The following is a 71148-nucleotide window of genomic DNA, read 5'->3' on the forward strand; positions in this document are numbered from 1 at the left end:
CACCTTACGGTTTCTGAAGTTTAGTCGAGAAAATGCATCACAGAAACTTCTGAAGCAAAGAGAACATTTGAAAACCTATATTTCAATCGACTTTGCTGCTGATTGATTTTATCACTGTTATTGAGTCAATGGGGGTATGTTCCTGAAATACCAAAATCGATGTCTACAGCAGGCATCATCAAATATCCACAGTAATTCTTTTGTGCTGACCACATGACCCATGAAAATAGTAGGAGAGAAAGAAATATTCTAGTAATCAGTCAGATTTTCCTGCTAGGAAACAACTTTTATTCCCTCTTGAACCATCTCTTGATAGGCTGAAGACAATCTAAAGCAAAGAACCAATCAAAATGATTCCTCTATCTTTATTATGCGGCTGTGTTAGCATGTAAAGATCATTTAATCTCTCCCTGGAGCAAAAAAAAAAAAAAAAAAAAAAAAAAATGAACCTTCCTAAAATTTACAGAGTCCATTTGAATATAACATCTGCCGGAAGATTAGAAGAATGAACTCAAAATCTGCAATGAAACAGGTTTACATTGCTTCACATTTCGTTTAAAATCTTCCATTATCTAAGAGTTCTATAAAAGCAATATCGAAGAAAATAGTTTTTTACAGAAAGAACAAATGGGCAACATTGATGTCTGGGCAACACAGAAACCTTATTTAAGTTTCCTAATCTTGCAATTTTAAAATGATTTGGGGAAACCGAAAACACCGTCTCCCATCAGAAACTTTCCCATTTCCCTTTGTTGTTGTTGATATGTGTGTGGTGAAAACCATGACTTCGATGTCTTGAATTTATACCTTGGTGCAGCTGTGTGACTTTGGTCAAGTCATCTGGCTTATCCGAGCCTTGTTTTCCTTTTCCATAAAGTAATCATAATATAAGGTTATAAGATTTAATGAAATAATTTTACAAGACAGCAACTTAATATCTAATATATAGTGAGCGCTTAATAACTATCGATCTCTTTTTCTGCTCTCCTTCTTGTGAAAAGGGGGGAAAAAGGACTCAGAATGTCTCTTCTCAAACTCACAGTTAAAGAATTTTGGTTATGTTATCTGGCTTCACGCTCCTGTCACCTACACAAAAGAAGAGAGAGCATCCAGGTATACAGCGACAGCTTAATGGAGTACTTAATTAGATGATGATGATGATGATGATGATGATGATGATGATGATGAAGAAGAAGCAGAAGAAGAAGAAGAAGCAGAAGAAGAAGAAGCAGAAGAAGAAGAAGCAGAAGAAGCAGAAGAAGAAGAAGAAAGAAGAAGAAGATAGTTGAGACACATTAGTTAAAGTCTCACACTTTAAAATCTGTCTTTAGATATTCAGGTATGTCGACCTCTCAGCACAATGCCTGATGCATACTAAGTGCTATTCAAATAACAGCCCACTCGACTTATTTCTACGTATCACTAAAAGGAAACAAATATTTATAAGCTCTTAGCCACAGACACTAAATATTTGTCCCATTACTTTTCTGAGTCCACTGCCTTCATCTTACTAATAGAGGAACAGCACTACTCAGCGGGCTGGATGAGAACTACAACTCCAAATGCAAGTGTGGTTTGGGACTCACAACCAAATTGTTTAACTATTATAAAAAGAGTCAGTTCTTTAAAGGTTCTAGATAACTTGTAGTCCGAAAAGCATCGCATCCCGCCCAGACCTCACTGCTTGCTCTTAGGGAACGGCCACCAGTGTGGTGTAGGGGATGTGGCGTGGAGGGGAGCAGGAGGAAGACAGGTTGGTGAGGTAGAGATTTCATACCACAGAATTTTTCCTAGGGACTGTTCAGAGTTTGTTTGTTTGTTTGTTTGTTTGTTTGAGGAAATACTGTGATAAGGCACTTGGAGAGAAGGGTAGGGCCTTGAGGATCTGCTCAGGCAACAAAAGATATAAGCCGAATGGATATGCATGAAACAAAAAGAAATTTTTTCCTTTTTTTGGTGGGGGGGGGGGGCGCTCCAGAGAAGGAGGGAAAAGCAGAGCAGAGAAAAAGGGCGGAGCCGGTAGGACAGCAGAAAGCCTTACACTTTCCCTAAAATCTCAGAAAATTCTACAGAATCCACAAACACTTGGTGAGTGGGATTTTGTAGAACTCAGTGAAAGGAGAAAGACAGAGATCCCAGCTAACAGTTGCGTTTCTTCTGAAAGCCTCACCCCCTATCTGACCCTCGCTCTTTCTTAAAGGACTAGGTGACTGTAACAAGTGACAAACCACTTTATCGGTCTCTCTGATTAGCCTCCAGCTTCTCAAACTTTTTGCCTCTCTGTCAGTTGGCTATGTTATTGACTAAAAGGCAGGCAGGCCTTTAAACTCTAAGACATCTGACTGCCCAAAGGGATACAAGAAGCAAAGCCGTGAGACAGGTGTGGGAATTATCATTCCTTCTCGGGGAGAAATGAACTGAAGTACCATTACGTGATTCGCCAAAATAACACTTTGAATTTAACATCAGTGCCATCTGAACTTCTGCCAAGAAAAAACATCTAATCAGGGTGATTGAACAAAGCGCTTTTCTCCTGCTGTGATGATGCTGAACTTAATCAAAAAGCATTTATTAAGTACTTAATTACACACAGTGCTGTGCCGGATGCCTACAGAGAGAACTGTGTGTACCTGGCCCCTCCCCTCCAGCCCGCTACGTTCTAGAGAAGTAGGGGTGGGGAGAGGCAGGAAGGAAGCTAAAATTTCATGAGTTCCTCCTTTGTACCAAGTCCCCTGCAGGGATTCAACATGTGATTTAACCTTCACTGTCACTTTAGGAGATAAGTATCATTTTGTCCATGCTATAGCTAAGAAAAGTGAGGCTCAAGTGAGAGGTAAGTTATACAACTGGAATTCGAGATGAGTTTATGTCTGTTAATGCACTTTCTTCTACACCACATTGGCTGACACGGGAAAATGTGTTCCAAATAAAAGGACTCCTTAAAACAATGAGATGGTTTCTAAGCATGTGGGGAACGAAAGGCAGAGATCATGTATGTCCTATAACTTGAGATCAAAGGAAGTATGTCTCGTAGACGTCCTGAAAAAGACTCTTTTATTCAGACCCTAACATTTGAGGCACAGCCCTTTGCTTGTTTTCTCAGGCCGGAGGCACACCGTTAAAGCAGCGACCTGAGAAGTAGCTGTCCCTGTCTTCCCTCCCACTTCCCCAGGCAATTTAGAGATTCTGAGATTGTTTAAAGCTAATACTTGGGACAGGGAATGAATCAATCGTCCACAGACCCAAGGACCTTCCGGGCGTAAAGCTGTAAGTCTACTGGCAAGATTCACAGTAAACCCACCCAAATAAGAAATCTGCCCCAATGAGACAGCCACTGCTGTTGGTGGCCTGGCCGTGTGCTGAGGCCCCAGCTGAGGGCCCTGTCACTCTTGTAGCCATCTGCTCACTGCCTGGCATCATCCTGCCACTCACAGTCAGGATGTAAAGTTTGTGTTTGGTCCCCCCCACCCGCCCCACACTGCCTCGGGCACCTTACCCTGTCCTCCCCACCAGCCCTTTTGGCGTTTCATATGCATCTTATTATCCATATTTTGATCAAATTAATAAAGAGCATGGGCGGCTCCCCAGCTCAGTGCCTCTCAGGCCTCTTTTCACTGTTTTTTTTTTTTTTCATACCCCTCTCCTCAACTTGTACAAGTGGTCTTTTCCGTTCTTTTCCCATTCCTCTCATCTCTCCCCCTTCCCCTATCCTCCCCGCTCTACTTATCCCACTCCTCAGCTTCCATTAGTATCTTATTCTTATACTTTTCCCCTCATTTCTCTTAGACTGAGTTCGATTCAACCATTCTCTGTTGCATGTTCAGTTCTGGACTGTGTGATGAGTTACACCTCAGAGGGTCCGAAGTTCAGTGTGGGGAACAAGGCATAACTGTGGTAAACTTAATGACGATGAGAAATCATTATTATTGAGAGTCAGACAGAAAGAATGATGTGAACTAGGATCTAAATACATAAGAAAGACTTCCGTCTTTTTTTAAGTTTCTAAACTTTGAATACCTGGCTTGCCCTTTGTTAATTTCTCACTCATTAAAGAATAAAGGTCAATTTAGAACATGAAAAATATGAGAAAAAAAACTTTTAAAAAAAATTCAGGGTTGTTACTTTCAAATGGCAGAAGTAAGGCCGTGTTAGAGAAAGAAGAGTCACCCTTGCGAGCGTGTTAAGGAGTGGACAGGCGTTATTTTTCCATGAACAAGGTGGATCTTTCTCCTTGAGTCACTGCACTGCTTAGTGCTGGAGAAACCTTTACCCTCAGACTCTCCCATGTCTGTGGTCCTGGGGGATTCCTCCCCACATTTCTGTTGTTTGTTTTCCTTATTTCTTTTTTTTTTTCTTTTTTTTTCTTCAGTTACAATTCCCAGCTTTGAGTCAATATATGTAACTCAAAAACCAAGTATATTTCAGACATACAGATTATGAGGTGGATTTTTAAGTCATTCCCCCTCTCCCCATTTTATTTCTCTTGGCTGCTTTCCAATGACACACAGAGACACACTTTTATCTTTTAAATACGTATTCTGTTTCTATTGTTGTATATGTATGTCTAAAAGAAAATATTCTGGTAACTTTCTGAAGCATAATTCTTTTCCAAACTATTTTTAATTGTAAAAATAGCATACCCGTTCTAGAAAAATAACTCCACATATGCACCAAGAGGCACAGGTGTACAGAAAGAAACAAGTAGAAGAAAGTTCATTTATAGCATTATTTGAAATATTAAATAACTGACAGCAAGCTAATTATCAATTCTTTGAGGACTGGTTAAATGAACTATGGTATCCATAATTAGAATATTATTCGACAACTTAAAAAATGAAGTGGATTTATGGACATTATCAAAAAAACAGCTCTATATTAAAGAGGAGGGGGAAAAGAGCTCTGTGATATAGAAAAATAGTTATGATGTTATTGTATTCATGAAAAATGTATGTGTAATAGAAAAACCAAATATTTAACATGCAAATTTATGCTATAAAAGTAGTGTACAGAAATCACTGACAATACACACACCACTATTCATTGTACAGTCATGAATGACCTGTTTAATTGAAAATTTAAAAATTAAGTTTAAAAAAATCATACATAGTAAAAATTTCAGAGTGTGGAAAAATTTTAACTGAAAAGAAAACATTCTTCTACATCCTCAGTCCTACTCAGCAGGTGTAACCATGAATGATTCTGGTATATTATTACAGAAAATTTTAATAATTGTAATAGATATTTTCCCACAAATGGAAACATATATATATATAAATGCAAATTGAAATGTTTTTACTTAGCTATCATTCTGTAGTACATATAGATCAATGCATATCAATCTTCCTTTAGTCTTTTTAATGGTAACTTTCATTGGCACAGTATTTAATCTAACTAGTCTCTTATTGATGGATATTTAGATTATTACTGTTTTTAATAAAGAGGAAATTTGAGAAATGCTATTTCAACAAATGTCCATCGACAAATATCTTTCTCACTTGTTTTAGTACAACTGCAGGAAAAATTCCTAAAGTCAAAGGATAAGTATTCAAAACTTGGATAAATGTAGATTTGGTAGGTTTGAAAAATTTGGCCAGACTGTTCTTGAAATGCCGCAGTAATTCACCCTCTTTCTAACAGTGAGCGAATGTTTCCCACACTTGCACCAATATTTTAATCTTCATCGATTTGATAAGTAAAATGGCATGCTTTGTTCTAATCTGAGTTTTTAAAATCGTGGATGAAGTTGGACATACTTCCCTGTGCTGCTGGCCTTTCTATTTCTGTGAACTACTTGTTTTTATCATTTGCCTTTTGTTTGTTCGTTTGTTTAGGGTTGATTGGAAGTACACTTTGCATAATTAAGAAATTAGCTCTTTATCATGTGAGAGTTAGGATTATGTTATAATTCATAATTACATGGTGAGTAGTTTTGTATGTATTCAATTTTTTTTATTCCAGACTTTTAAAAAACTGTTTCTATTGTAGTAAAATATTTATAATGTATTTGCCATGTTAACCATTTTTAAGTGTGTAATTCAACGGCATTAATTACATTTATAATATTATGCAGCAATCATCACTATTTATTTCCCCAAATTTTCATCACCTTAAGCAAAACATTTGCTCATTAAACAGTAATTCCTCGTTCACTCTTTTCCCTAGGCCCTTGTAATCTTTAATCTACTTCGTCTCTATGAATTTGCCTCTTCTACATATTTCATGTAAGTGGAATCATATAATATTCATCCTTTTGTATCTGACTTATTTCATTTAGCACAGTATTTGCAAGGTTCATCCATATTGTAGCAAGTATCAGAACTTTGTTCCTTTTCGTGGCTGGATAAAATTCCATTGTACGGATATGTCGCATTTGTTTATCCATGGACACTTGGGTTGTTTTTCACCTTTCCACCTTTCCACATTTTGGCTATTGTGAAAAATAGTGTAATGGACAGTGGCAATTAAAGTGCCTGCTTTCCATTACTGTGGCTATATACCTAGGACTGAAATTGCGGGGTCTTATGGTAATTCTGTTTAGTTTTGTGAGAAATTACCAAACTCGTTATTAGCTAATTTGTTTATTAGCACTAACACTGTTATTGCGGTGTCTTTAAGGTTTTCTAGTTATAGCACCATGTCTTCTGTGATATAGTTTTACTTCTTTCTTTCCAGTTTGAATGCCTTTAATATCTTTTTCTTGCCTAATTTCCCTAGTTCTGTATACTTTCATAGCATTTATTTGCATATCAAATATTTGTTTTCTGCATTGTGTCCTCTTTCATGAATAAAATTATAGCATGACTATTATTTTGCAACCTGCTTTTATGACAAACTATATTTTAGAGCTTCCTCCCCCCCCAACATATATAGATCTACCTAATTTTTTTTGAACTGTTGGATAAGACCTAAATATGGATAACATCATTTATTCAACTATTACACAAATAATGGATAGTTAGGTTGCTTCCAGTTATTTTGCATTTAAATTATAACTTCAAGTTATCTTTTTCCCCATGCAGAAGTTTGAAATTCTTTTGTGTGGTAAAAGAGGTATACGAGAAAAACTTTCAAACTTTTTATGTAGTCAGATGTATTAAGAACTATAAGAAAAAGTCTGATGAAGTGTATCAGTGCTTATTGTTAATGGTGGTTACCTTTGTTAACAGGGGTTATCTCAAGGTGCAGTCGAGTTATGGAGGATTTTCATACATAGCTGATACCTCTTTGTCTTAAACAATGGATGAGAAAAAAATTTTTTGTTTTATCAGAGGCACAAGCAGTATTTTTAGGATCAAAAAAGTAATTTAATGAAGCCTTTAGTGATTCTGGGTTTGGGGGCATGCATGGAAAGTCTTTACTGCAAGACTATGTTAATTTTTTTCAAGAACTTTTGTTGATTTATTTTCATGTTTAAATCTTTGAACTATTAGGAATTTATTTTGGCTTAAGGAATGCGGGAGCGACACAGCTTAATTTTCTTCCAAAGGCTAGCTGGTTCTCCCAACATCGTTCACTAAATAATCCGTCAACTGAGAGTACTTATAAAAGAAGTACGAAGTTCAAGTTGAAAAAGGATAAAACCCTTTTACTCTTGTAATAGAGGCAAAGACTCAGACTCAGGACAGTGTCTCCTCAAAGAGTCAGAGAAACCTACTTATTCAGAACTGAATCAGAGACAGATTAGGGACTGTTCAGCAAAGCGTGCGAGACCACGGCTTTTAATGTGATTTCTTTATTGAAGCCCATTGGTGAAATCTGTGAATATGTTATGGAAATTAGAATCTTTATTCCATTCGTGTCCCTTTGCTGGTGGAGTTTCGAGCTAAAAAATGGGAACCCTAAAATTCTACCGCTGGTTCTGCTTATGCATGGAACTGTGCCTGCAAAACAAAAACTGAGGAAGACCTAAAAAGCTGACGTTTTAAGTGGTGGAAGCAAGTGGTGGCCGAAAATAGTTAAATTCTTGGACTTGGAACGCATCCTTTCATGCCCAGGTCTCTGGCTTATAGCGGACCCAGCGGCATCCTAGGAATTGAGGCGGTCCCAGCCGCGGCTGCGGCCCACAGGTCCAGACTTCAGGGCGGGACACGCCCCTCGCACGGCCTCGGCCAATCGGGAGTGAGGGGGCGGGGCCCGGGCACGGCCAGAGGCCGGGCGGGCGCAGGAGTCGGGGCAGCCAGGTCCCTGGAGGTGGCGACCTCCCTGGGCCCACGGCGCCGGGGAACCGGTGGAGAGGCCGGGCTGGCCCGGGCTTCGGCCTCGAGCGGCGGGAAATGGCGGCGCGGGGCAAGCTGGAGGATGTGAGTGCACGAAAGCGGCGGGCGGCCGGCCCGGGATCCCCTTCTTCCTGTGCCGGGCGCGCTGGGCGGAGACTGCGGGAGGAAGCCACCCCAAATCCGTGCGGCCGCGGCGGGAGGCGCCGGGGCAGGTCGGGGTGCGCAGTGCTCGCCCGGCGCCAGGCTCGTTTTCCCGGGCGGAGGCCGGGGTGGGTGCCGGCCGGTGGCCGCACGGGTGCGGGGGGCCCCGGCAGGCGCCCGGCCCACGTGCTGTGCGCATCTTTGATCCCGGAACTGAGAGCGTCACGTGACGCGCGCCTGGCCTGACAGCCCTGGCTCCCGGCGCGTCGCGGGGTCCCCGGCGGCTCCATCGCCCCTGGGGCTCAGGAGGGGCCCCTGCCTCGGCCGCAGAGGGCTGTAGACCTGGAGCGGCTGCAACACGCAGACCGGCCACTGGCGACCCGCGGGCAGAGAGACCTGTTGCAATCATCGCCCGGAAACCCACGTTAGAGAAAAACAATGTCGTGATGTTTTTGAATCTAGACATGGTAGGAATACAAAGATTTTTAAAGTTCCTTTCTTAGGTGGATTCAAACCGGATTACGAAAAAAAAATCAATCGATCAATCAATCGTGACCTCGTTTATAGTGTATGTAGTACAGAGTGATAGCATAATGGCAAAAATCTCTGCCTAAGTTTATTAAAACATTTTTTAGGGCAAATATATTTGTCCCAGAATTAACTGGTTGCCCCATTGACACAAAAAATGTTCTGGCCCTTGAGAAATGAAAAGTTGACAGCTACATTAAACGCTAATTTGGGTTTCTAAATTAATAGAAATCTTACTGTGATCCTATCACTGAATAAGGCACATCAGGCAAGGCACATGAAACACAGTCCCAACCCTACAGGACCTTAGATTCTTGTGTAAATAGTGATTATAGTTAAATTATCTTGACTAAAGAAAGGCTAAACAATTTCTAATAATAAAATAAAAAATCCCCCCCCCACCTTTTTTTCCCCCAGTGGAGAAAAAGAAAAACTAACTGTAAGACCTAGAAATAGATTTGAGACTCACATATAATTAAAGAATAATTGTTTCTAAATTTTTAAGGGTGGGAGTCATGGACTGACAATGTATGGAAAAAATGAATACCTGAGAGTAAAATGAAAGAGAACCGTGTGCAGTAAGAGCTTCTTTGTTGGCAGGAAGCTACCCTAGTGTTCTTGGATCTACAGCTTTTAGCTTTAGGATGAGTACAATCCTAGGAATCTGTTTCACCAAACAATTGTAAGTTAATGTCTCACCAACAATTACGTGGCTCAATCACTTTCCATATGAACAGGTTACCTGCATGAGTATTTGGTGGATGTGATTTCTACCATTCAGTAAAAAGCTAAAAGTTATCTCCCATGTCATAGGCCCAGACACTTAAATGAGTTAAAAAGAGGCAAAGGCTTTTTAGTTAGGGTCATTGTTGACAAGCAGTGAAACCAGCTCTGGCGAATTTAACAGCACGCTAGCAGCAAGATGCACTTTTTTTTCTAAATGGGGGAAGGGTTAAGAAGGGGATTTATTTAAAAGGCTATAGGGTCGATGAACACCTCAGCCTCTGAAAAGATGCAAAGAAGGGCAGCTCAGGTCCCCTCAGAGGCTGCCCTGGAATGAATCTGCCTCAGCCATGGTCTCCCTTCGCTTCTCTGCTCACAGAGCTGGATTGGCGCAGCCCTCTTTAGTCCTGTGACCAAACAATTGGAGATTAATGTAAGTGAGGACTTGCTATAGATTACTGTCTATGGTTAAGGTCTCAATGCTAGCTTCATTTAAATCCCCAGGTCCCAACTGTTTAAGAAGTTGGGCAGTCTTTCATTTAATCCACGTGCAATCAGGTGCTGTATATCAGGTGCTAAAGATAGAAAGAACATAATATAAGAGAGTCCTGTCCTTGTGAAGCACACCTTATTCCAGTGGCTTTGATGTCTTATGCTTAGTATTGTAAGTTATGATAGAGATATGTATGAGTCGGTTTAAAACTAATTCAGAAACGACATGCTAGTAATACCAAATAAAGACATTAAAAAGTTATTATAATTTTTTCTATATGTTCAAAAGGTTAAAAAGACACATGGAGGATCTGAAAGAGACCCAAGTAGGGATGAAAACAACAAGGTCAGATGAGAAAGGCGGTAGGAACAGCATTGAGGCATCAGAGAAAGCATTATTTTTGCTTCAGCAAGTAGTTGACAAGTGGGGAGGAGTACCTAGATGCACAGAGATTGAAAGGTTAGATGAGAACGACGAGTGGTCAGCAGCAGAGGGAGAGAGGGAGATGGGAGAGGCAAATCCTGAAAAGTAGCTCGGAAATGGATTGTAAATCAGATAGCCGGACTGAGAATTTAGGTCTTATCCTGAGGGTAATGGGGAGGTACCCACGGTTTAGGGGAGAGGAACATGAATGTTCATCTTGGAAGAACTTGGACAGCACTAAGAGAGGTTGCTACAGTCTAGAGATTGGAAGGTACCAACAGGCCACAAAAAACAATGGGGGCCTGGACTGAGATAGAATAGAGAGGAAAGAACAGATTTGGGAGTTATAATGGTCATGAATATTATATGAGAAGCAAAGGAAAAGCAAGAATTAGAGAGAATTGTGGTTAATACTTATTGATTGCTTACCCCGTGCCAAGCAGTGTTCTAAGCACTTTTCTGTGTAGTAACTCATCTCATCTTCCCAACAAAGCTATGAAGCAACTTCTGTTATTCTCCTTCTTAAGATCAGGAAACAGACAGAGAGAGATGAGGTAGCCTGCCCACAGCTAGTACTAAGTAGGACTCATATTTGAACCCAGGCAGTTTGTCTTAGGAACCTACCCTTAACCACAGCTTGTACTGCCTCTGGTCAGAGTTGATTGTCCCCACGGCTCTTGATGATCGCTTCTGGTTATGATGATACCATACCATAACCGAGTTAGGGAACACTGCGAGGACAGTTCAGAACGTTCGTTCATCACAAATGTATTCCCTGAGTGCCAACCATGAGTCACTGTTGGGCGCTAGGATTATAAAGACATAGGAAGTAGGGATACAATGGGACTCATGAGGTCAACTGGGGAAGGTGAGTGAGAAGACCATCACAGGATAGTATGACAGAGGAGGTGAGCACCAAATGCTTTGGAAGACTTGGAGGGGTGGCATGCTCCAGAGGCGTGGGTGCCCAGCAAGGCTGCCTAATGGGAATTGCCCCACCTCTGCCTGGAAGGCTACACGGATATTAATTAAGGGAAGAGCTGTGAAGCCTAGGACATCTGCTGACCGAGAAAGAACTAGAGACAGAGGAGCCTTAAAGAGAGCAGAATTAATTAGAGCCGTACCATGAGTTGTGGCAAACTAAACAGGAGGCCGTGTAGGTATTGAATACAAACATTGCAGAGCAGCGTTAAGTGCCTCAGACTGAGAATCAAGCAGCCCACCCCAGATCTGGCTCATGTCCCGGATTACTGCGTTATCTTTATAATCCTAGTGCCCAACAGCCCTCTCGCACCACTTGTCATACCACCTGTCGCATCTTCTCCCCCTTCCCAAATAAAGAGCCCTTACTCCTGTCTTTGAATCCTGTTCCCAGGCTTTCCTTTCTTGCATTGTCTTCATTTTCCTCTCATTCGAGTACAACTAGCTAACTTAAATCTGGTGCCTCATTCGTGCTATTCATTTGCTAATTTATTTCTTCCCTATTATATACCCGTGCACTATATTCTGTTGTAAATTCTGTCTTGTTTAGTCCTGCACGCCTTTATCCCTAAACTCCCCAGTGGAAATGGAATCTCCTTTTGGACTGTGTCTTATATTCTTTTATCTTCAATACAGTCAGTGCCTTACGTATAATAGTTTTCAGTAAGAGTCTAAGATTGAGAGATTGTTATATGCACCAGAGACTAGGAAGGACTGTGCCTATCAAGACAATACCTTCAGTACTTTTATATAGGACTAGCTACATTTTTAAGTTGCAGGTAAACCTTTGCCGACTATATCAGTGACATTGCAACTGGTGGTTCTCGTTGAGAATTGGGCATCTGTAGACTAGTCTCCTCGAGGGTGTATCAGGGTGATCTGTTTCTAATAGTCCTCTAAAAAGTGTCTATCATAACTCAAAGTTTGTTTTAAGACCTCTTAATAAAGCCTCCACCAACTTTCCAAAAATTTTTGGAACACAGAGACATAGTTTAAGAACTGCAACTTTATGTAATTATTTCATCAATAATATTAGATAGATCAATATCTAAATTTTAGAGCTTGAAAAAAATTATTGGCTTTAGTCTCATTATATATTACCTTGTTTGAAAACAAATTAAGATATCCTCTACCTGTTTTAGTAATTGTTGTTTTTCACCAATTTGTGTATGATAGTTATCTAGAAGCTTATGGTATATTTACAAAATTGGCTTTAGCTAAGGAGTTTTTTTGTTTTTGTATTTTTTTGCCTCTAACTTGTGTAATGGTTTAAAGTGTTAACGTTTAGTAGATTTGCCTTAGAAACATAACCCAGAAAATGGCGATTATAGCTTAATGCTTTTTTCTGCACCCCAGGGTTCCTTGGATCTCACCCAAAGTATTGAAGATGACCCCCTTCTGGATCCCCAGCCTCTGCCACATCATTCATTACATGCTCAGTTCACACCAAGATTCCAACCGCTCCCTACGGTCATCTTAGCAGATCTTCTCCTGTTGATACATGTAAGTTGGCTGGGAACATACAGTGTAAATATATATATATGTCTTACTGTTAAAGTGTGCAGCTGAAACTTGTTGGATTTCATTAACCAATGTCACCATAAAAAAATTAATTCATTAAAAAAGTAAAATAAAATAAAATGAGCATACTGTTTTACTCCTGTCTTTACTTCAAAGAATTTATTGTAGACCTAAGTGTAGTAGAATCCAATTTCTTTTTTTTAAAATGGATAATACTGCATGTATTACTGGATAGTAGTGTTTCTCATACTTCGGCATGCATCAGACTCCCGGGCAGGCGTGTTGAACCTCAGATTGCTAGACCACACCCCCAGAGACTTTGGTTCAGCTGGTCTGGGATGAGGCCTGAGAGTCTGCATTTCTGACACTTTCCTGGGTGATGCTGGTGCTGCTGGTCGGGAACCCACACTTTGAGCTACTACACTGCAACTTATTTCTTTTCATCTTAACATGTCATATCCATCTATCCAAACTAATACACAGAGATTTAGTTAATTTTTTTTATAGCTAAATGATATTCTGTCATATGTGTGGCTGTACCTTAATTTATTCAAGCATTCTGTTATGAACAGACACATATACTCGGGCAGTTTTCAAGTTTTGCAAATATAGAGAATCCTGCAGTAAATATTCATATCCATGTGTACTAGGGCCTGGTGCTTTTACTTCTGAGTCCTTAAGGTAGGATTTCTGGGTCAAGATATTTCCAAATTATTTTTCAACAGCAATTCTCCGACCAGTCAACAATTTATGAGAATATCTGTTTGCCTCCATTTTGGCACCAATCTTTTAAATTTTTGTCAATTTAATTGCATAGTTTTTCTTGTTGTCTTGACACCGAAACTAGAAATAAACTTTTTGAAACCAAGATTTTACCTTTAAGGCACTAAATAAACCGTTTTTACTCTTTTCAATAAAAGAGAAGTGGGTGGAAAACTGTTTGACATTAAGTACTCATCTCCGTTAGATGGAATTTGAAGTGATTTTTATTTTCCTATTCGTGATTTTATTTGTTTTCCAAGTTACCTGGAAATTTTTCTCCAAAATTTCTGTTTAAAGAGTTTGTAAAAACATGTTTTTCAACTCATTTATAAAAAGTCAATAGCAAAAGTCATAGGTTTAAGAATGGTGATTATTATTCCTAAAGTCCAAATAATGAATTTTAACACTACCCCTTTCCTTTCCACCAGGTTGTGTTTGTTATTTTAGCATTTTTAACAGGTGTGCTCTGTTCTTATCCTAATCCAACTGAGGACATGTGCCCAGGAAACTACACCAGCCCGCTGAAAGTCCAGACGGTCATAATCCTTGGAAAAGTTGTGTTGTGGATTCTGCATTTCCTTCTTGAACGCTACATTCAGTACCACCACAGCAAAGTAAGAAACCGAGGCTATACCATGATCTACCGATCGACAAGGCATCTTAAAAGACTTGGACTAATGATACACTCCACTGGTAAGCCCATTTGGCTCGCTCAGCTTGCCCGTGGCTTGATTGAGTGGCAGAATGACAGCAGAAAGAAAATGTGAAGTTTGAGTTTATAATCGAATACAGCAGGTCCCTGAATAATGTTTCATTCAGTGTCATTTTGGTAAAATGTCGATAGGACGCCATAGAAACTTAACTCTTGTGTATATCAATTAGCCTATGGTAAAATTGGTTTCTTTATACATCGTTTTGCTTAGTCACAGAACCTGTTCAGGATAAGTGAGGACCTAATGTAGATTCTTATTTTTGTAACAGTGATAATATGTGTTGTGGCCACTAAAATTCGGATCACCTAAATGTCTTGAAACTTTTCTTGTATATATAACCTTCATTTTCCTTTGAAATCTGTGTTTGTTATTATAGCATCATTTCTCTCTACCCTTCCTGAGACCCCACCGTAATAAGACAGATTAACAGGAGAAAAATCAACAGCAGCTTAATAACTTGTGTGCATCCTGACTGCATGGGAGAGAGCCAGGAAAACTGAGCCACACTCCAATGGCCCAAGTCATCACCTTAAATATCTCCAGCTAAAAGACGAAAGAAATTAAGGGGTGGGGTTGGGATGACATCAGGAAAAACACAGTAAACAAGTCAAAGGTTCTTATGCACATTTAAGAAGGTTAAATTATTACTTTATTAATAAGAGTTTCTTGAGATTTAGAGTTATCCTCTTCCTAGTACAGAGAGGAAGACGTTCTTGCAAATGGATAACTTCTCAGTTTTCAGAGCTTTTTCCGTACCTGCTGTTTCTTAAAAATAGTCAGCTTAAAATCATCCTTATACCCAAAAGTCATATTTTGGGGTGGCATTTCTGTTCCCCTTCATTATAAACATGGTGTGCATGTATTCCTGTGTGAAACGTAGAAATTCCCTTTTCCTTATTCATCTTAAGATTTAAATGCTGCTCCTATTTGATACCTGTAAGATAAGAAAGAGGGAATTCTTTTATTTAAATGAAGCTCAGTACTAGTACTGTTCTTGCAGCAAGAGAGACACTGTTATGTAAGAAGAGACATTATCTAAAACCGAAAACGAGAAGCAGATTACGAAGGCAAGATCAGAGAGTCCATAGAGGATTTAGAGTGCATGAGTGCTTGCTTTTCTTTATTGCTGTAGACATTTTAAAGGCTTAATGGCATGAAACTGAACTTCTTTAAGCATTATTGCCTTAAGTTTCCATCATTTTTAAAGACCCTCTTTTTCAATTTGTGTCCAGAATAAATCTTTAAACATTTTTGAAACTAGATTAGAAATGTATTTTTCTCCCAGAAAAACAGATCTACAGAATTTAATTTTGATTTTTCTTCTGTGTTCTGTTAATACATTTCCTTAAGGGCAAACTGTGAGTACATCTGCTCAGTGACGTTTTCAGTGGAAGCTGAAGGGCCTTGCTTTAACAGAGAAAGCAGCATTTTGTAGAGATGGCTAATCTTTACTCACCCAGAAGGGGGCGACAATTACCACTCCTTGGTTTTATACGTTCGACTGTTGATGTGTTAGGACTCTTATCTTGGCCAGAAGATGTCACTATCACCTCTTCTACCTCCATGAAGATAAAAGCAGAAAGCTACTTTTAACCACTGAAAGACCTTATTTACTCTGTGAGCAAAATAAATGATCAGTTTCTTAAGCGATTCTCTAACAATGGCATTTTTGAAGCCCACCAAGAGATTGTCTGATCTTTACCTCTCCTCTGACTTCCAAATTTTTGTTAAACATGTGAACCTCTATCAAAGTATTTCCAAGCAATTGCACCCTGAGTTTAATCACAGATGACATCACTTGTATGTTGCTCACATAAAGACCCAGAAAATCAAAGAGATTGGGGAAGGTATTTACCTTGTTTCTATTTTTCTTTAAGTATATTTTTTTCTTATTTGAAGAAAAAGTAAATCATAGACGATACAGAACTTCCAGCTACTCAGAAAATTATAACTATCTTTTTTATCACATGTGATTAGCTTCATCCTGATACTTTTTGTTATTCTCTAGAGAGAGGAAAATAAATTTATTTTATGTGGTGGAGATGGGAGAAGGGGTTTTCTTTTTCTCACAAATAAGTTGAAAATATTTATCTGATTTATCTGTTTCCCTTCCTTAGATCCAAATATATTTCGAACTCTCAAATATTCTTTGTTCCATAGCGAGTTACATATTTAGTTGTTTGTTTTTCCATTGAAATGAAAACTTGGCCCTTTACTTAAAAGCAGTCATTTTCAATCCATCAGATGGGCCCAGACAAGCAGTGTTTCTCTCAGAGGTCTGAAAGGTTGAACCCAGAGATTGAAGACATGCCAAAGTTAGTTTGAAGAGCATTTAAGATCTTGCTTCCTGGCATCTGTTATCAGTTCAGTTCAAGTAAACTCTTATAAAAATTCTCTACCAAAAAAAAACATGGAACCCACAACAGTGCAGTTTGAGGGAACTACTCTAGAATGTAAATTCTGGAAGGAATACTTACTTATAAAAGCAGGCTGCAGTGAGAATTGTAGGGTCCTCGGTTGGGGAAATTGTGTGCTACACACTCTCAGCTTCCGCTGGCCCCACATTGCTCGGGAAAAGGTGCTCTTGGGAACAGGTAGTAAAGCGGCTGGGTCTTGCTGTAGTGTGGCCTGAGACTCTCAGTCCGCATGGGGACTTGCTTTGAGGAGGAGCCGTGGGGCATATATCCAGTATAGGGACAGTTTCCATAAAACCATTTCTATTATAATGATGAGATCTACCATTTATTCAGTACCTACTCAGGCATTGTTAGTTCATTTCCTCTCACAACAGGGTTGTGCGACAAGTATTACAGAGTCTGGGGTCAAAGCGAGGCAGGGTGTTAGTTCATCAGAGGCAGCAGGCCTCCAGGCTCCCAGAGCTCATGCACCTTATCACTGTGCTACCTCCCTTTGACCCCAAGGACTTGTTTCTTTCCAGTATTTTGAATGAATAGTTAGGATCCCGCCAACTCTTAAATCTTTTTTTAAATGGCGAGTGAAATCCAACAAGAAACATCTAGGTTTATGTCTAGGGTTATAAAACCATTAAAGGAAAAAAAAAACCTTATCATGGATGGTCGTCATGTCGGAAGTTATTTATTGAACTCTGACAGCAGGTGGGCGCGAGCGGTGAAGAACGAGGCCGAGAGGTTAGAGGCCGGAGAGGTTAGCCGGGGCCAGGTCCTGGGGGAGGCGGAAGGAAGCCATTGACCTGGAGGGGCTTGCTGAGATTTGTGAGATGTGGAAAGAGCCGGAGAGTGTGTGTGGCTGGAGCAAAACCGATTCGCCTGCTGCTGCAGCAGCCCAGCGACAAGGTGGCCTTCATCTCCGTCTGAACTGAGACGTGGCGCTGGGCAGGGCTTCCTCCAGGCGGGCACTTTCATAATATCCACGGGCCCCGTGGGGGCGTTTCCAGTGGCCTCTTCCACCGAGCTGCAGGCTCCGTGTCCAGAGGGTCCCCGATTATGCCCCGTGACCCACCAGCCTGCTGTCTGTCTCGTAGGAAATGCACAGCATATCGAAAATCCTCTGAAAAGCGTCGTGTCCACTTCTGCGCAGAGGTTTTTTTCTCTCTAGATGTTGTAAATTATGTTTGTCCAGTTCACAAAACTAACTTATAAATCAAGCAATCTGTCAGTGCGCTAAATACATTGTGACTGGTCGCTCGAGTGTGACGCGAGGGGTTCAGGCTCGTTAGAACAGAGCTTTGCGCAGTGACTTCTGGTAGGCCGTTTAAACGTGGCCCTTTGGCTCACAGTCATCCTGTTTGTACCAAAAAGGTCAATCAAATAGGCATTTCCTCTCATAACCAGACTTAGATAAATATATTAAGTAAGGTTTAGGAAATTCTAATACTATAGGAATCGCTTTAGCCCCTTAACTTTTTCTTTGACCGTCTTCAGAACAAAAGTGCAGAATGAGGTTTAAGTGGTCTTCAAAAATAATGGATATTGCTGAGCAAGGGGGTGAAGTAAGTCATATTTGTTGAATGCTTATTATTTTTCCCACATGAACTCACTTCTCACAACAGCAGATGAGGAATTCAGGAAGACAGATGAACTTGGTCATCTGTCCAAGGTTAGCTGTGTGTCCCAGGTTTTCCTCCAGGAGTCTGGAGCATCAGACACCCTCAGGGCAGTGCGGGCCTCCCGTGGCGCACCGCGTGACCAGAATGGGCTACTAGGGTCCTCGGGTGCCAGTGGATCCTGAAGAACTGGCAAAATGCACAAAGAACCCAAAGGAATGTCATTGTTACTAATTCTATAAAACAACCAAAAGAGAATCCCTTAGTTTTTAAGAGTCCAGATTCTCATGTGTTTGCATTATGAGACACCATCAACTCTTAGATGCGTTTTTCTTTTCCCAAAAGGTGAGCAGTTTTTAGTTTTTGTCCTTAAACTTCCTTCACTGCGAAGTTTAAGTGCACGCATGGCCTGGTGGGCGTCGGCGCTGGGCTCCGGCTAACATCGTGCCTCTGGTCCTCTCTCTCAGGCAGCACGGTGCTTCTCCTGGTCCTGTGCATGCAGCACTCCTTCCCCGAGCCCAGCAGGTTGTATCTTGACCTCATTCTGGGCGTCCTGGCCCTGGAACTGATCTGCTCTCTGATGTGTCTGCTCATCTACACAGGTGAGGAATGCAACGAGGCCGTCCTTACAAAGACCCACCTGAAGCCTAGCCCATCATCTCTGCCACAAGGAAGTTTTTCCATGTAGCCGAGAACCTGTTAAGCACCTCCCTCTCTCAGTGCTGACCACATCCAGACTTCTTTCATTTCACATCTACAGGAAGATGCCGATGAGTCACGTTTCTAAATCTGTGTCATCCACAAATTTTTGTCAACCGAAGTGAAGCCTTTTCATTGTAAATCAAAAACAGAAGACTCAAAAGGCCCACAAACTTTTGATTCCTCAAAGGAAACTGAAATGTAAAGCTGGCATTTAAAATTTAAAATAAGAAAATACAAAATTAGTAAATAAAGAATGCATGCAAAACTTAATTTAGCCCAAACTTGCTTTAGGATAAACAATTTAAAACCCACTTCTTTCTAAATTTAGAGCTGTCTGAGGGTTTGTCTGTTGTCTTTCAGAACTCTCAATGGTAAAATTAAAGTAAGCTTCAGATATGTTAACATGAAAAAACAGATGAAAAGGTATTTTGACAGAAAGAAAATTCAGGCCCTGGAGAAATCTAGATTTCATTCCATCTGGAATGTTGACATTTGGTAAAATCTGTCCGTCATTGTAGCTAACTTTGTGGCAATGAGCAACAGTCATTTTGTGACAATAAAATGTCTTACCTATTTTGAAAGAGGCCTGGAGAAGAATATTTAGAAGACAACTGGAGTGACTAGTTTGTAGATGTGAAAGGTGTCACATTCTTAATTGACTTTCAATAAATTTTTCTGTAGTTATCAGCTAACAATTAGCAGAATTAGATAGAGGATTACATTTGTACCTCGGTTTATAAAAGAAATGTTGCCACCCACTTAATTTAATAGAAAAGTATAAGACTAGTTTTAAAGTAAGGTTAATTTTTCAGTATGTAGGCAGTAGCTCAATACTTCAGTAAAGTGATCCACGTGAGAGAAACAAACATTGACTGACCTTGTTGATTGATCAGCTTCATTCTATAACATACGTCTGTCAAGTGCTATAAACGGGGTTATAGTTTGGGTCTGAGAATTCAATCAGCATATTATTTTGTAGCATTTCTACAACTTTTAGTCACTACAAGGAGTGCAAGACTTCAGTCAAGTATTTCCTGTAATACCCATAGAACACTCTGTGACATAAATTAAGTGGCAGTAATATTCCCAGGGTCACGTGTCATCATGTACGTAAAGGGAAATTGATACTGTTAAAATGTAGTCCAAGATTTAATTCTCGAGGATTTAATGTACTATTTTTAAAGGATTTGCTAAAGCCTTTAAAATTAATTATGCTATAAATAAGACGGGTAATGTTAAAAACAAAAAGACCAAACCCGAGACTATTTAAAAGAGAAAGGAAGCAAATGTGTCAAGAATTGTGAGAACTACTTTTTCCAGTTAGCATTTTATTAGCTGCGTGACACCTAAACTCGAACAAAAAGAATTTTCCTTTCCTAATTGCAAAGAATCATTTCGGCCTACGGTCAAAGACTCAGAAGCATATTTCATCCTTATTTACACTAATTAAAACATTTTTATCCAAATAAAATATACTATTAAAAACTGTCCTTTTAAATTCCAAACTAACATGCTTCCTACTTTAAGAAAACCTGAGACTTGGCAATTCAGGCTTGTGAAAACGATGATTTATATAGGGAAGATTTAAAATTATTGTAATCATTCATTTACTTAGTGTAGGGTTTATGCAAATACTAAATTTTTCTAGAAGGTTCAAGTATGACTTTTCCCTCCACATCCTCAGTAAGCCTACTTTTTAAATTACTCCTTCAAATGTACTGTGCGCTCTGACGGGAGAGATTGAGGGAGTTACTTCCAAAGATAACTTTTGCTTTTGTTTGATATCACAGAAAATTTTAGGTTGGTGCCCTGATAAATACATTTTTCTTGCTTCTCTATACTTTAAAAGATAGCTAGTTTTGATAAATATGATAGTAACTGCTTAAGACATGATTCTTTGATACACTGATTCTAATCTAATCTTGACTAATTTATTTGTATTGTAAGTAGTTAATCTCTAGAAATTTAGATGACCTCTTCTCATTAAATACTAATTTGCTTGCCTGCCAATATTGGGGAAAACTAGGAAAATAAAACTTGAACAGTTCTGAGATACTAAATTTGATTAGCTCTTCATTCATTTGAAAAGCAAAAAAATCAGTATAGGCCACTCAATATCGACCTTCTGGCAGCCGGTAAAATTGTCCTCTAATTCATATTCTTTACTCCTGCCAACACGATTGTGTTCATAGGCGACTCTGATCGTTAACAACTTCTCCGTTCAGAGTTTTCTAATGGCCTAAGGAAGAAAATCTGAAATCCGAAATCTTAGTCCAGCATAAAAGGCTTTCCAAGACCCGACCCCTAACCATCCCTGCCCTTCAGGGACGATGGTGAGATCCTTTCCATGACTGCCATTTACTCTCAGGATAAAATCAGGATCCCTGTGGTAGGGCTCACTGAATTATTTGTAAAATAATTATTTCAGTAAGCTTTTCAAGCTAGCGGTATCCGGAAGCCCCTACTCTGAAAGTATAATCTTGACTGTCTCTTTAAGTCAGGGGAGATGTAAAATTTAGGACACTTTGAGACTTTACATTGTAAAATAGCTCGTTTTATGTTTCCGTTGCTATTTTGTTCTGTGTTAAAGCTACCGATTGTCTCAATGTAAGTTTTAAATAAAAGTATTTCGTTAGAACACACACATACACAACACTCTGTCTCCTCAGGATTCTAAGTTCAGGCTTCCCCTCATCTAAGATACCCTCTCCTCCACGACTCCAGTCTTAGTGATGAATTCTTGTTTCCCTTAAGGCTGGACTCAAGCCCTATCTTCTTCTTTCTCTCTGAACCTCTCCCCGACCCCCCATCCCACTCCTGCTGAGTAAGGCGCTGCTTTACAGGGCTGGCCTAGCCCCTTGTGCAAGCTTCCATTGATGGTCCTTTCCATACCGGCTTGGAATGTGGGCTTATCGTCCGTATTTCTCCCTAGCCTGGTAGCTCGTTTTGTATGGCAGAGCCCACAGGAAAGGCTTAGAGTCCTGCTTCCTGGATTACAGCCCTGGCCTCTTGTCTAGTTTCCCTGGGCTGCACTTGATTCGATTGTAGAAAATAAGAGTAATAAGACCAGCCACGCAGGTAGTTCTGAATGAAAAACATGTAAAACCGTTCACCTGTGCCTTCTCTGTTTTCGGTGCACAAAAAAATCCCTGTTATCATTATCAAGAATAACAATAATTGCTGTGTTCCCAGTGTTTACTAAAGGCCTGACACACAGTAGACTTCAGACATTGACGTGGAGAAACGAACCTGTTTGTTCACTTTATGAAGCATTTTTTTTCATATTAACGTATTTGAAAAGAAGAGCCAATGAATGTTATTTGAATAAATGGAAATAGAAAATTTCTCATAATTAGATTCCCTGACAATAATGACTTTATTATTTTAGTGAAAATTCGGAAATTTAATAAAGCCAAACCACAGCCTGATATACTTGAGGAAGAAAAAGTCTACGCTTACCCCAGCAACGTCACGCCAGAGACTGGATTCAGGTAAGCTTTGGGAAGGGAGTAAAAAATGAGAGAAAGAGAACCATCAGAAACCATTCTAACGCTTGCAGATTACGACTATGCATATCTGCCGTCAGCATTAGATTTCATGTTTACTGCCTTTTCGTTGTGGTGAGACCCAGTCTAATGAAGGAGCCTCAGTTTGAATATTGCCTTAGCTATAACATCAAAGGAAAAGTAGCAGATACACACTGTGCTTTCAGCAGTTTTCAGGGACCTCTGGCAAAGAGTGTTGGTGATGCGTCTAACCCACTAATACCTTGACTCTTCGCAGGACTACTTCAAGCCTGGAAGAGATCGTCGAAAAGCAAGGAGACATCATCGTGTACCTGAAGCGACACAACGCACTGCTGAGCAAGCGGCTTTTGGCTTTCACCTCCTCTGACCTGGACTCTGAGCCCAGCAAACCGTGAGAGGCTCAAGGCCGAGACAGCAACCGCAGAGGGAGCGAGAGTCACTAAGACTGACCAACGACGACCTGACAAGCTGACACAGGGCTTTGCAGCTTTCGTCAAGTCTCATCTTCCAATTTGTGTTGGAAACGTGAATTCGGTTCTCACCTGTGTGACTATTTATTATGTAGGGCTCGTGGATCATGTGAAAGGTGCTTTGTAGAGCATCGCTAAATCAAGAAGAATGTCTGTTTTGCACTTTTCAAAATTATTTAACTGCCTGGTTGATCCTAGGACCAAAGATGTAATTTAAACATCTCCTTGGCTGACACGTCTTCCACATGACGTAAGAACCTGGTAATAATTTGGCTGTTTATAGATGGAATCTCACACGACAATGTGTTTAAAACAAGGATTTGATCAAACTTTTAAACTGATGAGGAAACTTATTTCTTGTGTTAATATTTCTTCCCATGGAGCCTGATATGTATTTTATATACTACTGTGATATTGAATGGCAGCTTGGCCCTTGTAGCTCTTATAAAGAATCTCCTCACTGTAGGACCAGGGTTTCCCTAGTTGATTTGCTATGCTAACTCCTGCAATTTTCCATTCTCCAGAAAGAAGATATGATTCCTCTGATCAGTGTTAGACCAACCACTGCTGTGACATCTGTAGCATCTTCCAGTGGCAACACTTAAACTTTCTCTTTATTTTTGCCCTTAAGAAGTTATCATGAATTTGACTCTATCTTCATTGGGTCAGTAAGTTCAGTGATAGGAAAGGGATCCTCTGTGGCTTTAAGTTTGTCTAAAGGGAAAGAAAAGACACCTTTTTTACTCTTGGACTGTACTTAAAAATTATGATGGGGATAAAATGTCATATCAACTTATAAAGATACTAAGTTTACCTAATTCTCCAGATAAAATGAAGCACTTTCATGAGCAAATGGCATGATTTCTCCAGTTTTCCCAACGTGCCCCCTTTTCAATTTGCTGTTGGCACCTTTACATGCTGCCTTAGAAAGAATCGGTTTAAAGCTTAACATGAGGGGAAGGGAGTATTTGTGATAATGTATGATAATTTATTTATTTATATTGATTTTTTTTTTTTTTGGTATCTAGCTAAATATTTGGTTTGAAAACCCTCATGCTATACAACTGCTATCGGGCAAGGGATGTAGTCGTTGGTCACACCCTCTGTTACTCAGAGAAGGAGAACACGTGTTTCCTTTAGTTACAGCCACCCCGGGGGTTCCGAGAGTTTCCTAAGAGAAAGGAGAGATGTGTCATCAGCAGGCGATACCACCGAATCCCCAGAATGACAAGGTTCATAAACTAAAACCTAAATTGTATTCGCGAAATTCAGATTGGATCCGGGTCGCCTGACCGCCCCTTCTTCTTCCCTCCCTTTTTAAAATTTATTTTTCAAGTACAGTCAGCATTCGATATTATTTTGTATTAGTTTCAGGCGTACAACATAGTGGTTAGACATTTATGTAGTCAATAGGAAGTGCTCACCCCAATCAGCCTGGTACCCATCTGACCCCACAGTTAGGATGCTATCGACTGCGTTCCCGACGTGGTACTTCACATCTCCATGACCGTTTTGTAACGACCCATCTGGACTTCCTGATCCCTTCACCTTTTCCACTCAGCTCCGCAGCCCCACGGTACTCTCCTTCCTTGTTAATAAGTATGGCTTGAAACTGCTGCCTTCTCTGGACCCGTCTCTGTGTTCTGGAAGAGTCTATAAACTTTGTCATCAGCTGTTTTCTATTCCAAAAGGAAAACACTGGTAGTAGATGATCAATTCTTACTTATTTTTTAATTCAGTTAAGACCTTCAGTCAGTTTCTAAGGTTCACGGGATGAACTTCAGTTTGCAGAGAGGCGTAGTTAAAATGTTAGGATGACTCAGGTTCTGACGTGATGTCTCTATAACCTCCAATATTTTTTCAGTTCAATAATGAACATTTCAAACAGTAAAAGAAAATGAAACTAAGTATCAAGCAGCAAAACAGAAGAGTGACCAAAGCAATTTATTTATTTACTTACATTAAAATTTCAGTGTCCATAAAATTTTATGAAAGTACATCCATGCACCTGTGCCTATGACTGGAGGCGGCCTCCTCGGTGGGTCTCACCTGGTGGCCCTGGTGGTCAGGGGCCTGAGCGCACAGGGGACACAGCACCTCCAGGTCCTCGTCACAGAACAGGGTCAGGGCCCGATGGTGCTTCTCGCACAGGCGCCTGTCTTCCCGCCTCTCCTGGCTCCCGGTGACCTGGAGGAGCCTGGCGATGTCCACCATCCTTCCCAGCTGGACGTTGCTCCTCGGGTGCCTGTCTTGGCATGGGCGGCGGCACACGGGGCACGGGAACCTGTCGCGCAGGTCGGCCCAGGACCGCCGGATGCAGGAACGGCAGACGTTGTGCCCACATTTGATGGTGACGGGGTCTCTCAGGTCGTCCAGGCAGACGGGACAGTTGATGTTCGCCTGGAGTCCGGCCAGGGCTGCTGCAACCGCCACGGAGCCCTGTACCTATTGTTTCCTGGGGGTGTGGGGGGCGGGGAATGAGAAAATATAATTTCATGTAAGAAATCCTACTTCTGTACTCATGGTCCTGTTTATTGCCACCCGTAAGGCCACAGTCACTTTGTTTTCCCCAGGCCAGAGTCCACCAACACCCACATCCACCACGGGGGGCTGCATAGAACTGTGTATGTACTTTCGATACTAAGACCTTTGTCCCTGGGTTAGGTTTCAGCTGGGGGACCTGGGGACAGTACTTAAGAGAAGCAGGTTAACAAGTGTAAAGTCCCAACTTTAACCATTTCAAACTTTTGAAAAACCTCAGAAAAGGATTTGGAACTTCTTTTTTCTTTTTTTTTTTTTGGCTTACAACAGTTATTTCTGATAGCACTGAATTCTTCACAGGTCAAATTTACTTGTTTTTCATTTATACTTCTCAAATGCAAGATATATCAAACTGTACCCTAAATGAATGGGGTTTGGACCAGATTCGATTTCCTCTGAAAACCAGCCACGCCAAGTAGGAAAACTGTCATTATCACATGAGGCACAGAACGCAATCTGAGCTCAGGAATTCAAGTGAGAAAAAGCTGGGAAGCACAGACACACTAGCCTTTTAAGTTGGGCCCTGCCGGGGAAGCCGCGCAGGAAACCATGGCTCTGAGTGCACCCGCTGCCCGCACTGAACGTGGTCCCCACTCACCTGAACCCCTCCGCTGTGGGCAAGTCTACGAAGTGGGTCTCCAAGAAGCGTCTCTAAAGCGAGGGTGGCACCAGCTGTGTGGCTACAAACGGGACCCTCGCATTTATATGTACCACTAAGAGGGTGGAGCTATGAGGACCCGGCCAAGCAAAGCCCGGTGACTCCTCCCTGGTCTCAGGAGGGGTGGGTCAAGGTGACAGGCTGTTCAGAGTTGCTGGTGGGTGGGTGGGGACCGGTGTCCTGTGATTCAATCAGACCAAGAGCGACAGACAGCCGCTGAGTTAATAAGCATGACCTCGTTAGCACCTTTGCAATTCTCCCTTAATCCCTTCAACCATCTTTAATCCCATCTTTGCTGATGAAGAAACTGAAATCCGAAAGCCTGAGGCCTGTTTTTCTCATCCGGGAAAGTGTCACGCTGGAGCCCACCAGTTTCACCCTGTCTTACGGTCCGTACCTTCAGCGCCCTGCCACGGGACTTTTGCACAAGAAACTTTGACCTGTGGCAGCTCCCGTGCCCCATGCATATTGTTTACTCCCTACTTCCCTGGCATTCTCTCTTCAGATCCCAGCTAAACTGTGACTTTCTTTGAGAAGCATTTTTGAGCTCTACGAAAGATTTTGCATCACGATTTATTTTTGGCAGATTGCTTCTTAGATAACTTGGTATTCCTATCGACCGCTAAACATTTTACCCACATTCTTCCTTTCGTTTAATTTATTTTCGATAAAAGTTGACATCACCCACAGTCTTTAGAATTCAAACATTTACTTTATGCTACCAATCTACAAAATGGGGAGTCCCACAAAGCAAAAACTAGTACAGAATCATAGTTGATTCTTGTCAATCTCATTGCCAGCAAGAGTCAATAAGCAAAGAGATATAAATAAAAACAGAATAGTATTTAAGGGGCATTGAAATTACCAAAAACAGTTTCAACGGAGTTATAAGCTCAGATATTAGATTGCTTTGGTCACAGTGCGAAGAGGAGACAAAGATATTTCTTTAAATCTAATCTATAAGATTCGGTCAACATAGAACAATGTGTCTTTCAATCAATTCCATCAGGTTCTGTTTCTCCCCAGAGTGTCTTTCTGTATTCTAACCCATACTGCAGACGATGGGATTTACTAGGCGGACAGGGAGCCCACGAGGAATAAGAGAAATTAGCCCTGGGGAAGACATATCTCATCAGAAGGAGAGCTGGTAGAAACAGGAATGTGAAAGATCCTTTGGTGAGATTTCAGATGGAAATGACGACTATGTTATATGAGCCTGGAGAAAAGATGATTCTTGTTAGAACGCGGCAGGAAACATAGCTGAATTGTGTACTGCCATTGTGTGGAAAGCAGAAGTTGTTAGTGATGAACTTGGGTAGTTGTACAAGAGCAATCTTTTGTGACTGGAGACTCTACCCTCTGTGTCCATATAGTTTCCACTTTAAGGATGACTCACAGTTAATACACTATGGTTAACTGACATTTTAAGAGGGGAGGACTTGGGTTCTTTAAGTAACCATGGCAACAGAATTTTGTGCATTTTGAAACCATGCAGAGTGTGAACTGCAAGTGTGTGTGTGTGTGTTTGTGGTCTAAGTATACCTCGACCTCACCTCTGGCCACTACAATGTCATTCCAGTCATTTAAGATGCTCTTAGGCTTCTTATCCACAGGAATCATTCCCAAGTAAGATTTTTAAAAAATTTATTCCATTATGTTTATTTACCCTCAGTGATTCTATTTCTAATGAATCACCAAAATTTCAAAATAATAAATGCTTTATATTTCTACCAAAGGTAGAATGCTTTAAGGTTTATTTTACTTAAAAGAATGACCTTCTTTTTTATCGGAGCGAGTCATTGAACGAGTACTATAGGATTAAGCCAAACTATTGTCATGTCTATGTTCATCTAGTTACAAGTTCTAAATGGAGAGTTTTAATTCTAGCACTCGTCGTTGATGTAATTTGCTTTCGTGTCTAATTAGATTCGTGAATTATGGCAGATAGTAGGGTTTCGCCTTACATTACGTGTAATCTTTTCAACCCCCGTGCAGATAATCGGGCCTTGCAATTAGTTTTGGAAAATGGAAGAAGGGAAAATGTGCGTCACTTCCGGCTGTTGGCCTTCGGGTCGTCGCGTGCTCTTTTAATGCTCCCTCTTTTTCTAGTCTAGCGACTCTGTGCTGTGACAGCCTATGACTGAGGGACTTAGATTCCCCGGGTGGGCAATGGAGCGATGAATGTCCTATGACCCACATTGCACTTTACTCGAATAAGCACTAATAAGTACTTACACGTCTTGCTAAGCCGCTGAAACCACAGCACGGCATGGCTACTCTGGTGGATGCAGGAGTCTCTGGTGCCTCAGCGAAAGGAGTTCTCCAAAGCTCAGCTGAGCATCTTTTCACATTATGGATATAGACAAATATTATAGAGATATGCAAAGTGAAACTTCATTTCCTCAAACCGTAAACAGTACCCATACGAGCTTTCAAACGAAAGCACATTCTAAAAGGTCGGCAGTTCCATACGTTAAAGAGAGAGGTATGTGATGTTTTGAGGTTATATATGAAAATGATTTCATGAAATACGAGATGAGCAAAACAATTAGAATTTTGAAAATTTTATATGAAAAATAAAAAAGAAAATAGAACGTGATCCTTGTAGGAACTGCCGGCTTAGGTCTGTTAAGTCTGCAACACGGGCTTGCTGGAACTCAGCAAATGCAGCTCCAAGCAGCGCAGCTGAAATCGCACACTTGCCTCAGGCCCCAGAGCCAGCTACGAGAGAAGCCCCTGGGGGCTGCACTCCGCACTGGAGAATTCTGCTCACAATGCCAGTGGTGGGATCAGGTTGCACAGCCAGAGTGGAACTCATTCAAAAGATGTTAAAACTGATGATGCCACACCACACAGCAGGAGAGTGTGAAAGGTTCATTACTCACACGACGAGGTTTTGGCGGAAGAGTACGGTGGCTTTCAGAGTAGGTGCCAAAGTGACCGTGAGCACAGGGAAAAGGAACTACCGAGGATGTGCATGGCTGTTCCTGGGTGGTGTTGGGGGGAGGGTTCTGGCCTGGCTGGGGCCTGGCTTGGCTGGAACTTCCAACCTGCATGAAAGGATGGAGCACCTGGGCTCTCTTAGCAGCTTTCCTGGGTGTGAGGAAAGGGGGACGAGAAAAGGGTGAGCCCCAAACAGCTTTCAGCAGTCAGGCATCAAAACTGGGATCAGAATCTTTATTACAACTCTTGCTTCCAATTCCAAGGGAAGAAAATAACCACATACAAAACTGCCCTCCCCGTATAGTTCATCGGTGATCTCTGAGGATACTGATTTGAAGAGAATTTGAAGAAGACGGGATAGAGAAATAAGGCATAAGTCTTTCTGTAAATATACCAGTGAATCTATATAGATATAACCTGTTATTCAGATTATAAAATGAAACCTCTCCCAACTCATAATCCAGAAAAACGCCGACCTGCACTCGTCCTGTGGGGCACGCGCCGCATGTACTGGTCCAGAGCTGATATTGCCAGCAGCCATTGCTCGGGGAGGGGGACACATGACCATTTCTGGCGAAAGATTCTTTACAAACACCTAAGCACCATTCACCTGTGCCTCTTACTTCTACCTGCCAAAAATGCCGGCCGGCGTCAAAGCCCTCAGAACCAAGAACAGCCGGGTAAGAAGCCAACGGCTCGGGATTCTGACAACAGTTGGGTGTCATAGTCCTACGGGTCACACTTTTTCTGTCTCTTGAGATGTTGAGACTTCGATGTGCTGTTTGTGGATCTAGTGCCAACTCGACCTGAAATCTGCTGATCATTTCATGCAGGGAGAAATAATGCGGGGGGAGAATGCACATCTGTTGGTTTAATTCACATGAAAAGACTTCTGGGGTCTTCAAGTGCTCATACCGGTGGTAGACGCTTTCGATACCTGTGAGTAAATCCAGATCTGTCTCGTAATACTTATCCGCTATTTCCCTTAAGAGGTTGTTTATGGTGAACATATGGTTTGAAATCTGTCTTTTGTTTTTAATGAGTTTTTCCTCGGCATCCACCTCTTCCCTGAGCAAGCGGGCATTAATTTCATCTTGCTCTATTTCCAAGGATCGCTTAAGTTCTTTACATTCATAGCGTAATTCTCTCCGGCAATATTCCATCTTTCTCCTCACTTTAAATGTTTTGGACACCTGCACGCTGAGCCCCTTTTCGGCTTCTTCGACCTGCTCCCGCAGGCGCTCGGCGTGGCCCCAGAGCCGCCTCCTGTGACGGGCCGCAGCTCGCGCAGTGGGCGTCAGGGGGTGACGCCGGTGGGCGGGGGACACGCTGCACTGGGGACACAGGAGCTCCAGGTCCTTCTCACAGAACAGGACCAGCGCTTCACGGTGCCGCTCGCACAGGGCCGTCTCCCGCGGCCTCCTCCTCCTCCTCCTCGAGCTGTCAAGCTGCTTGATGACGTCGGTCAAGTGACCCAACTGGGCGTTCCTCTGGCAGCTCCTGTCAGGGCAGTGGTGGAGGCAGACGGGACAGGGCAGGACGTGGAGGCCCGTCCAGCGCTGCTGGAGGCAGGAGCGGCAGAAGTTGTGCCCGCACTCGATGGTCACCGGGTCCCGCAGGTAATCCAGGCAGACGGGGCAGCTGGCCTCTGCCTGCAGGTCGGCCGGCGAGACCGCGGAGGCCATTGTGCAGGCCTTTCCGTCTCGGGCCACTCTGCGCTCGGAGCTGGGAGAAGCGAGCAGCCGATGGCTCCGCGGGTCACTCTCCGCTGCGGAAGGCGGCAGGAGCTTCGGAGAGGGGTCCCAGCCGCCAGCCGGCGACCTTCCCGTCGGCCTCTCCCTCCGAATTTAATGCTCTTCCTCCCAAGCTGAAGGTCAGCCGTGAAGTCGTCGTGGTCTGTCTGAAAAGACACAAAATGCAAGTCACATATGGGGTCTGTGGACGAAAGGACATTGCCATTTAAAGGACAGTTCAGTGAGCAGTGACCCTTCCGTCCCGTACTAAGTAAGAGTCCCTCAAAGGTGACAAAATCATTTCTCAGGACAGCATTTAAGGAGCAGTTCGCAATCAAGACTTATCATCTGTTTTGCAACTCTGAACGAATTCATCGATTTAGGCAAATTCATCACTGGCTGCAAACAGCACAAGAAAGACTGGCAGCCATGTCACAGAACTGTCCGAGGGAGCACACACACTATGCGTGAAGAAGCTTAGCCAGGAGAGTGGACCTAATCTCACCCAGCAGAGGCCCGCCTGCTCATCTACAGGCAGCACACAGGATGGAGAAACGTGAGGAACAAGCCGGCGACTCTCGGTGTCGGCTGGCCTGGGCCTCTGCATCCCCGGAGAGCTGGCGCAACACGAGCTCTGGGTGCGACAGCGAGGGGATTTGCGGAGAGACCCGTCTCTGAGTGTGCGGATGAGCAAGGCGCATGGCCCTCCCCGGCGTGGGTGGGCATCACCCGATCCAGCCAGGGCCTGAGGCGAGCAAACACTGGGAGGAGGCGGATCGGATTCACCGTCTGCTGCACTGAGCACGTCCACCTCCTCTCCTGGGCGCTCCTGGCCCTCAGCCCTGCGACCCAGACTGGAGCTGCACCCCCGTTCTCACGCTGCCGGGCCTTCGTTCTGCACAGCACCGTGTGCCCTGGACGCCAGCTGCAGACTGCGGATCGTGGCATTTCTCAGCCTTCCAGCCTTGCGTGCCAATCATTGTAAATAAACCTCTTTCTAGATGAGTACTATTGGTTCTGTGTCTCAGATAAACCATAACGAATATACTGAGTAAGTAATTAGTAAAATTCAGGCTGTGATAAACTCCACTGAAAAGTCGACCATGTTTCTTCAACACACACACTCACACAAAACCCCACAAACTAACCATGAGGAGGAATATGAGAATTAAAGTAGACTTAAAGACGTACTCACCAATTACGACGTATAAACGTAATTTCATTCCATTGTGAAATACATGATTAAAACTCCATTTGGAATTCGGATGTCTGAGGATAAAAAAATCATGACAATTGTTTCAGGCTGAGAGAATAAATAATATTCAAAGCATGCATATAAATCTTTTAGAAATATATAATGAAAGGTTTACAAGTGAAATCTTATGATGTCTAGGCATTTCCTTCACAAAAATAGGAAGATGTCGGTAAGACTCTAGGTAAGGAATGGCAAAAAGTTTACAATTAAAGCACATGGGGTCTTTACGCATGGATTTACTATAGTATTCTCTCTCTCATTATGGATACCTAAAATTTTCCCCTAAAGATTTACCTTTTGACTTCGATTTCAGTGTGTCTCTGCTCTATTCTAGCCAAACCAGTTTCTTTTATTCCTTTAAGCTTCATCCCTTTTCCCTTTATCTCAAATCTCTCTGATCTAATTAAATTCCTCTTTCCTTGTAGTTGTTCGAACATGTCTCTTTCCCGCTCACCCCAAGACCATAATCTTCTCTGTTCCCACTTCCCATATCCTGGTCCCAAACTGAGATAAATCGAGATTGAAGAAAGATCATGGCAGGCATTAAATTCCCATCTGCTTGTATGTTATGTGTGCGGGATTCCAGGTCCAGTCTCTGTCCATCTGTGTCATTGGGGATGGGTTCTTTGTCCCCCATTTTTTTAGGGACACACGGAATAAGGACAACTATTACACTCACCTCCCTCTCAGTCATGTGCTAATATAAACATAAACTTGGATGAACCTGTTGGAACATCTGGTTTTAAACAAGAATATATGTGGCACGGAACTTAAGAATCTCTGAAGAGTGTTTACATTTCTCTTCTATGGTATATCAAGAAATATATTTGGTCTTTCTTCCTAATTTCTGGCACAGGGCTCCTAAAACCCTTGAAAATTTCGGTGTGAGCAGTATATTTTGGTTTTCCTTAGGAGCTCTTACTGAGCACGTCTAAGTTTTTGCTAACAGGGTGGGGCAAGATAGCCTCGGGGTTGGCATAGTTACCAGAAAGACCAATTCATGAGAAAATTAGAATTTCGGCCCCACCCGCCGAATTACGGGTGTGAAGGAGGGGGCTGGAGATTAAGTTCGTGAAATCAGTAAAAACTGTTGGAGATTTGAAGAGCTCTGGGTGGAGGAACGTGTCCTAATGCACGTTCCTCGGCCACAGGGATGGAGTCCACTTCCTCAGACCTCTTCCTGGCCTTGCCCTGTGCGCCTCTTCTTCCAGCTTCTCATCCGCGTCCTTTATGACAAAGGTAGTAAACCTGAGGAGATGCTCGGGTTCTGCGAGTCTCGCTAGCAGATTAATGGGACCAAAAGAGGAGGAGGTCGTGGCGACCTCTGATCCATACAGCTCGGGCATCAGAAGAAGTAGCAACAACCTGGACTTTCAGCGGGTGCCAGTCTCGTGGGGTCTGACTATCTCTAAGTAGAAAGTTTCAAATTCACCTAAATCTTAGGACGCTCAGGGTCTGCGGCTTATTGAAGAATTGCTTGATGATGCTGAAAAAGATACCATCGTCCTTATTCGGATTTTTGAATCGTAGGTTTGTCGATTTTTCTCAACACCATCAAAAAGTGTTTAATGTTCTACAAATTCACTTGAAGGTCCTTGGAACACCTAAAACGTCATTATTTCTCTAAAACAAAGTCCACGGTTTGTTCCAAGATAAAAAAGGAACATACGTACCTATTAACATGTCAGTAATATTTTATCCTCAAGTAAGTAATCGCACACATATGTAAACCCTTAAACAGAGAGCACATGGAGAAGGGAAATGGAACGGCGACGAGCAGAGGGCCTGGCACTCGGCAGGTCCTCACCAGGAGTCCCCGGGACTTCGCATCTCCCCGAGCTGAGTTCCAGGTGAGCGGCAGATGTCAGGTGACGTCCACACCCACAGCTGGATCTTCCTCTCCCTCTACCGCCTCCTCTCCTGAACCCACTTAAGGTACCTACTCCGCCCGCCAGAAAGTCTCTTCCAAATAAATCCACGCAGCACCTCCTGTGTGCTCCGCAGCCTCGCAGGTCACCCGACACCGCCGACTCCTCCTCCTCCGTCACCGCCTTCACCTGCCGGGGTGAGGCCTCCGTGCAGGGTCGCCCCAGTCCACGCCCCAGCTCGGCCCGCGCAGTCGCCCCAGCTTCGTTCAGCCGCAGGTTCTGGTCCCTCCCTGAGTCCCGCTCACCTGTGGCTGGAGACGCGCTCACCAGCTGCCCTCCGTCCTTCAGGCCTGGGGGCCACTGGCAGCTTCTCCGCTCCCCGCAGAGCAGGTGGGCTTCCGTGACCCAAGTCAGAGGACAGAACACAGCCCAAATTCTCTGTGCACTGTTATGAGTAGTACCGGGCCCACTTCGGCTTTATGACCCTGTAGGGAGTTTCCGCTCCTTCTTCCCATTGGACACACTCCTGATGCAATCAGCATCGAGGCTATAACAGGCCCCCCCGACGACATTTCTCATCCTCCCTCCCGCATCTTCTGAGTTCCCACCTCCGTCCACCGCTGCCCTTCGTCTCCTCTCTAATTCCATCCAGGATCTGGTTTCCGATCCCACTAAACATTTTGAAAAGTCTTCGCTTCAATTTTCTCAAGTGAAATCGCCTGAAAGGCTTAGGTCGCTTCTTTAGAGGTTGTGTTTTAATACCTTCTGCTCCATGACCTTGGACTTGTATTGCAGCGGCCACTAAAGGACTGGATACAAGGATGTTATTTTTGATCTGTGTGAAGTTTTATAACCCTATGTGTCACTTTGTCAAAAATTTTCCAGCAGATGGTGCTAGACACTACTCAGGACACAGGTCTGGAGAAGGGGAATTTGTGTCCTGAGGAAGGGCCTCACCCTCTCTCTGGAATAAATGATCATCCACACTGAAACAAGGCATCATCTGCATTCCTCTTTTACGTCTCTTCTCCCCGGAAGGCTAGATGCCCAGGGGTGGACACTGGCTATTGTCATTGTGTACCGAGACTCTAATGATTAAGTTACTAAGTGAGCGCTCAAAGTTTGTTGAGTGGAGGACTTCATGAATGAGCTGATAAAGAGATGATTGGCTCTATTAGGAAGATCCTGGCACAGGACTGAAAGTCAAGTCCTAGCAGCGTTTACTCAGGTAGCAGCTGAAAAAAAGTCCTTTGTGTTTGAGATTACCCAGGATCCGTCCGCATATCAGAATGTTTTGAAAACTACACACCCTGCTTCCCTCAACCCAATTTTTTAGTAAACTCTCTGAACAAGTCGGCTTCTACTCACCTCCCTTCCTGTGTCCTACCAGCTCTAATACCTTCCCCTGACTCTCTCCAAAGGCCTCAGGAAAAGACACTCTCTACAGGAATGTAAGAGCAACTAGGCCAGGTTCTGACCTTCTGCATGAGCAATCAGTGGGCTCCACAGGGAAGGGAGGGGCCGTGAGTACCAGGTGGGGATGGGGGGGTCCTGGGAGCAGCATCCAGGCTGGGGATGAGCTCCCCACAGCCTCAGGTGAGCAGGACTCCGGAAGGAGCCAGAACCTCTTGCAGACCTGAGCAGGAGAACCACAGCTAGCAGCCAGGGCTGAGAGTGGGGTGACCTGGAGAGGGGCTCCACCATGGCCCCAGGACGCAGGAAAGGTGTTATTGCAGTTACCTGGGAAACAGGGAACTCAGCCTGCTGCCAGGAACTTCAGGAGTGACACGGGATGATGTCCTGTGACTGATACCCTTAAGCAGCTTCCCTCCATGAGGAGCCAGAGGAAGAGGCAGGAAGAGAAACCCCCTTGTGAGAAGCCAAAGAGAATGACCTGGAGCTGTTGTGGCTCCTCCAACCACCAGGTTAGGCCCTCTCCCCTCCCCCCAACCCTCACACCATCCCGCTGAACAAGCTGCAGTCACAGGAGGCAGTTCAGAAGCTCCCCTGAGCCCCTGAGGGTCAAGCTAGAGATGATGCAAAGGAGTTAGAAATGCAAGTTTCAAAATCATTCCAATTCCTTTCGAAAGTGGAGATTCAAATAGGGGAGTTGTTACACTGAGTTGGAATGATTTAAAAGTTTGCTAGGAAAAGTGAGAGAATTCTTTTTAAATTGTAGATTGAAGACAATATGCTTCAAGGAAAATCTGAATAAAAATGAAATAAAATCTTCAAAGCTTCTGTACACACTAAAAATACTTTTGATTAAAAGAGCAGAAGTGTGTGCAGTCAAAACTGGAATTACTCACAGACATGGAAAATACAACAGGTCTGAAAACCTAAACACTTCGGCAACCTTTTCAATATGATTTAAAGAAAAAAAATGTATCAGGCGTTCTGAACAATATTTGAACATACAGAAAATGATCAACCTACTTGATGTTGAAACTGCGAACCCCAATCTTACCACCTCAAAGGACAGAAAAGGTGTGACATTAGAAAAGATAATGCCAAACTTATCTTGCAATCTCAAGAACTTGACTTTTACCTTCCGTCCTGAGTCTTCGGAGGGTGTTTCCCGCCGGCGTTATTGGCAGGTAGAGGTATGACACAATGGTGAAGGGGGCGTAGGTGTCTGTGAGGGATCTTTCCTCAGAACTACTATGACTTTGCCACATCCAAAATGCATCCTGCTCTGGTCTTACATCTGTGTTGCGCTGGAGACAATACAATTTCTGGACTGAAAGTTGGGAGACGTTTCATTTTGTAACTGGAAGAACAACTCTCATATCTACACTTACACTCTCACATATAGAGAAAAACGTAGGTCTTGTTTTTATACTGGACCTACTTCGGACCTTCCAAAGTTTCCTCAAACTGTTTTCACTTAGCAGGGAAATTCCAAAGCAGAGGAAAGTAAAGTCCCGAGTCATCAACAAAGTTGTCAAATACACGCATGTCTATTTTGTCAAACCTTATTATCTACTCATAAATGTATGTGTTCTTGAATTTACGCTTTAGAAAGATAATCTGTTTCACAGAGTCATAACATACAATGAAATAATTTGCTATTATTATTTTGGGTGCTGCTTATTTCTCTCATCTGTACTGTGATGTTAAGACTTGATCCAATGACCCTGTCATGAAACGCAAAGGCCTGATTATTTTACCCATGATACTTTTTAAAAAAATGTTTGCGTATATCCTATAGAGCAAAAGATTCATGGTCTGCCTGTCTTCTCTGAACGAGAGGCATCTGTCATTTTGCCTCTACCACTGATCAAAGACAGTTCCGAACTTTATCAGAGACCCGGTGGTCGACAGTGAAACAGGTTCTGGATGTGTTTAGTTTTCTTGATCTGTCAGGATCATGACCTCGCTGCCCCGTCTCAGACTGTGCCTTCTTGCCTGCCCAACCAAAGTCTGCTTTGTTTTTTCCTTTCTCAAATGTGTGCGATCCCCAGGTTTGTTCTCATTGTTCCATGCTCAGATAACACCTTTGGTTCTTCACCTCTGGGCCTAGGGGCATACAGAGTCCATCAGACTATTTACCCCCAAACACATAGCATTAATATCCAACCGAAAAGTATGGGGTGGAAGCAATCCAGTCTTCCCTAGGGGCTCAACAGAGAAAACTTGGGATTGCTTGGGATACACGGAGACTCTCATACTGGTACCGGACTCTCCTGTTCTGCCCATTGCTCCTGCTAATTTCATCCACAGGGAGGAGGAAAACAATTAGCTCTGCAGTTCTAACTTGGGTCTTCCTGAGCTCGTAAATCCCAGCCGTGCATCTCATTGAATGACTCGCCTAGCGAAGTTTTTATGAGCTCTCCCTAGATGTGAGGCACTGTTCTCTAGGAGCGTGCATGCGAACCACATCTGCAGGGTTCCCCACTGTCAGAGAACTGACAGTCCGGGCAGCAGAGGCTCATAATGAGGCTTGAGGACTTTGTCCGTAGAAACGGCTGTGTCCAAAGGTTTTCTTTAATGAGCAAAACTAACACCCGTCTTGCAGCAACTTTCCAGTGAATATCATTTCTGCTTATTTGTTGGAATATGTTTTCAAAATTAGAATAATATACATAAATTTGGTAAAAATTCACCCATTAGTAGGACACCTCGAAAATGAATTGCTCTCTCATCCTGGAGGGAGGTTGCCCAGCCGCCTGACTCCTTTGCAGCACATCTATCGGTAAGTGTCTTCAGCATCCTTCAAAAAAAATCCTATTCATGTGCAACACACACGCATGGACATTTTTTGCATGGCTTGTTTAATAATACGATATGAGCCTATTATGCGCCGTGTTCTAAACTTTGCTTATTACACTAAATATCTCAAAGCTACATTACATGTATTGCTTGTAGCATTCACGACCTCTTCCACCTAAAGGCAAATGAGATAGGGTGTAATTGTGAGATTATTTTTGAAAGAACCAGTACTGTCCTCTTATCTTTCTCGTAAAGATTTTTATTTTAAATTCCGTTTCTTCATCAGCAAAGATGGGATTAAAGCACGTTGATGGGATCATGGGAAAACCGCAAAGGTGCTAACGAGGTCATGCTTATTAACTCAGCGGCCGTTGCTCTTGGTCTGATTGAATCACAGGACATCGGTCCCCACCCACCCACCAGCAACTCTGAACAGCCTGTCACCCGGACCCACCCCTCCCGCGGCGGGGGAGGAGTCACCGGGCTTTGCTTGGCCGGGTCCTCATAGCTCCACCCTCCCTGTGGTACATATAAGTGCGAGGGTCACCTTAGGAAGCGCACAGCTGGTGCCACCCTCGCTTCTGAGACGCTTCTCGGAGACCCACTTCGTAGACTCGCCCACAGCAGCGGGGACCAGGTGAGCGGCGACCAGGTGAGCCGGGACCACGTGCAGCGCGGGCAGTGGGCGCGCTCAGAGCCGGGGTTTCCTGCGCGGCTTCCTGCGCGGCTTCTCCGGGAGGGGCCTCTCTGGGTTCTTGTTTTAAGATACGTGTATTTATTATGGTTTGGGTCCTTCAGTGAGCCTTGTCCTAAGTCATCTAAAAGCTTGCTGAAAATGCAGACCCTGCGATCGCAGCCTGCCCTAAGGGGCGATCATTTCTGCGTGTGGCAAAGTGCTCAGAGGTGCTGGCGTGAAGTCACCGGTGGAATGCTCTCCGAGAATGTCTCAGTGTCTAGTGTCAAACTCTTATTGTTTAAACCACGTGTTCCGAGAGGGTTATCTAAATTTATGTTTATGCTGAAAGGGAAAGTGAGTGTAATTGTCCTTACTCCACGTGTCTCTTAAAGAAAAGAACCCATCCCCAGAGACACAGGTGCTTTGAAATAAGCCCTGGGACCCGCATGACAAGCAGATGGAACTCTAACGCCCACCTTGGTCTTTCCTTGATCTTAATTTAGCTCCATTCAGGAGATTTGGGGCCTGAGGATGGGAAGTAGGAACAGGGAAGAAAATGGTCTCGGAGTGGAGGGGTAATGGGACAGGTTCGAAACAACCTAAGGAAAAAAGAAATTGAATGGATCTGAGAATTTTTGATGAAGGGAAAGATGAAATTTAAAGAAAGGATTTAGAGAAACTGGATTGGCTAGAATAGAGTAGAGACGGACTGAAATAGAATCCAAAATGTAAACCTTTGGCAGAAAAAATAAACATTATTTTATAGAAAATTTTATATATCTATTATAAGAGAGAGAATATTATAGCGAATCCATGTATAAAGACCTCATGTGCTTTAATTGTAAACTTTTTACCATTCCTTCCCTGGAGTCCTACCAACTTCTTCCCATTTTTGTGAAGGAAATGCCTAGACATCATAAGATTTCACTTGTAAACCTTTCATTATATATTTCTAAAAGATTTATATGCATGCTTTGAGTATTATTTATTCTCTCAGCCTGAAACAATTGTCATGATTTTTTTATCCTCAGAAATCCAAATTCCAAACTGAGTTTTAATCGTGTATTTCACAATGAAATGAAATTACGTTTATACATCATAATTGGTGAGTACGTCTTTAAGTCTACTTTAATTCTCATATTCCTCCTCATGGTTAGTTTGTGGGGTTTTGTGTGAGTGTGTGTGTTGAAGAAACATGGTCGACTTTTCAGTGGAGTTTATCACAGCCTGAATTTTACTTATTACTTACTCAGTATATTCATTATGGTTTATCTGAGACAGAACCAATAGTACTCATCTAGAAAGAGGTTTATTTACAATGATTGGCACGCAAGGCTGGCAGGCCGAGAAATGCCACGATCCGCAGTCTGCAGCTGGCGTCCAGGGCACACGGTGCTGTGCAGAACGAAGGCCCGGCAGCGTGAGAACGGGGGTGCAGCTCCAGTCTGGGTCGCAGGGCTGAGGGCCAGGAGCGCCCAGGAGAGGAGGTGGACGCGCTCAGTGCAGCAGACGGTGAATCCGATCCGCCGCCTCCCAGCGTTTGCTCGCCTCAGGCCCTGGCTGGATCGGGTGATGCCCACCCACGCCGGGGAGGGCCATGCGCCTTGCTCATCCGCACACTCAGAGACGGGTCTCTCCGCAAATCCCCTCGCTGTCGCACCCAGAGCTCGTGTTGCGCCAGCTCTCCGGGGATGCAGAGGCCCAGGCCAGCCGACACCGAGAGTCGCGGGCTTGTTCCTCACGTTTCTCCATCCTGTGCGCTGCCTGTAGATGAGCGGGCGGGCCTCTGCTGGGTGAGATTAGGTCCACTCTCCTGGCTAAGCTTCTTCACGCATAGTGTGTGTGCTCCCTCGGACAGTTCTGTGACATGGCTGCCAGTCTTTCTTGTGCTGTTTGCAGCCAGTGATGAATTTGCCTAAATCGATGAATTCATTCAGAGTTGCAAAACAGATGATAAGTCTTGATTGCGAACTGCTCCTTAAATGCTGTCCTGAGAAATGATTTTGTCACCTTTGAGGGACTCTTACTTAGTACGGGACGGAAGGGTCACTGCTCACGGAACTGTCCTTTAAATGGCAATGTCCTTTCGTCCGCAGACCCCATATGTGACTTGCATTTTGTGTCTTTTCAGACAGACCACGACGACTTCACGGCTGACCTTCAGCTTGGGAGGAAGAGCATTGAATTCGGAGGGAGAGGCCGACGGGAAGGTCGCCGGCTGGCGGCTGGGACTCCTCTCCGAAGCTCCTGCCGCCTTCCGCAGCGGAGAGTGACCCGCGGAGCCATCGGCTGCTCGCTTCTCCCAGCTCCGAGCGCAGAGTGGCCCGAGACGGAAAGGCCTGCACAATGGCCTCCGCGGTCTCGCCGGCCGACCTGCAGGCAGAGGCCAGCTGCCCCGTCTGCCTGGATTACCTGCGGGACCCGGTGACCATCGAGTGCGGGCACAACTTCTGCCGCTCCTGCCTCCAGCAGCGCTGGACGGGCCTCCACGTCCTGCCCTGTCCCGTCTGCCTCCACCACTGCCCTGACAGGAGCTGCCAGAGGAACGCCCAGTTGGGTCACTTGACCGACGTCATCAAGCAGCTTGACAGCTCGAGGAGGAGGAGGAGGAGGCCGCGGGAGACGGCCCTGTGCGAGCGGCACCGCGAAGCGCTGGTCCTGTTCTGTGAGAAGGACCTGGAGCTCCTGTGTCCCCAGTGCAGCGTGTCCCCCGCCCACCAGCGTCACCCCCTGACGCCCACTGCGCGAGCTGCGGCCCGTCACAGGAGGCGGCTCCGGGGCCACGCCGAGCGCCTGCGGGAGCAGGTCGAAGAAGCCGAAAAGGGGCTCGACGTGCAGGTGTCGCAAAGATTTGAATTGCAGTGGAAGGTGGCAAGTCAGAGGCAAAAACTGCAGTCTGAATTTGAACAATTTAATCATTTCTTCAGGAAGGAGCTGGATGTGGTTCACATGAGGTTGCTAACGGAAGAGTCGGCCATTCAGGAAAAAGTAATCGAAAAGAAAAACCAAATGTTAGACCACAGTTCCACCTTAAAAGTTCTGCTGAATGAAGTCCTCAGGAAGTGTTTGCAGACAGACCTGGACTTACTGACGGGCCTTGGCAGTGTGTACAGCGCGTACGAAAACCTGGAGGCCCCCGCGCCACTCTCGTATGCGTTGAAAGAGGAGGTTTGCTCTCTCCCTCCGCAGTATTTTGGCCTGCAGAACATGATCGACACGTTTCAGGAAGATCTGACACTTGATCCTGACACTGCTCACCACAACCTCTTTGTCTCGCAAGATCGAAAGACTGCCCTGTTTCAGATGACGACAGCACATTGTCATCCGAGCCCCCAGGCGTTCACTTCTTACCCGGCAGTCCTGGGCTCTGAGCGATTTGACGCTGGCCGGCACTTTTGGCAGGTCGAGGTCAGAGGCGTCGGTGAATGGTCCTTGGGTGTGTGCAGGGAATCTTTCCCCAGAAATGCTCACGTGTCTCCGTCCCCAAGCAATGGCTGCTGGCAGATTCAGCTCTGGACTAGCCCACGTGACGCATGGCATTCGGTCCACGTCCGACGGATCGGCGTTTTTCTGGACTATGAGTTGGGAGAGGTTTCCTTTTATAATTTGAAAAATAGATCACATCTGTATACGTTCCGTGAACGTTTTGCCGAGAAACTTCTGCCCTTTTTCTCTATCGGACCTTCCTCAAAATCACTTAAAATGAGTATTGTCAAAGACGAACACCGAGCCACCTCGTAAACTAGTCTATGTGTTCTGTGTTCTTCCTGTGTTAATTGAAAGTCCTCGTAATAAAAACCTTGATCCCCTTTTAATGTGTGCAGATGTCCTTTAATCAATCGTCACCCGTCTGGCTTCACCCTGTGCCCCGCGTGTGGGCAAAATGTCAGAGCGGGCTGGGTGCTCCTTCGCAGAGCTCAGGGGCGGTTCTAAGCCAGGCACTGTCCCCAACCACCCAAAACACCCACGCCCGTTGCCTTTCTTCTTTCTCCCAAGCCATCGTTTGACCTGGTAGCCACCATGTTGTCCATATAGAGCCTCACTGAGTGACCAGGACACCCATTTCATCCCCTTTCGGTGTGTCTGTGGCATTATTGGTCTTGACACCAAAGCCAACTTTCGAGTAGCGTGGGTTTTGCCTACACGGCACGACCGTGACGGTGGTACTTGGAATACTGTGGGCTCCCAGTTTCATTCTTGGGGTGTTCTGATCCCAGGAAGCGTGGTGTGTTTGTGTTTGCTTTCCAACTCCCGTAAGACAGGCGGTTTTATCCCTCGCTTTCCGAAATTATCGTGTCGTATTTGATTCCCCATTTCTCCCTGGAAAGGCATGAAATCTATTGGAAATTCCTCACGGTTTAAATATTTACAAAAAATAAAAGTATGACACTATTGGTTCTTCCAGAACATTATCTACCACACATGGATCTCATTTGTCTTTACACTGAGGAGGCACTAAACATTCATAAACAATACAGAAAATAGATGTACATTGGCAAATATGAAAAATAGTTCCATATATACTTTTAAAAGTTCAAAAAGAAAAGGACATAGTACATGCATAATGTAAAATAAACAAAGGAAAAATATATGCTTATATTTTTGTGGATAAATAGTATGTTCCTGGAAAGATACCAAAGAAACTTAAAAGCTGTAATGCTGAAAAGTAGCCTGCAGGCCCTATGGTCTGGGGCTAAAGACCAAAGTTCTCTAGCCATAGCCAAATCTTTTGGGTTTGAATCTACCACTTACATGGTGATGGAGGCGGGATGAGGGGGAACACTCAATCAAATAAATAAATAAATGAATAAATAAATAAAATAAGGTAATTGCGCTCAGGCTCACTCTAAGATAGCTCTGATTACTATGAAGATTTCTGAGTTAATACACAACAAATACTATTTTAAAAGTGTCTTGCATATCGCAAGAACAAGTTACATACTTGCTATTATTACTTTGGGTGCTGCTTATTTCTCTCATCTGTACTGTGGTGCAAAGACTTGGTCCAATGACCCTACCATGAAACGCAAAGGCCTGATTATTTTACCCATGATACTTTCAAAAAAATGTTTGTGTATATCCTATAATCCAAAAGAATCGTGGTCTGCGTGTCTTCTCTGAACGAGAGGCATCTGTCGTTTTGCCTCTACCACTGATCAAAGACAGTTCCGAACTTTATCAGAGACCCGGTGGTCGACAGTGAAACAGGTTCTGGATGTAGTTAGTATTCTTGATCTGTCAGGATCATGACCTCGCTGCCCCGTCTCAGACTGCGCCTTCTTGCCTGCCTAACCAAAGTCTGCTTTGCTCTTTGCTTTCTCAAATGTGTGCAATTCCCAGGTTTGTTCTGTCCTTCTATGCTCAGATAACATCTTTGGTTCTTCACCTCCGGGCCTAGGGGCATACAATCCATCAGATGGTTTACCCTCAAACACATAGCATTAATATCCAACCGAAAAGTAAGGGGTAGAAGCAATCCAGCCTTCTCTAGGGGCTCAACAGAGAAAACTTGGGATTGCTTGGGATACACCGAGACTCTCATATTGGTACCGGACTCTCCTGTTCCGCCCATTGCTCCTGCTAATTTCATCCACAGGGAGGAGGAAAACAATTAGCTCTGCAGTTCTAACTTGGGTCTTCCTGAGCTCATAAATCCCAGCCGTGCATCTCATTGAATGACTCACCTAGCGAAGTTTTTATGAGCTTTCCCTAGATGTGAGGCACTGTTCTCTAGGAGCGTGCATGCGAACCACATCTGCAGGGTTCCCCACTGTCAGAGAACTGACAGTCCGGACAGCAGAGACTCATAATGCTGCTTGAGGACTTTGTCCGTAGGAACAGCTGTGTCCAAATAGGGAATAAATAAAGGTTTTCTTTAATGAGCAAAACTAACACCTGTCTTGCGGCAACTTTCCAGTGAATATCATTTCTGCTTATTTCTTGGGAAATATTTTCAAAATTAGAATAATATCAATTTAGTAAAAATTCACCCGTTAGTAGGACACTTCGAAAATGAATTGCTCTCTCATCCTGGAGGGAGGTCGCCCAGCCGCCTGACTCCTTTCCAGCACAAGCATCCATAAGTGTCTTCAGCATCCTTCAAAAAAATCCTATTCATATGCAACACACACGCATGGACACTTTTTGCGTGGCTTGTTTAATAATACGATGAGCCTATTATGCGCTGTGTTCTAAACTTTGCTTATTACACTAAATATCTCAAAGCTACATTACATGTATTGCTTTTAGCATTCACGACCTCTTCCACCTAAAGGCAAATGAGATAGGGTGTAATTGTGAGATTATTTTTGAAAGAACCAGTACTGTCCTCTTATCTTTCCCGTAAAGATTTTTATTTTAAATTCCGTTTCTTCATCAGCAAAGATGGGATTAAAGCACGTTGATGGGATCATGGGAAAACCGCAAAGGTGCTAACGAGGTCATGCTTATTAACTCAGCGGCTGTCGCTCTTGGTCTGATTGAATCACAGGACACCGGTCCCCACCCACCCACCAGCAACTCTGAACAGCCTGTCACCCGGACCCACCCCTCCCGCGGCGGGGGAGGAGTCACCGGGCTTTGCTTGGCCGGGTCCTCATAGCTCCACCCTCTTAGTGGTATATATAAATGCCAGTGTGCCATGCGTAAGCACACAGCTGGTGCCACCCTCGCTTCTGAGACGCTTCTCGGAGACCCACTTCGTAGACTCGCCCACAGCGGCAGGTTCCAGGTGAGCGGCGACCAGGTGAGCGGGGACCACGTTCAGCGCGGGCAGCGGGAGCGATCAGAGCCGTGGTTTCCTGCTCGGCTTCTCCGGCAGGGCTTTCGCTGAGTTCTCGTTTTAAGATACGTGTATTTATTATGGTTCCGGTCCTTCAGTGAGCCTTGTCCTAAGTCATCTAAATGCTTGCTTCATACACCGATACCGTGATCCCAGCCTGCCCTAAGGGGCAACTAATTTCTGTGTGTGACAAGGCGCCCAGAGGTGAGGTGCTGCTCAGAGGCCAAGCATGGAATCCCTCCAGGGAGTCTCCGTGAGGGCCGGTTTGTGTAGTACAGGCCGGGAGAGGTGGGCGTGTTTGCTCTGTGTACAGACAAAGAGTGGAGAGATTAGAGCTTTGGGACCTGTATCCCTGGTACTCAGACCCTCCATTGACTGACTAGATCTTCTTTTATCGAATCATCTGCCCGCTGACAGACTAAGAGTATAAGGAGGAGTCCCAAAGGCATTCAGTTTCTAAGGGAGACCCAGAAACCTGGCCAAGATTTTAGTCACTCATCAGCTTTAGCCAGGGGCTGAGGAGATCATTGGAGGTACAAACATGGTGGGGATCACATGGAGGTCACAGCAGAAGGAGATTGAGATTCCCAACATGTGTGCGAATTTTCAACATTGTGGTAAGCAAGACGACCCAACATGGAGGTCACCTTTTCGGCCTCTTGGCCTCTATAGAACCAGCGACTGTGAGAGAAAGCTCAACTCTCTGGCTAGTAGCTCACCAACTTGAAAGGCTAGTGTGTATGTGCTTTCTAGCTTTTTTTTTTTTACATCGAATTCCTGAACTCAGATTGCGTTCTGTGCCTCATGTGATCATCACAGTTTTCCTACTTGGCGTGGCTGGTTTTCAGAGTAAATCTAATTTGGTCCCAACCCCATCCACTTAGGGTACACAGTTTGATATATCCTGCATTTCAGAAGCATATATGAAAAACAAGTAAATTTGGCACATGAAGAATTCGGTGCTATCAGAAATAACTGTTGTAAGCCAAAAAAAAAAAAAAAAAGAAAGAAAGAAAGAAAAAGAAAAAAGAAGTTCCAAATCCTTTTCTGAGGTTTTTCAAAAGTTCGAAATGGTTAAAGTTGGGATTTTGCACTTGTTAACCTGATTCTCTTAAAGTATTGTACCCAGGTCCCCCAGATAGTATGTGACTAAGGCTGAAACCTAACGCACATTTTCTGCAGTCCTATGCAGCGCCCTGTGGTGGATGTGGGTTTTGGTGGATGTGGGCCTGGGGAAAACAAAGCAACTGTGGCCTTACGGGTGGCAGTAAACAGGACCACCAGATAAATAAGTAGGCTATCTTACATGAAATTATATTTTCTCATTTTTCCGCCCCCCCACAGGAGCCAGTAGGTACTTAAGAGTTGTGACTGCTTTCTGATCCGGAGAATTGCTGAGCTCGGCTTCACATCCTCTGAGCTGCCAGTGGAAGCTACTTCTCCAACTACTCTGTGGCCAGCTGCAGGTGGACAGAGAGCTCCTCTGGGCACCCACTTCTGCAGGTAAGGAGCTTATAGGACACCAAGGGCAAAAGAGACGTTGACAAAGAGAATTTAGGGCAGGAAGGGAGAGCTGAGGGTGCGGAGGGGGGATCCTGCAGAGCCCGGACTCCTGAAGGACCCATCTCAGTCGCCCTCCGTTCAGGGCCCAATGGCGGTTGCAGCAGCCCTGGCTGGACTCCAGGCGAACATCAACTGTCCCGTCTGCCTGGACGACCTGAGAGACCCCGTCACCATCGAATGCGGGCACAACTTCTGCCGCTCCTGCATCCAGCGGTCCTGGGCCGACCTGCGCGACAGATTCCCGTGCCCCGTGTGCCGCCACCCATGCCAAGACAGGCACCCGAGGAGCAACGTCCAGCTGGGAAGGATGGTGGACATCGCCAGGCTCCTCCAGGTCACCGGGAGCCAGGAGAGGCGGGAAGACAGGCGCCTGTGCGAGAAGCACCATCGGGTCCTGAGCCTGTTCTGTGAAGAGGACCTGGAGGTGCTGTGTCCCCTGTGCGCTCAGGCCCCTGACCACCAGGGCCACCAGGTGAGACCCACCGAGGAGGCCGCCTCGCATCACAGGCGCAAGCTCCGAGGCTACCTGGAGGCCCTGCGGGTGCAGGTGGCCGACTTCCTGGAGCTGGAAGCCGCCCAGGACAGGAGCCAGCGGGGCCTGAGCGCGCAGCTGCGGCGCCGCAGGCGGGAGCTGGCCTCGGGGTACGACCACCTGATGCGGTCGGTGGAGCACGCGCAGGAGGTGGCGCTCTCCAGGCTGGCGGAGGAAGAGAAGGACATCCAGCTGAAGCTCAGCGCCAACATCGTCGCGTTTTCGCAGCACATCTGCACCCTCAGAGGGCTGCTCACGGAGGTGGCAGAGAGGAGCGTGATGGCCGACGTGCCGCTGCTGGCGGGTCTCCGGAGCGTCGTCGGCAGGTGCGAAGGCCTGAAGTCGCCGGCTGTCTACCGCGTCCAGGTAAGGAGAGAAGGGTGCCGTCTTCCCCCGCAGTATTCGGCTCTGCAGAAAATCATACAGACGTTCAGAGAGGAAGTGACTCTGGATGCCGAGACGGCGCATCCCCATCTGCTCGTGTCCGAGGATAAGAAGTCCGTGGCCTTCGTGAGGAGGAAGCGAAGACTTCGCCGGAATCCCCAGGGATTCATGGCCGATGCGGCCGTCCTGGGCGCTGAGCGGTTCGACCGCGGCCGACACTACTGGGAGGTCCAGGTGGGCGACAAGCCCGAGTGGGCCGTGGGCGTTTGCGGGGACCCCCCGTGCAGGAAGCGGAAGCGGCCCGGGGCAGGACAGGACAGACTGTGGACGATTCAGCTGCAGGACGGCGACTACGTGGCACGAGGGTCCGCACCTGTCCCTCTGGTGCTGAAGGAAAAGCCCCGGGGCATCGGCGTCTATCTGGACTACGAGTTGGGTCAGATCTCGTTCTACAGCTTGAACGACAGGTCCCACATCCATTCTTTCCTGGATCGGTTTTCCGAAGCCCTGAAGCCTTACTTCTGTCCGGGCCGGGACCCCGAACCCCTTACCGTCTGTGCCGCGAGAGACGACGAAGGCTGAGCTGGCGACGGCCGCCTTCTCCCTCTGTCACTTACAGACAGTAGCTGGACCTTCGTGCAGCTGACAGCGAATCTGGCACCCACGACGAGTGTTTTCCGTCTGACCTAGTTGACTTTATCTTCATGGAGAAAGGTTTTTTTTTTTTTTGCTTTTGGTTTCTAGTTTTGCAATTTTGTTTCCATGGCAACGGAGATGCCGCGGGAACGAGCGCGCGGGCGGGTCACTGTAAAGTGTTTCCGGAATCCTAACAGTGGCGTGTATGACGCTGGCCTTCCACACGTTCGCCCCCTTCCCATGCCGATGCCTGTGTACCTGTATCATCGCCCCGCCACACATTCCAGGTGGGACAGGACAATCGTGCACCGATGGCTCAGCACCGAGACTGCCCTGGAGCCTCAGAGCCTGCTGCGAGAAGGACCCACCCCCAACGAGCCTGGGCGAGCGGGCGCCTAAGGGCCAGGCGCTTGCTCAGTGGCCTTAAGTGCAGGGGACGAGCAGGGAGCCTCTTGAGCACAGCTGGGGGCGTTTCCCATAGTGATCTGGCCAGTATTGGCTTCAACTGATCGTTCCATTCCCACGGGCAAACTGCAGAGTCTTACTGTGATGAGCAATCTGAGGGGCAATGAGGTTTTCAGGTGGGTTTTAAAAGCTCCACACCACATCTTCCTCCTCTCACACTGAGGGACTGGAGAGCTTTGCTGTGGATGGGGCTAGTGAGGAGGTAGTCAGCCTCCCAATTGTTGTAGCGGCCAGCCCCCGACAGACACACGGACTGCCAGAACTCAGTGAGTTACAGGAAACGCTCTTTATTCAGCCAGCCGGGTCTGCCAGGAGGACGCAGACCCCACATTAAGCAGCCCCAAAATATAGAGGTACAGGGTTTTTAAGCCCTAAACCCCATTCTTCATTCCGTCTGAACACAAAGGTCTATTTTTCTTCTATTCACTACCTGTCAACCCACAGGTCAGATGTGCAAGTGGGAGTACAGAAGCAGAAAGCTTATTGTTAGAGTTTATGTTCCTAAGGGCGATAAATTTGTTCCCATGACGATAGCCATGTTCCCATGGGCTATAGCCAAGCAGTAATTTCCTGCAAGCAATAAATTTCTAGCAGTCATTTTCCAGCCACCACAAAATGAGATCAGTTTGCGTGTCAGTGGGTGAGTGGGGGCTCTGCTCCACGCTGTAGGATTATGTCACACCTCAATTCTGGCTCCCGGGGAAGACCTGAGGAAGTGACGCAGAAGGTAAAATATGAGGAATGAATTTGAGTAACTGGACAAATTCTAGGGTAAAAATGTTCAAGGCTGAAGGAAGAGCCAAGGAAAGGCTCTTAACTCTAAAAAACTTTGTACATAAGTGACTGATTTAGCTGGCACCTCACAGGGGACTAGGGAGGTGCAGGAAATAGAAAAATAAAAAAAAAAAAAAAGGGCTTTTGTGAGGCTGATGAGATAGGTTTGAATTACTGCTGCAAGACCTTTCAGGCAAAGTTGAGGATTTTGGTCATTATCAAATGCACTGGAAAGAATTGAAGCATTTAAACCATTAAGGTGATATACAGGTGTACCTCAAAGATATTACGGGTGGTCTTTTGCTGGTGATCTTGTTGTAAGAAATGCAATACTTGTGAAGCACAATAAAGCAAAGAATGCCTGTAATGAAATTTGAAAAAAATTCTTTTTTGGGGGGGGAGGGGGTAAAATTGGGTAAAATTTTTTATTGGAAAACAAATATACAACTTGGAATGGATTTGAAGCAAATTGTACCATAAGCAGATTTTTTTTTTAAGTGGCTAAACCAAGTTTAAAAAGCAAGTAACAATAAAAGAAAATGTTTCTGGTACAAAACCAGTAGTATAAATAAATAGCGTACTAATACCTGGATAATACATCCGTTTTGCAATAGTGTAGCTTTTAAGGCATATTTTTGACTGTCCATTATCCCCGCAGAGTTACAACTCCACACTTCTCAACATACTGACAGTTCCTAAAGAAAACTACTTAAAAAAAGAGGCACAACCCAGATGATGTCCCTTCATTTGACCAACTCCAAGTTGAGATGGGCAGAAAGGCTTAGATATATCCAGAGTAAGCCACATGCCACGTATTACTTGATAAATTTTCTAAAATAAGGTTTCAGGACAATGAGCGTAAGAGGAGAAACCTTTTCCTGATGAGTTACAAACAAAAGGCAAATAAACAATCTTGTACACGAAATTTAACACATTCTGTACACCGTCTTCGCTTTGCTGTCTTCATTTGTGCGAACTCTTCACACAAATGTCTACTTGACCATCACTATCATCAACCTCTTCGTCTGTTAACCTCACTCCAAGGTTTGTCGTCACATGGCGAAGCTCGGCTGCACTCACACAGCCATTGCCGTCCTTGGCAAACACATGGAAAAGCTTCTCTCATTTCTTCTTCCTTGTCTGTGTCTTCCGTTTTTCCTGCCATCATTGTCAGACATTCTGGGGAGCCGATTGCGCTGTAACCATCAGCATCCACCTCATCATCGATCATGTCCCGTAACTCTGCTTCCGTGGGATTCTGCCCAAGAGATCTCGTTACAGTCCCCCGTTCCTTTGATGTTCTAGTTTCATCGTCCCCCTTGTCGAATAGTGAAAAAGAGTCTTTGAATTCTGCAGTCTGCTCTTCGGTCGGGTGGTCAGCCATGCCGCGGGAGCCACGGGTCCACACGACCACTCAGCTCGCTCGCTCCACGTGGACTCTAAAATTTGCATTTTGAAAGGATGACTGGCTGCAATTCAGGGAAGAGATCTTTTGGCGACTTTAAGAAATCCAAAATGTAGTGCTTAGTGAGCAGTTAAATACAGGTGTGAATGAGAGCATCCTCAACAGATATTGTTAAAGTTGTGGTTCCTAAACTTTTCCCCTTTTTCATTTCTTCTCTTAACTGTGGAGCGACTCTATGGTTTCAATGCAAATACCATAAGATACAAAATATGAGTCCTTCCGTATCATAGAGGGAGCAGGCATTTCACATTCTGTTTCATATCGTTGTAAAGCTTTCTTTAAAAAGATGCTAAAATCTGGGTGTTTTCTTTGCCATTTGAAAATAATTTTTCGGAGAAAAGGCCCAGCTTTTTTGAAGGTATGTTTTCTATTGGCTTATGTGATTTTTAAAGCCACTTGTTTATGACTTAGGCGAAGTTGTTTTAATACACTTGTTTGCGACAAAGAAAAAAAAAGTTGCTTTGGGAGAAGAATGAATGAAGTAGTCATGCCAGGATGTCAGGATGCCATTGTTTAACATCTCCGTCGTCAATAAGCAGCCAGCAGCCCAGCTTCTGAGCAGCCCCGGTAGGGACTTTCGATGACAATACGCGGAGAAGCCACTATAGCAGGGGGATATTTAGACTATAGATCCTGAGAGTTTGTCAGGACTGAGTATTGGTTTGTGTGGGGCGACTCCTAGCTAACCTAAAAACTCTCTGAAGACCCTTGGGACATTCGCTCCCGTCTTAGCGGGGCACTCCTTGAAGAGTGATGAACTCACACAGGCCCTGTGACAGAGATCAGCCTGCCTACCAGTGCCAGCATTTTGTTGCCTAGCAACATGCCGTGGCAATGGGGGCCTTTTGCTTTTACGCCCAGCAGCTAGGAATAAGCTCTTTGGTTAGTGGCCGACTCTCTGAGTGCCTCCTCATGTAAAACACACACCTCATATTAAATGTACATTTTATTTCTTTACCTCTCCTTGCCTGAAACAATACTGTGATTGATTGACAGATTTGCTTAAAATGGTATTTCTCGACTTAGCTTATTAAGAGAGATTATCCTGTATGCTATTAGCTTATGAAATTATTATGATCCCCACATCAAACCTGTGCTAAATTTATTACTGGCAAAGACAAAAAAGTTTCTGGAGTATCATTCTGCTATGTCCCCAAAACAAAAACAAACATGCCATTGTTAGAATAGTTTGAAATATTCTGCTGAAATAGGATAAACAAAAAGGAATTTTATTGCATGTGAGTACTTTCTCTTTGAAAAAATAATTAAAGCAAATAATTTTCAAGTTTCCTTGAGAGAAGAGGAGAGAGAAGGAAAGTTAGGAGGGAATTAATCTAAAGTTTGTTCAGTTGAGTCATACAGAGACGTGCACAGATCTCTGGGTAAGTAAGCTGAAGTAGTGATCCCTGCTCTGATCTGCTCCAAGAGGTGGCATAAAACTATGAAAATGTTTTCCATTTTTCATTTGCAGGTCAGGAAAACCATTTTTTATAGCATTACAAAATACATGGCTTTAATAATTTAAAACTCCTCTTACATCCTAGTGGTTAAGAGCACATTTTGGAAAGCACTTGGATTTGTATTTTAGCTGTACCAGTTTACTGGTCGTTTGAGTTTAGGTTCCTCTCACTAAGTCCCTGTTTCCTCATCTGAAAATGGACAAAATAATACTTCCTCCCACAGGATTACTGGGAAACCACTTTGCAGAGGGTGAACACCTTCTCTTTTCTTCCTCCCTTCCTCTTCTTCCTTCCTAACAAGTATACTTTTTAAATTAAACAAACAAAAAAAACTGAACAATTTAAAAAGACTTAGGTACACTCAAAAAGGACTTTAAAAATCATAATATGGAGAATATCATCCATCATCTCATCAGATCATGATTTTAACAGAAAACATCTCGGTTGTTTTTTTTTCGAATTCCAATTTTTGATCCTCTTTTCATTTTTTAAGACTAATATTCTTAAGAGTTTACCCAATGTTGAAGAATTGGAAATATTTTTATTTTGGTTTACTTGTAGTATTTGAGCTTTTCATGACACTTATGGCTCAGTTTATACAAGTCATATTTAGGTAACTGTTAACTATTTTGAGTTATGAAACACAAAACCTTTGTAACTCACTGGAGAATAGTGTGGAAACTGACATACTAACATATCCAACCGGGTAAAAATAGAAAAACTGAGAAATGGCTACATGCCACAGTATTCCTTTACTCTTACCCATTACAGAGTAAAAACTTTCAAGAATATTATATGGTCACATAGCAAGTGCCACAAAACAGTTGATAGAAGGTATTATGAGAACTTGTAAAAATAGAGTATTGTAATAATCCCAAAATAACCAGATAGTATAGATATTCCTTAAATGTACAACTGGATCCCAAACTTTCAGACGGGATTCATAGGACTTTTCTGCAGAACAATTGATAGGTGCTCAGCCCTCAAACTATCAATCTCACTATCTCTTACCAAGACTCCCTGGAGTTTAAGTACATGTTATAGTAGATGGGAGCTTAGATGTGAAAAGTCAAGGCTAGAATCCAGTTTTCCTTCCATGAACAGTCTTGCTAAGTAGAAGCCAAGAACAAAAATGGGATAAAGATTTAGGGTTTAAGGAGTGAGGTCATTTGGGGAAGTGAGAAGAGAGGACTCGAAAGGCTAGAACTCAGGCTCCAATATGACTGAAAAACGGCTCTTATTACTGTCTTTTTCCTAAAGGTTTGATGTTTTGTTTATCACGCTTCTTTCTGGTGTTAATTTTTTTTTCAAAGAGCGTTAAAATATTACTAATCTTGATTACCGAGGCTTTTGGCGTACCCTTAAATTTTTGCGCCCACTCACTTTAGTCCTCACCCTGCAAAGGAGAGTGAAAATGATGCAAGAATAGGACCAAAGACTGCATTCAGAGTTTAGAAGAAACTGAGCCGAGAAAGGGATTGGCATTAATAACTGTTCTTCGGTCCACCACTCCAACTACCCCACTTCACCAACACCATTACTTCTAATAAGCTTAAACCATCTTGAGTAAACTATGTAAAATCTCTTCTCCTTTGTATTCTTAAGATGTTTGAAATTCCAAAAGACTTGTAATAGAAAAAGAATAAAACAAACACCGAATCATAGGGATGATTAAACTGAAAGTACACATATTTGACACTTTTCTGGTCCACCGCTCTCCCTGGCCAAGTGAATAAAATATGGCTCTATTGTTGTGGACTTGTTCTGGTATGTCACTTGCAGATGCATGCCACTGGTTGTTGAGTTTTTATAGATATTGAGAGAATCATTGCCCTTACATTAATAATCTTGAAATAAGTAAAAAGAAATTAGTGACAGGGTATATATCAAGGCTGTTCAGTCTTAAATGCCTTAATTAAAAGGAACAAACAATGGAAGAGAGACAAGTGTCAGAAACAGAACTCAATGCTCTGAACATCTGTTACACAAACTAAGGACAACTATAAAATAACACCATGAAGATTAAAACATTTTTTTAAAAAGACAAATAGATACCCAAATCACTGAGTGTTTTCCTGAAAAGTTTTTGAAGTAGTATGAGCAGGAATCTATAACCAATTAAATAGTTTACAATGGCATGGCTCGATTTTAACTTTTTCAGTGAATGTGAGAATCTGTACTTGAAAACGTACAGGCTTAGAATTTCCCTAAATATCTAATTTAAATGAGGTAATACATTCTATAAAATATATTTTATTTATGTGTAAATTTAATTACAATGCTTTATATAAGCACCTTCTATCCCAAAAGACACTGTTAATAAGCTCTAAAAGGTAGAAAAACTTCATGTCAGAATTTCTATATCAAATTTTTTACATATTAATCCCAACTTTTTATTTTAGCAAAATAAGGGTTAATAGTTTATGGCTTTCCCATTCTATAATGTTTATAAAGTAAAGTTTCTAGTCAAGATATAAACTTTATACTTAGGATTAAGTTACAGTAAAGTAATAGGAACTTTATGACACTGAGCTAACAGTCTTTCAATAAATACAAATTAAGAGCATATTTAACAACTTGGGAACACCTAATCATCAGTACAGTTCAGATTTAGACAGGATAGTTTCATATCCCTGAATTCCTTCTGATTATTTTTTAAACATGTTTCACCACCACAGTTTGAATAGCACCAAAACAGAACCTAGAACAAAGATGAGCACTCATATGTTAGATAAAGCTATTGCCCCACTTGGGACTTTAAATGGGCCGTTCTAAGAAACTATACGAATAAAGCAAAAATATAAAACAGAACTTCAAAGGAAATCAAACATTAGCTTCTTGTAATTACATGATGAGAAAAAAGGTTCAGAAATGAACACATCAGGTTTAAAATAAATGAACTACAATGACTACATCAAATGTTCTTTTACAACTTTAAATGAATATTATTCAAAATAAAAATACTTTCATAAACATTAAAGCTTATAATCTAAAATTGGTAGCAATTAATAGCTTATATCTTAGTCTCTCTATATAAATAATCGATGAACCAATTATTTCTCTCAATGCTGCAAAGCCAAAGAGTCAATGCAATTGATATCAGATTTAGCATTTTTAAAATAATCACTCAAACATATACAAAGTTATTTTAATGTTTTTGAAGAATTATAGGACTATGAAAGAAAAAAATTTTAATTCTTGCACTTTTTCTACTAGAGAGTTCTAAGACATTAGAAAGTATTTTTCTTTTTAATCCATATATGAATTACGTGCAGAAAAGATGAGAGATTTTTATTATGCAGGTAAATAATTGTGGTTCAAACTGTAATTTCTTTTGGATTTGTGTTACTTTCCCTTTAAAAAGAAAACAGGAAGAAGAGGATCCTGTGAAACTAGTAATACATCTCAGGTGCTATGAAATGATTCTTTTTCACACAGGAAATTCTAAGCCAGCATGTTAATGTGTAGGTGGGTAGGTAGGTATCCTTTTTTCACTCCTTTTCTTTTTCATCTGGCAGATCTATATTTGGAAGGCAAAGGAGAAAGAATATATCATAATGAGATATGCTATTCAGCAGACCAATTTACCCATGCTTAATTTTTCAAATAGACGAGTAAGGAAAATTTCATGATTTCAACAGCAAGGACAAAAACACATTGATAATTTCAAAAAACAGTTGACAAAAACTAACACTCTTCTTTCATGATAAAAACATTCAGCAAACTAAGAATAGACAGGAATTCCTTCAACCTGATAAGGTATTTGTAAAGACCCACAGCTAGCATCATATTTGATGGTGGAAGACAGAATGCTTTCCGCCTTCCATCTAAAACCAGGACTAAAACAAAGATACCTGTTCTCACTACTTCTATTAAACATTGTACTGGATATTCTGCTTAGGGCATTTAGGCAAAAAGAGAAATAAAAAACACCCAGATTCGAAAGGAAGAGAAGTAAAACTATCTCTGTTTGCAGATGACATATACTTGCACATAGCAAATCCTAAGGAATTTACTAAAAACTATGAGTGAATCAATAATTTCATTAAAGTTATAGAATATAAGATCAATAACCAAAAATCAATTATACTTTTATACATCAGCAACAAACAATTCAAAAATGAAATAAAATTTCATTTACAATAGCATCAATAGAATAAAATAATCAAGATTAAACAAAAAAGTATAAAAACTTGTATTCTAAAAACAAACATTCTTGAAAGAAATTAAAGTAGATCTGAATAAATGGAAATACATCCCATGTTCACGAATTGCAAAACTTAATTGTCAAGATGGTGATACTTCTCGTCGATCTGCAGATTTGACACAGTCCCTATCCAAATTACAGTTGTTCTTTGCAGACATTGACAAGTTGGTCTTAAAGTTTACCTGGAATGTCAAGGGAACCAGAATAACCACAGCAATCTCAAAGAACTGCAAAGTTGGAGGATTCACAGTCTTAATTAAAACACTCACTACAATACTACAATCACAGAGACAGTATAGTATTAGCACAAAGATTGACATGTGGATCAATGAAATAGAACTGAGAGACCAGAAATAACCCCGTACACTTTTGACAACAATGCCAACATAATTTAATGGGAGAAAGAATAATGTTTTTAATATATGGGGCCAGATATCCAAACTGGTTATCCACATGCAAAAGAAGTTGGACTCCTTCCTTACACCATGTACAAAATTGAACTCCATGTAGATCATAGACATGAAAGTAAGTGATAAATCTCTTAGAAGAAAATATAGGTGTAAATATTTGTGATTTTTGGATTAATCAATTTTTTTAAATATGACACCTAAAGCACAATAAACCAAAAAAAAAAAAAAATAGACAAATTGTACTTTAACAAACCTAAAAGCTTTTGTGCTCAAAGGACAACACCAATAAAATGAAAAGAAAACCCATAGAATGGAAGAAAATCATATATCTGATAGAGGCCTTGTATTCAAAATAGATAAAGAACTCGTATAGCTCAACAATAAAAAGATGAGCCAACTGACAAATGGACAAAAGATTTGATAGCCAAATGGCCAATAAGTACATGAAAAGATGTTCAACACCACTCACTAGTCACTAGGGAAATGCACATCAAGCTTGCAATAAGATAGCACTTCTACCCACTAGGATGGCTATACTAACAAGAGCTGGTGAGAATGTGGAGAAATTGGGACCCTTATACACTGCTGGCAGTAATGGAAAATGCTACAAGCTCTGTGGAAAACAGTTTGGCAGTTCCTTAATAAATTAAACACAGAATAACCATGTAATGCAGCAACTTCACTCTTTGGTATATTCTCATGAGAACTGAAACAAAGGTTTAAACAATAACTTGCATATGAATGTTCAGAGTAAAATTGTTCTTAATAGCCAAATAGTGGAAACAATAGATGACTTGGTAAAAAAAAAAAAAATGTGGTTTTTCTATATGATAGAATTTTATTAAGCCATTAAAAAATAGTATACTGATACATGCTACTACATGGATGGGCCTTGAAAACATTAAGGTAAGTGAAAGAAGCCAGTCTCTCACACACACAGACACACCCACACATCTTAAGGACTTATTTATATGACAAGTCCAGAATGAACAAATCTGTAGACAAAAAGTATGTGAGTAGTTATCTAGCATTAAAGTTGGAGAGAAATGGAGAGTGCCTGCTAATGGGTATGGATTTTTCTTTTCTTTTCTTTTTTTCATTATCAGAAAGGATTTATTCAGGAAAAAGGGATGCAACTCAGTGCATGCTCTGGGTATGAGTATGTCTTAATGGAGTGATGAAAATGTTCTAAAATTGATTATGGTGATGGCTGTACAACTACTTGAATGTAGTAAAAACCATTGAACTGTAGACCTTAAATGAGTATTTCACATATAGTATGTGAATTACATCTCAAAAAATTTAAAAATATGCATGCTCTAGTGATTCTACTTCTATAAGTATTTTGTAAGAAAGTACACAAGCGTTTAAAAATGTATGCATCCGTGTTCACTGCACCATGGTTCCAAATGACATAAATAAAGCATAAATATCCATCGATAGAGTCGAGTTAAATAAACTAAGGCTGTCCATACAATGAAATACCAGTCATTCCAAATAACTGTCTCTATATCCACAAATATATCTGTTTAGTAACCTGTAAAGAAAGTAGTAAATGCATTTCACATACATTTAAATATATATGTATATATGATACATATAATTTTTGTATACATAAAAATGTTACCGTTAGAGAAAAAAATGAATACAGATAAAGTTGAAAACTCTAACACAAGGTCAGTATAAATAAAATGTAAAACCAAAAGAACCCCAAAGTCTCCTCCCAAAGTTACTCGGAACAGCATAAGGAGAGAAGTTTTATGTGGCACACACACACACATACACGAAAATGAAGTGACATTTGATTAAAGTCTTGACTGAGTAGGGATAATCTAGGGATAGATAAGGGAAAGAACACCCTAGATTCTAGATAGAGAAAATAAATGAATACCCTGCAGTGCGAAAGAACGAGACACCTTCGATAAACTCACATAGCCATAATGAGTCAGATAGGGCTGGAGAGGTAGAGAAGTGCTTGATTATGGGTTACGTTAAGAGTTTATTTTAATCTCAAGAGTAATGAGAAATCACTATAGGGCCTTAAGCAGTATGAAGCTATAAGAAGAAGAATGGATAAAAGAGAAGCAAAAGTAGATGTGAGGAGGTTGGTGCAAGGCAAACAGTGGTTAGGCTTAGGTGGTGTGAATTTAGAGTTGAAATGAGTTTGGAGCTGGGAGACTGATATCCAAATGGACAATGGCCAGGCCATATATTAAAATAGAACTCTGATTCACAAACTCGGTTAACAACCAGCCCAGGAAGCCAAACCATAACCTCGGAAGCAATTGGTCCCGAACGGTCAGGATTTGTTCAGTAACTTCAGCTTTCCTGATACTAGTCCTTCCTTTCCCCCGGAGGGGAGAATGGATTCCTGGAGGAACGGCCATGCCTTCCATGGCAACAAGAAAGAAGAAAAGAATGGGGGTGGGCAGGATGAGAGGTAGATTAGATGAGATTCTAGTTTGGTACTGGAAAGTTGAGGTATAGACCACCTGATGACTTTTTTTCTCTGATATACTAGATAAGGCCATCTGCTGAAAATGAAGAAAAGGTTCTAAATTTGAGGTGAGAAAAAAAGTTAGAAACAGTTATTGTGGAGTGCACGGAGGCAAGTTGTCCACAGGAATGTAGTAGGTTTGCCGGCCACTTGTGAAGAACCAAGATTGAAGATGAGGAATTTACAAGTGGTTTCTATCAGACTTCTTGTGTATTTCTTCTCCAGTAGTGCTAACATGCTTGGATGAAGACTTTAGGATTCTTCCAGAATAATGAGATGAAGGTAGCAGCAAGGAAACCTGAAACATTGGCAGCAGTTATGAAAAGAATGAAGAAGAGTAAGACGAGAGAGGACCAGGCAGTGGATATGGAGGAAGATGGTCCATATTTTGGAAGACCTGGTGAAGTTGGAATAGTGGTAGTGGCTGTCCAAGCTCCTGGCATAACCATGGGTGTGCATGGTTGAGACCTAGTGGAGGAGAAGGTCTTGGGAAAGCCTGTGTATTCTATTTTTTTCTCTAATAAAATTATTTCAGTGCTAAGGAGATTCCACATAAGCCTTTGGACACTCTTATAGGTCCTAAAAGGAACAGTGATCTGTTCCAGAGATAAATAGTCCAAAGGGAGCATAGTGTCATTAAAACCAAGTTAAATCCATTCTGTGATTAGACCTGCAGCGAGATAACTGAGATCAGGATCAAAATGTGTTCACTGGATTTGAGAGAGAAGGAAGTCTCTCGAGACCTTTCCCAGAATATAATGGGGCACAGTGTGTTGAAAATAGATGGGAGGTCAAGAAATGGCCAATTTTTCAAGAAATTTGGCTGTGAGGGGAACGTGGGTTGGTCACCAGAGAGCACAATAGGGTCAATGGTACTTTTTTTTTTTTCCAGATGAAATAGATGAATTTTGACTAAGGAACATTCTGGGGAAGAAAGGGAGTAATTGTTGGATCAGAGTTCCTTAGGTGTAGATAGATTAACTGTACCCAAGAGAGGAATCTCTTAGTGAAAGTCTAGGGAGGAAAAATAGAAGAAATGTTGCAGATGTGGATATTTGTAGTTTGAGGGCAAGGTCTGATTTGAAGCGTGATTATCTTCATTTTCTCTGGGAAGAGGAATTACTTCTTTCTGTGAGTTGGAAAAGGAGGTGAAGAAGTTTAAGAAAACTAGAGGTCATTAAAGATTTGAAATAGGGCTGAATGGGAATCATAAGCATGTACGAGTTAGCAGAAGGGTATTTTCCAGAGAGCCCTGCTAAAGTTGGAGATGAAAAACACTCCACTAAAGGGAGATTCTGTGCTGAAGACAAATTTGGCTTTCAGTTAAGCCAAACAAGCAGAATGGAGTGAGAAGGGTCAAGACAATAGGACACTTGAGGAAAGAGTTAGGAGGCAAGACAGAGGTTCTGTCAAGAGGGTCAGAAGTCCAAGACTTTGAGGGGTAAGAATTATGCAGACAATAGAAAACTTGAAGGACTTGGATTTTGAATAATAATCAAGGGTGGTAAGAGACTATTATCTGGTCTCAATTTATAAAAGCTACCTTTACCAAGAATCTTTTTATAGATATAGCTATTACCTCTGGTAAGGGAAAATGGGCAATAGGCTAAAGACTTTTACTTTTGACTTTACACTCTTCCGTACTATTAGAAAAAAATTTTACAGCATGAAAAGGTACTAAATTATTATTAAAAACCCAGGTAAAGTATATATAAATAGAGTGTATAGTAACCCGGAGTACATATTTATAAATAAAAGCATCGATGTAGTGAAATTTTACTGTTAGAAGGGGAATGTCATTAGAATCTAAAGGCTCTACCTCATTTCCACTCTGTGGCTCTCACATTAACCTGAATGTGATGCCGAAATATTTTTGTGGGAGGAAAAAAAGCAAAGAAAATGAATTATATACAGCGCAGATTTTCTATTTAATTCAATTTCTATTTGCTTGTTAGGAAATATTACCGAGAACCATTGAGGAGGACTCTGGGAGCTGAAAAACTTGACGAAGTAAAGGTAACAACATTCCTACTAAGTGAGTTGAAAGTCTAAACCACTCTAATGGGTTATTTTGGAAAAATTCCAAAATCAACTGTTTACCTTACTGTCATTTTACAGTCTTATTTGACCCTAACTGAATCAAATAACCACATGTGATTTTATCTAAAGCATGCAAGAAAACAGAGGTAGATAAATAAAAGGGAGGTTTTGCCTTAGATTTCTACTACCTAGGTCTATAGTGCCTTTACTCAGTTGTCAAGTTGTCAAGATTTTTTGTTGCAAGATATATAAAATATGTACAAATGTTTAGGACGGTGAGCATTGTGCTATCAGATTCGAAGATAGCACTTGTTATTATACAACCGATTCAGCAAGACCTTGGAAAATTATTTTATCTTGCATTGTACTTATACTATCTCTGGATTCCAAAGTGTGGCTTTTACACATTCTTCAAAGAACTGTAGCTGGAATGTAGGACTAGTCTAAACATTGAGAAAATGGATGCTGTAAGCTGAGCAGTTCTTTAAAGGATCGGCCTAATTTTGTAAAGGAGCCCTCTCATGAAATGGTTTACATGGCCTTTACTTAAATTTCCCTTTGGTTTACAAATTTGGTTTCGCAGGTCAAAATTTTCCTTCACTTTGACATTTCAAATTTAACTACTCTACCTTGTTTGCTTGCAGCCCCAGTTTTATGGCAGGTGGTTTGTGGAGAAAGCCAGTATGGCGGTGGCTAACTAAGGGCTTTTATTCACAGTTATGTAAGGCATCTTTCTCTGTGTATGCAGGAATTTCCTCCCTATTGTGAAATGCCTCTTCTTCTCCTCTTTGTTCGTTGTGGAGGAGTGCTGGGAAAATCTTGAACTTCTCCACTCCTCCTCAGCACAGGTTTTACCATTATTTATATGTGAGACTGAAATGCATTTTCGACACACAGCCAAAGACCTTTTAATGTATAAAATCCTCTTTCGAAGCCTGTTTTAGTCCCTAAGAATTGTCTCTCAAAAGCTTATTGTATCTTTCTGGATTCCTCCACCAAATTTCTTTTTCATGCTTTGATAGCAAAGACGAACCTGTTACTGATACAGACATAGAGAACGTGGCCTTTTGTCTTAGTCCTCATGATAAATGCTTATTACTGCGTTGTTTTTCCTTCTTTTAGTGTCCTCCTCAGGGTCTTCACTGGATTTGAAAAGCACATTATTAAACAATAGGTATAGCAACCATTCTTTCCTCTGAATGAATAGTGCCATAAATGCTAGTCTATAGACCAACTGAATAAGCTAATTTAGCGATTGCCTGTGTACATTGAGGACTGTTTCTATGACTTTTTTTTAAGGGAAGATATATTTTATGACTTACAGAGCTTAGAATAATTACAATAGAATGCCAAATTTATTTTTATTTTTATTTTTTTCAAATTTATTTTGAGTATGAAGTAACTTAAATGTGGGCAAGTGTTTGAAGTTAATTGATGATGGTATTAGTGGTATAAAATCATTGGCCATTTAGTCACCTTTCTCCTCCCCTCCCCCCAAAGATGGGGGTGGAGCAAAATTCTATTCAGAATTTATCTTTGAAGATGCAACCATTAAGACCAATTCTGTGAGTGAGGCCGAAAGCTGCCATGCCAATAATATTAAGTTGATGTTATATATTAAAAGGAATGTCTTCAGGTAAAATAAACTTCATATTGAGGCTACAACACCATTCATGTGGTGGTGTTAGGCAAATATGTCCAAATGCTTTCAAGCGCACAGTGGTCTTAATGGGAAATGTGGTTATTCTGAATAACACAGGAAGCTATTCAGTGTTTTTCTTTCAAAACACATGTTTGAATATACTTTCATAATTATATTCTCCTGGTGCCTGATTTTTTAATTATGGTAACTGTCAAACACGCAGAATAGTATCAATCCCTATATAACTATCACTCAGATTAAACGATTAAGATTTTCCTACATTTTCCTCATCTATTCCAGTAAACTATTCAAACAATTCCCAAACATCGTGTCATTTCACATGCTAGTAGGCATCCCTTAAACTGACATTACCATAAAGTCATGATCGCATTTTACAAAACGTGAATAGACATTCTCTGGTATATCCAATCAAGAACACTGCCTACATGCGGGAAAGCTATTTCCCGTCAGAGGTACCTCAGGGGAAGGGCACCCGTGAGTGGAGAGGCATGCATCTCCTCTGATGGCAGCTGAGTCTGTGAAGTTTTCTTCTCGTCGCCAGATTAGCTGGGGGAAAAAAAAGGAAATATCAGGAGCACTTTTCAGAAAAGTAACTGTTTAATCTGGAAGATACGAAGGGATCTTTTCTAACCTAGACTAGGACTATGTGCTACTTGTTTCGCTGTGATGATGATATAAAAAATTAATATGATGCAAATGCACAAGGTATATTTCTAACAGTTCATGTTCTAGCAGGATCTAATAGTAATATCTTCCTCATTCTACATGCCTTCTTCCTAAATGCCCCTAGACCATTTATTTCATGTAGTGAATTAATCACAAATGTTTTTTTAAAAAATGCTCCAAGGTGCTACGAATTTCAGAAAAGTAGAAATGGATTGAATGGCAATTGCTGTACACAGTAAAAAGGAATGCTTTCTGAGTCACTAATTTGGACCTTTTTCTTATTTATGTAAAAAGGCACACACACCAGGGGACTTCATTTGAAATAACCTCAGTGATCGAACTTCTGATTAACTAAAAGGCAGAAACTGAATTTTTCACCAGTTATGTACTATTTTCTGTGCTAAGCAGAGAAATATATTACCAAGGAAATAACATTTCATATCTGGATATAAGTTTAATCACCTTTTTACTTAAATTTGAGTTTGTTTTGCCCTGAATCAGAGAACTTTAAAATGTTTTTATTTGTCAGTGCTTTGAAATCTTAGATATTTGGTTTTGAAGAAAAACACATTAAAATAATGGTTTACTAAGTTTCTATTGGATAAGAACAACACGACTGATATCACCTTTAAAAATACCTCAAGTAAATTAATATTATTTGTCTTGACCACACATATCTTTGATACTTTTTGGCTGTGTAAGCACAATACTAAAAATTATACTTTTTAAAAGTGACACATCTAATTATATAACTAGAAATAACAGCTACTGACTGTTTTAAGATTTCATCTATAATTTTTCAAATTATGATTTTTATATTGTTAATTCAGCTAACATTTTCCAACTTCAGTCAGCCATGTGCTTATAATAAACCTCTTTAGATGTTGCATGTTACCTAAAATCTGTAAGTTTGTTTACATCTGTAATGAATAGACCAGGCATTTCGATTTCTTCTTACTTATAAGGACAACATATCTACAATAATTAAGGGATCAATATTCTTTGAAATTAGAAAAATGGTGGTAAAATATTTATCATTGTTTTAATTTCCAGCTTTAAAAAATATATCCAGATAATAGATCCAACAGGTTAGCATACTTCCAAAATCCTACACACTTAGCCCAGTACACCTAAGTGATTTTCAAACATAAACACAATCATGCTCACAGGCCCACGGACACAAACAGGTATAAAAACAAATTACTCGGTACAAATGTACCAAAGCCTTACCTGGTCTCTGTCCATTGATAAGAAGAAGACTCGTCATAAAAATAAAAAATACAAAAAAGAATTGTCGAAATCTCATTTTTCTGCCACACCGAAGGGGAGCAGTAGCTCTCAAAGTAAACCGAACTTTTTTGAATAGTCTGTGCAAAATCTGTGTGGCTCTTCTCACCTTCTAATGACAAACCTCGGAGTACGGCCAGCTGCGTTTTTTAAAGAAAGGTTAATGATCACATCAGACAAGGTTACTGGTGCGCTGTGCTGTGGTCAGAGCCTCCCCCGGCCTCAAACCCCTCCTCCGCGCCTCGCCTCCTTCCCATCGGTCACTCCCCTTTATTTCCATAAGCAAATATTGCTGAAACAAAGCATTCAAGTGTGCTGTAACTTCAGTGGAAGTCTACTCTGGAAGCTCATAGGAGACGCAGACTTGATGCAATCCGAATTTGGAGAAACCTGTAAAACTAGGCATGGTTTTGCCTCCTCCCCTCACCATTTGCATGTGTTTAAACTCTGTATTGCCCAGATTGGTCCCACATGCAGAAAGCAATTGAAATGACAGGAAGTCTCTCTTTTGTCCTTTTCAGAAGGAATTCTGAAGCTCTAACTTAAGACTCCCAAGTGTTTTGTGACAGAATGTGTGCTGAAATTCTTTCTTATTTCCTAACCTACTGCAAAGAGGTACCTATTTATCCCAAATCTCTAAAGTGCTTGATCTATGTGTGTTTATATCAATAAACATTATCCTAGAGTTTAGAATGTTCTGAAATAAATCTGAAAAATGTTTATATTTTTATTTCGTAAAGCAATTAAAAAAAAGTAATGGGGATTATTTTTGTCTGCAATATGTCCAGGATTTTTAAAAAGGAAGTTTAAACAAGCCACAAACGTATAAAATCTGTGTTCTGTGAAAACATTTATATGTGGAGGAATGCCAGCCTAACTTATCACAGACACAGAAATTAGAGATGGGAAAAAGCTTCTCAGTTCACCTCCCAATGAGTTCGAAAAACACAGAAACAGTCTAGTGTTGTGTTTTGCACACATACACTAAGGTCCCTTTTTGTTTTAAGTGCTTCCTTTTCTGTGATATGTAGCTATTATAAATGGAAATCACTGTACTTAGTATAAAGTAAACCAAAAGGATAAGTGTAGATATACTTCTGAACCACATGTAGAGCCAAAATGCAAAATCTAAAGCATATGAAGCTTTTATAAACTGCCAGGAATTCTGTTGCCTTTGGCTTCTCTAAATTCAGGTACTTGGTATACAACTTCGGGCTTCCTGAGATTTGAAATTAATGCATAATTTGTCTTGATCTTGCAAGTCAGTCTGCAGAACTCCCTGCCTGCCTGGTTATGCATGCACCTAATAACAGGCAATAGCATACAGGAATTCCTAAAATTATTTTCTTAAAATCCAAAGATATTTGCCAGTTTGGGGACTGGAAAGCGTAGTGTTAAAGGGGACCGCATCACTGTGCTGTATTTGTATGTCACTCCATCCAATCGATAGAATACAAGAATTTGGACTCCTGGGATAAAATGCTCCGTGAATGGCAAAGGATTTGTTCAGACTGTTACTTTCTGTACAAGCTTCTCAGTACAGCACGCTGGGAAACAGCAAGATAACAAGATCGAGTATTAAATCCAGCAAATCAACAGGAGGACAATATAGATTCTGACAATGTAACTTCAAGACAAGTTATATTTCTATTCAAAGATATAGTAGTAGTAAGTTTTCTTTATGGATATAAGGACTACCATAGACTGTATAAATAGATTAAAATGTTATATTTTATAACCAGATAATCAACAATGAACTTCTAGACTCTAGATAGCATAAGCAAGTACCGCGGAATATATATGACATCTCCAACTGACCAGGATACAGCAAAATGTTGTATTTGTCATGTAACCACTTTGAACATTAATTTTCTCATTTAAAAAAATTTAGATGAAGTGCCCGGTTTTCAGTCTAAGAGTTATAAAGGTTTGGCGAGATAATGTATAAAACTTATGAAACTTAAGACATTATTTATTTATATGTTTTGAAATTATTCTCTGAGAACACAATGAAGGAAGGTGAGGATGGTTATGTTTAAGCAGTTACTTGAGCCAGCGTTTCTGTGGAATTAAAATCAGCAATGGTGCTAAATCATTCATGGTAGTATTGAACAACCAGGCATGGAGAAATTTTGGTATCAAAGTGCTCAGTCAAAACAACACAGGTGTCTCTGCAAATAGAGCTTTTAGATTGCAATTAGATGAAAATGATAAATCATCTTCACGAGACCAGAAACCTTGAGTTTCACCCTACCTAAGCACAGCTGTCTTTGAGATCCAAGCCTGTCCCTCTGGTTAAGGTACAATGCTAAATGTATTACACATATTACATAACTTAAACCTCCTTAAAACACTCTGAAGTATTACTTCCTTTTTACCGAATGAGAAGACAATCAACTAAAGAGGTTATAAGCTTCAAGGCCACACAACTGGAAAGAAGCCTAGGCAGAATTCAAATTTTGTGACCTGAACTTTCAACCATTTTGCTATCCTCTTGTCTAAGGTGCAAATCCTGATTCTTACAATAATAGCCTATTGAAGCTATTATAAGGATAAGTTAGGACAATACTTTTTATACTGCGGTGAAAGTGTCTCCCCAAAATTCATGTCAACCTGGAACCTCAGAATGTGATCTTATTTGGAAACAGGGTCTTTGCAGATGGAATTAGTTAACATTAAGATTGCACTGAAGTAGGGTAGGCTCTAAATCCAATATGACTGCTGTCCTTAGTAGAAGAAGAACAGAGAGACGTACAGAGAGAATGCCATGTGACAACAGAGCTCGAGGTTGTCGTTATACTGCTACAGGGTGAGGACTGCCAACAATCACCAGAAGTTAGGAGAGAGGCATGGAACATATTCTCCCTCTGAGTCTCCAAGAAGAAATCAAACCTGCTGACACTTTGGTTTTGAACTTCCGGCCTCCTGAATGGTGAGAGAATGAATTTCTGTTGTTTTTAGCCACCTCATTTGTGGTGCTTCATTACATCAGCCCTAGGAAACCAGCCCACTTCTATCTATTTATATATTCTTTAAGGAGATATAGTCTCTATAAAAAACATACTTATTTATATAGTGGTATATTGTATATGCCAGGAATGTAACAGAAGTTATTTTATTTAGACATGATAATTGTACGATATAAGCTTCATTTCCATTTTACAGACGAGAGAACAAACTCAGAGAATTAAACGACTTGCCTGAAATTAAATAAATGAGCTAATAGCAAAGCCAACATGAGGCCCGTGTCTATCCGGTTCTGGGGCTCTTACTCCTTTGATTTTCATCGTGTGCCCTCATTTGTCCTAAGAGATCCTGCTCCATCTATATTGCCTTCTTTCCCACCTGAATCTTAAGCTTTCCTTCCATTGCTCTCTCCCTTCAAACGTGCTCTCCCCAACCTACAAATTACCTCCTTTAGCCCATTTTCATTTGGCCTCTTTCCAGTCAGTTACCTTCTCCAGGTACGTCTCCTTGATACTGGATGACAACTTTCATCACACTGCTGACGCTGCTGGTGTGTGTCTCACGTCAAATCATTAACCTTTTAAATAGGGCCTTTTCCGTGAAAACTTCAATCCATCCAAATTCATCTACTCTCGGCTCACCTTGTTTTCTTTCTTGTTTTTTTTCTCATGCTGTGTGTTTCTTTGGAAACACCCGCTCTGTTTGTCCCAATTTTGCATAATCAAAGTCCTACTAGTTGTTCAAGGTTTAATGCAATCATTAAAGATCGCTTCAACAGATACTTGATGAGTTCTTAAATTACTACTGTGTTCTAGGCTCTGTTCTAGGTATAGGTATAAAATGAGGAATCAATCATACACAGTCCCTATTCTTGAATTCAATGTTAATTCATTAAATTGTATCTTATTTAATTTCATTTTTAAATAAATTCGCTAGGTTTGCTCTATAAGCATTTCCTCATTCCTGCCAACTGAAAGGGATTTTGATTTTGTTGTGGAGGTCTGGAAATTTTCCTGTTATCATAGCCTTTTCACCACCACAGCACTTAATTCCTCCCATGTGGGCCATAGTACATTCATCCTGGTCTGACAGTTTCTCGAGGACGTATGGACTCCCGCAGAAATAAAAACTCCTTGAATGCAGAGACTTGTCCTTTTACCTTTTTGATGTCTCCTCCTAGAAATATTAAATTCATATTGAATTAGATTGAACATGGAAATCATAAGATATTAAAAAAAAATAGATGAGAACTTAAAAACAATACGGCTCTAGAGGTGAATGTTGGATAAAGAAAAGGAATACATGAAAAATATTTACCTGGAAAAGGTGAAAAAAAATGAGATAATTTCGGAAATTAATTAGAGCAAATACTAGGATAGCAGTTTATGGAACTTGACCTAGATAAAGATAGAAACTAAGGTACCTTTCATGTCTGAAAGCTGGTTCTGTAACTAAGCTCCATAACCTGTGATTTACCTACCTCTGTGGAATGTAAACTCCATGAGGATAGGAAATTTTATCTGTTATTTATTGCTATATAGTCATTATCTAACCTATAATTGAATAAATAAATTAGTAAAAATTCCACTCTAAGTATACTAGTATAGGAAAATAGATCTTAGTATTATCAGGATCTATTCTTGATTCCTGGTTAACTACATGTCTCTGTTTGTGGTGAGATTATACCCTGCCCACAAATGGAGACATTTAAAACTAATCTGGAGAATATGGATTACAGCTTAATTTAGAGTCTGTCTTCCCAAGAATATCACCTATTTTTTTTACTTTTTAAAAATTTATTTATTTATTTTAATTTTTATTTTGGTGGAATATCACCTCTTTGAGCCTTGATTGCTTGGATGGTGTTGACTACTCATTCCCAACACTTCATTTTGACTTCATTTATTCAATTCCCATTTCTTCATTTGTTTGCTTTCTGACTATTTCTGGATTTTGAACCAATCCATTGGTTGGCCTCTGGATTTAGTATCCATTTTTCTTTTGATATTAATTCCATTTGAACCACGAGGTCTAGATCAATCCCATGCTTTTCAGTTTTCATTGCCTACGTTAGTTCTCCTAGGCCTCCCTTAATTATCTCCTGCCATTTTGGGGTTCCAAATTAACACTGAAGAGGAAACTAATAAAGATATAAAAAATAGAATCAGAGTAAATAAAAAATGATCGGTTTTGAAAATGTATGACCAAAATAGACATTTTCCCAGTTTACAGTAAATAGTA

General features: G+C 41.9%; 5 protein-coding genes and 1 pseudogene across 7 annotated transcripts; 3 read left to right on the plus strand and 3 right to left on the minus strand.

Annotated features, from left to right (window-relative positions):
- The first annotated feature begins 8133 nt into the window (after positions 1-8133).
- On the plus strand, positions 8134-23689 carry TMEM192 (transmembrane protein 192). 2 transcript variants are annotated; one of them, XM_016154585.2, is made up of 6 exons: positions 8134-8300; positions 12862-13008; positions 14217-14481; positions 18993-19127; positions 22616-22718; positions 23011-23689. In XM_016154585.2, exons 1-6 carry the CDS (start codon positions 8274-8276, stop codon positions 23147-23149), a joined length of 816 nt encoding a protein of 271 aa, XP_016010071.1. In that variant the 5' UTR covers positions 8134-8273; the 3' UTR covers positions 23150-23689. The 2 variants fall into 2 exon arrangements, with proteins under 2 accessions (XP_016010071.1, XP_016010072.1); XM_016154586.2 differs by lacking the exon at positions 18993-19127 and having other exon boundaries at positions 23011-23577.
- Positions 23690-29671: 5982 nt separating this feature from the next.
- LOC107515592 (tripartite motif-containing protein 60-like) lies at positions 29672-31051 on the minus strand. The gene has a single exon (XM_016154568.2). The coding sequence runs from the start codon at positions 31049-31051 to the stop codon at positions 29672-29674; it is 1380 nt and encodes a 459-aa protein (XP_016010054.2).
- A 10405-nt stretch (positions 31052-41456) lies between these two features.
- Positions 41457-42851, plus strand: LOC118612396 (tripartite motif-containing protein 60-like). The gene has a single exon (XM_036233365.1). It carries the CDS (start codon positions 41457-41459, stop codon positions 42849-42851), a length of 1395 nt encoding a protein of 464 aa, XP_036089258.1.
- Positions 42852-47469: 4618 nt separating this feature from the next.
- Positions 47470-48952, plus strand: LOC118612397 (putative tripartite motif-containing protein 75). The gene has a single exon (XM_036233366.1). The coding sequence runs from the start codon at positions 47543-47545 to the stop codon at positions 48950-48952; it is 1410 nt and encodes a 469-aa protein (XP_036089259.1). The 5' UTR covers positions 47470-47542.
- A 1696-nt stretch (positions 48953-50648) lies between these two features.
- LOC107515605 lies at positions 50649-55281 on the minus strand (annotated as a pseudogene).
- A 701-nt stretch (positions 55282-55982) lies between these two features.
- APELA (apelin receptor early endogenous ligand) lies at positions 55983-66148 on the minus strand. Of its 2 annotated transcripts, none has more exons than XM_036233984.1 (3): positions 65884-66148; positions 64413-64533; positions 55983-56690 (listed from the first exon to the last, which is right to left on the minus strand). In XM_036233984.1, the coding sequence occupies exons 1-2, from the start codon at positions 65957-65959 to the stop codon at positions 64445-64447; spliced, it is 165 nt and encodes a 54-aa protein (XP_036089877.1). In that variant the 5' UTR covers positions 65960-66148; the 3' UTR covers positions 55983-56690; positions 64413-64444. The 2 variants fall into 2 exon arrangements, with proteins under 2 accessions (XP_036089877.1, XP_016010070.1); XM_016154584.2 differs by having other exon boundaries at positions 56305-56690; positions 64444-64533; positions 65884-66138.
- Between the last annotated feature and the right edge of the window lie 5000 nt (positions 66149-71148).

The sequence above is a fragment of the Rousettus aegyptiacus genome, unplaced genomic scaffold (genome assembly GCF_014176215.1).
Source record: "Rousettus aegyptiacus isolate mRouAeg1 unplaced genomic scaffold, mRouAeg1.p scaffold_m13_p_16, whole genome shotgun sequence".
Taxonomy (NCBI): Eukaryota; Metazoa; Chordata; class Mammalia; order Chiroptera; family Pteropodidae; genus Rousettus; species Rousettus aegyptiacus.

Coding starts and splice junctions, on each gene's coding strand:
- LOC118612396 (XM_036233365.1), top strand. CDS start 41,457: ATGGCCTCCGCGGTCTCGCCGGCCGACCTGCAGGCAGAGGCCAGCTGC.
- LOC107515592 (XM_016154568.2), bottom strand. CDS start 31,051: ATGGCCTCCGCGGTCTCGCCGGCCGACCTGCAGGCAGAGGCCAGCTGC.
- APELA (XM_036233984.1), bottom strand. CDS start 65,959: ATGAGATTTCGACAATTCTTTTTTGTATTTTTTATTTTTATGACGAGT. Junction 64,534..65,883: donor TATCAATGGACAGAGACCAG/GTAAGGCTTTGG, acceptor TTTTTCCCCCAG/CTAATCTGGCGACGAGAAGA.
- TMEM192 (XM_016154585.2), top strand. CDS start 8,274: ATGGCGGCGCGGGGCAAGCTGGAGGAT. Junction 13,009..14,216: donor ATCTTCTCCTGTTGATACAT/GTAAGTTGGCTG, acceptor CCTTTCCACCAG/GTTGTGTTTGTTATTTTAGC. Junction 22,719..23,010: donor ACGCCAGAGACTGGATTCAG/GTAAGCTTTGGG, acceptor GACTCTTCGCAG/GACTACTTCAAGCCTGGAAG.
- LOC118612397 (XM_036233366.1), top strand. CDS start 47,543: ATGGCGGTTGCAGCAGCCCTGGCTGGACTCCAGGCGAACATCAACTGT.